Here is a 72089-nt window from a genome sequence, read left to right as displayed (position 1 = left end):
GTGTCCAGCCTCCCCGAAGCAGCCTTCCGAGTGGGCATGAAGGCTGCTGGTTGCATTCCAGGAAACAGGCTTGATCGGGCTTGAGGACTCCGGCTGCCATTCTGCCGGGGATCACGTCCCTGCGCACCGGCCCCGCCCTTCTTCCTGGCCCTGGCTGGGGTCTATCCACGCCCCTAGCGCCACTGGCCAGGGGGTTGGGTCGCTGTACCTGGGTTACCACGCTAGGCCCAAAAAGGGCCACGCGTGGGGGGTCCAGCCTCCCTGAAGTAGCCTTCCGAGTGGGCGTGAAGGCTGCTGGTTGCATTCCAGGAAACAGGCTTGATCTGGCTTGAGGACCCCGGCTGCCATTCTGCCGGGTGTCACGTCCCTTCGCACCGGCCCCGCCCTTCTTCCTGGCCCGGGCTGGGGTCTATCCACGCCCCTAGCGCCACTGGCCCGGGGGTCGGGTCACTGTACCTGGGTTACCACGCTAGGCCCGAAAAGGGCCACACGTGGGGGGTCCAGCCTCCCTGAAGCAGCCTTCTGAGTGGGCGTGAAGGCTGCTGGTTGCATTCCGGGAGACAGGCTTGATCGGGCTTGAGGACCCCGGCTGCCATTCTGCCGGGGGTCACGTCCCTGCGCGCCGGCCCCGCCCCTCTTCCCGGCCCTGGATTGTGTCTAGCCACGCCCCTAGCTCCACCCGCCCGGGAGTCGGGTCGCTGTACCTGGGTTAACATGCTAGGCCTGAGAAGGGCCACACAAGGGGGGTCCAGCCTCCCTGAAGCAGCCTTCCGAGTCGGCGTGAAGGCTGCTGGTTGCATTCCGGGAGACAGGCTTGATCGGGCTTGAGGACCCCGGCTGCCATTCTGCTGGTGGTCACGTCCCTGCGCGCCTGCCCCGCCCCTCTTCCTGGCCCGGGCTTGGGTCTATCCACGCCCCTAGCGCCACTGGCCTGTGGGTCGGGTCACTGTACCTGGGTTACCACGCTAGGCCCGAAAAGGGCCACACGTGGGGTGTCCAGCCTCCCTGAAGCAGCATTCCGAGTGGGCGTGAAGGCTGCTGGTTGCATTGTGGGAGACAGGCTTGATCGGGCTTGAGGACCCTGGCTGCCATTCTGCCGGGGGTCACGTCCCTGCGCGCCAGCCCCGCCCCTCTTCCCGGCCCGGGCTTGGGTCTAGCCACGCCCCTAGCACCACCGGCCCGGGGGTCGGGTCACTGTAACTTGGCTACCACGCTAGGCCCGAAAAGGGCCACGCGTGGGGGGTCCAGCCTCCCTGAAGCAGTCTTCCAAGTGGGCGTGAAGGCTGCTGGTTGCATTCCGGGAGACAGGCTTGATCGGGCTTGAGGACCCTGGCTGCCATTCGGCACCTACCTGGAGCCAGTGCAGAGCACTGAGGCCCTGCCCTCAAGAGCAGGAGAGTCGGGAGGCTGGCCTGGAACCAAGGTGGGGGTGGGGAAAGGAGCTGCAGGACCAACCCTTATCTGTCAGGGCCTAGCTGCTGGCGCTGGGAGCAAGACAGAGATTTTCCATTTCTTGCTGTTTCCCTGAATGGCTGCATTGCCCAAGGCTGAGCCAGACCGAAACCAGGAGCTCCAATTGCTTTCCCGGGACATTCCATTTCTTTGGCTTTGCATGGTGCCACTTCCTGCTTGCATTCATGAGCATGCTCAATGGCCTGACTGCCCAGGAATGTGTGTTTTGCACAATTGCTCAGGGACCCCTGCATTTTCTCCCACTGGCAAGCAGGAGTCTCCGGGAATTCCCTCACCTTAGGGCCTGGCTAGCACGGACAAATGCCAGGATCATCACTAGGGACCACTCATGCCTGAGATCAGAGATGCCCAGGGTTGCTTGTTTGATTCTGCTTTGGAGTTGAGATTGCTTTTTAAAAACAGCAACAACAAATCTGTTTCACGGCTGGTGCAGTGGCATAGCAAGCTATTCCTCTGCCTGTGGCACAGGCATCCCATCTAGGCCCCAGCTCACATCCCAGCTGCTCCACTTCTCATCCAGTTCCCTGCTTGTGGCCTGGGAAAGCAACACCTTAGGACCCTGTACCCACATGGGAGACCCAGACCAAACTCCTGGGTCCCAACTTTAGACCAGCCCAGCTCTGACTGGTGTAGCAATTTGGGGCATAAACCAACAGAGGGAGGATCTCTCTTTCTCTTCTTCTCTCTGTAACTATAAATAAATCTTTTGAAAATAAATAAATTTGTTCCAAAGGCAGAGAGAGCTGGCTGGGTGCAATCCACTGGTTCATTCCCTACGTGCCTGTGAGGCCTGGGGCCAGGCTGGCAGATCCAGGGCTCCCAAGTGGATGACAGGCACCCAACAGGTGGCTGCACCACCTGCTGCCTCCCAAGGTGTACCTTAGCCGGTGGCTGGGGGTCAGAAGCCACATGGGTGCACATTGAGCCCAGATACTCCCACGTGGGACACATGAGTCTCTACTGCTATGCCAAATGCCCACCCCAAACAGCTTTATTTTCAACACAGCTTCTTTCTGATGGCTGTGTGAAGGAAACTTCCACACTCCCAAATTCCCTTCCACATTCCCTGGGCTGCCCCGCTGTGCATCCCACCTCGCCACCCAACCCGCACACCTGAGGCTGACCCTGGCTCTCATCCAGCCAGCGCTTATTGAGCACCTGCTGTGTGCATGGCTGGGCAAGGAAGCAGGAGCCTGTGGGGCAGAAAGCTCTTGTCCTCAGGCCCAAACCCTGGCAGGGGGTGAGGGAAGGTGAGAATAGTATTCTGGTCTGGGGCAGGTTAGCAGGGAATCCCTGACTGCCCCCAACCACACCCCGGGGACCATCTCTCTGTCCCCCACGGCGGTGTGGCCAGTTGCGGAAGGGGACTGTGCTGCTGGCTGACAATGTCATCTTACCAGGGAGCCCATACTTCCTGGCACACGTGCATGGAAGCAGCAGCTTCAAATACACCCACTACAGCTCATTCCTGGAGTGCATGTTGGTGGTGGATGGGCTGGAGAAGGCCATCTATGTGGGCTCAGCTGTGACCTCAACCATGCACCCTGCTCTGGGTCTATCTGCCAAGTTGGTCCCTGCCAACCCCGCTTCTGTTGCTGCTACCTGGGTATCTGCCTTCAAGTGCCAGGCATACTTAGTGCCTGAAAGTCCTGGGCCCTGGCCACACCTGCCACACTATGCTGTGATCCAGAGCAGTCGTGTAGTGAACAAAGGGATGCCAGCAGGATGATGCTTGGGCCCAGCCTGTGGTGGTCCCATCTGGACTCTGGGCTCCTGAGACACTGGCCTGGCAGACTCAGGAGCTGCACCTGCAAATGGCCTGGCTTGTCCTCCAGCTGTCCTTCAGGTGCCTGCCAACAGGTGGCAGCAGAGTGCCTCAGCCACAGCTCCACTTCCCAGCCCAGCCCCTGCCCTTCTGACAGAATGAATTCTAATCCCTTGACTGTGCAGTTGTAACCATCTTGGACACAACTGCATACCAGGGAAATTAAAGATCTAACATTTCAATAGAGGGTGGCAGCTCGGTCCATTCCTGATCTCTGAGCCCTCCCATGCTGCAAACCTGCCCCTGCCTGGCTGCCTGTGATGGGGGGTGGTTGCTGCAGGTAGACCCTTGGTTGGCTTCCCCCCTGCCCGTGGGGGGAACAGTCCTGCTCAGTCCCGCTCCTCCTGTGGCCTGGCTGGTGGCACCTGCTAGCCCCATGGGGTCAGCTGCCCGCCCAGTGATCCAGCATCCATGCCTTTCCTCCTGGCACATGCCTGGGGCAGTGGACACAGGGCCATACCCAGCCCCACTGGGCACAGGAGCAGCTCGCTTCACCTGCTTTGCTTCCAGAAGAGGAAGCTGACCCAGACTCAACTTTCTCTCCACCATCCAGGGGATGGCAGCTGAGCAAGGGCCTACCCCACCCAGGGTCATGAACCTGCTGGGCTCCTGCTGACCGCTCTGTGCTCACACTGCGGGAGGGCCCATAGCAAGGAGGAGCTACCGTGGACAGGTGTTCTGTCCCCAAGGGGCACACTCCCCCATCGAGCTCATTGGCCAACCAGAAATGACCCGAGATCCAGAGTCCTGGGGGGGAGCCTTTGTTTGCCCGGGCCCTGAAGGCTCATGGGAACTGTGTGTCTGTTATCCTTATGCTTGTTGGAACTGGGAGGTCCAGCAAAATGGTTTCTGTTTTGTTTGTTTGTTTTAATTATTTTATTCTACTGCATTTTAAAGAATTGTAAAATGCACAAAATTTATCCTTTCGCATTGTAACCATCCTCAAATGTACCACTGAGAGCCATTCAACCTTGTGGAGCAAAAACATCCCCACCTCTGAGCCTGACCTGGGCATTGCCTGTCCCTCAACCTGGAAATTCAGGTGAGGAGGGACTGGCTATGGTCCCCCATCTAGGTTGTGGGGCCACCATGCTGGCCACCATGGGACAGTAGCCTTGGTCACAGGAGGTGGGACTGGTATAGAGTAGGGATCAGGTGCCCCAGGCTTCCCTGCCTGGGGTAGGGCAGAGGTGGCCTGGCCCAGGCAGGTCTGCGGTGGGAGCTTGGGCCATGTCCAGAAGCACAGCCAGTACATGCCTGGTGCAGCTCCGCCCCCTCTCCCACTCTGTTCTGTACCCTGTGGCCCTGGGCACTTCAGGAAGCTAAGGGGCTGATTGTGGCTGGTGGATCTGAGGTGTAAGGTGCTGGCCTCCTGGCCGGCAGAGGCCTGGCTCTGCTTACAAGCCTCTCCCCTGCCACTCTTGGGGACTCAGCCTTGGGAACTGCACCCTGCTGGGCTCAGCCCACCCTGGGACACCACAGCTGGGCAGACCCTCGCCCCTCGCGGGACCTCGCCATGGGGATGGGAGAGAGAAACGCCTGCCACACCTCTGCCGTCCAGGCAAGTGGGTCGAGCCTGGCTTGGCCATGGCGGGCCTGGGGCGGGGACAACTCTGCAGGAAACGGCATTTAGAGACACTGATTTCCGTGAGTTTCCTGCAAATCCACACGGGAAGTTTACCAGGAACGCTCATTCTGAAAAACGGACTCAGGCCAAAACAAACTCCTTCCCATCTGTGCAAAGTCCCCGCAGGGCGCGTGGAGGCGGCGGGGCGGGAAGGACGGGTAAAAGCTCATTCCGAGTCCACGCAGCCACAGGCGCTGAGTCCAGAGGTCCAGGCGGGGCTCCGGCCTTGGCACGGGGCGCACTCCCCTCGGCCGGGTCCTTCCTCAGCTCCGCAGTCGGGCCCGTGCAGGGGAGAGCCGGCTTCCACGCCTTTCCCCGTGGGGAGGCCCAGGGAGCCGAGCCGGGGCAGGCTTCCGGCCTGGAAGGTCGCAGGTCACCACAGCCCAGTGTGCCGCAGGGCGGCCATTGCTGACCGGAAGTGGTGGGGCGGAGTAGGGAACCCCGCCCCCCACCAAGCCACGCCTGCCTAGCCACGCCCATCCCAAGCCCTTTGACCTCGCGCCCTGTCCCACCCTGTTGACACAACACTTCCATTAACCCAGCCACGCCCCTTTCCCTAACCCCGCCTTCCCAATCTCACCAACAACCCTGTCTGCGCCACGCCCCTTTCAGCCCTGCCCCGCCCCATTCTAGCCCCGCCTTGAACCAACCTCTACCATTCCACGCCCTTTTCCAGCCGGTCTGCCTCACACATCCATCATTCCCTGCCACGTCCCCTTTAGCCACGCCCATGGCCACCCAAACTCAGCCACTCTACCATTTTTTTTTTTAAATAATCTTAGTTTATTAGGGTACAAAGTGTCAAGGGCTATAGGGTGAAAGTGGGTAATATCATTGTTTCTACACCATTATAATCATTTTGCCCTGTATCGGGGTTAGGGGAGTAACAAAGGGAAAAGCCCCATCCAACCTCCCGCCCATCCCCCATTCCAAACATGAGGCGCTCTCCAAGGGTCCTGCTCAAACAGTTTTGATAGTTCATCAGTTCTGGATTGCTGCCAATCACACCGTCCCAACCGCAATGAAACCTATTCAGAGTCCACTGGCTGACAGTCTCTTGATGGTTGGGGTTCCAAGATCAGCAGTTTTCGATTGAGTCAGCCACACCACCATTAAGCTGCACCCAGACCTGTGCCATGCCCAAACTTCGCCCCACCCAACCTGCCAGGCTCCATTCCAGGCCCCTCCCCCTGTGGGCGGTGCCAGCCGCTGCTGACCAGCAGCAGCATGCAGCCTTGCTGTCTGTCTGCATCTGCAGCTGCTTCCAAGAGCATGGGGGACAGCAAGGAGATCCGCATCATGCACCAGGATCCAGGCTCAGCGCGAGGACCCACAGAGCGTGCTGCAGGCCATGGACGCCTTCTGCTCGCAGGAGCCAACCATGATTGTGGGCAAAATAAAGGTGAGAGTCTTGGCAGACAGAGGGCACGGACGTGGTCACTGGGGAGGGCTGGGGTCCTCAGGCTAGGGCTGGGGGAACCTGTTGTCACCTTGTCTCTGGGATTGTGGCTGCACCCAGGCCAGGGCGAGGGAATGGTCTGGAGCTCCGTGGGCCCAGCCACAGGTCCAGAGCCCGCCCCCTGGACAAACATTGTGCAGCCTGCAGATCGGCCTCCTGTGCCCCAGCCTGCACCCAGACCACTGTCCACACGGATAAAGTCTGCCCAGGGGAAACACGGGCCACCGTGGTGTCCACCAACATCAGTCTCCAGGGCTCCTCAGCACCCTGGGTTCAGGAGCTCCTGCACCAGGTGGGTATGAGTGGTGGGTGCGGCTCCTTCTGATCTCTGGACATGAGTCATGGGACCAGCCTGGCAGGTTCTCCCTGGCTCTCCTGTTGGCTTTGAGCTCCAGGGTGGACATAGGCATCTTAGCTGCAGCCTCTGGGTGTGGTGACGGGGACAGCCCCTGCTGGTCATCCCACACCCAAGTGAGGGGCACCATATGTAGCTTCCAGTGCTGGGGAGACACTATGGTAGGACACAGGGATAAGGTGCACAGTGGAAGCAGGGGTCTGTGAGCTGGGGGAGTTGGGGGATGTAGGCAGCAGATCCCACTGGAGAGAGGAAACTGGGTCAGGCACCTGCCACCCTCCAATGCCCTCAAGCCACCCTCTGCTGCCTCTGCCCCTTGCAGGAGAGATTGTGGATGCGGTGATGTGGGAGTATCGCCCCTGTCTGCTGCTGGAGCTGGGGGTTTCTGTGGCTACTCGGTCATGCGCATGGCCCACCTGCTGCCCCCAGGTAGGCAGCTGTTCACCGTGGAGATCAACCCTGAATTTGCTGCCATCACCCAGCAGATGCTGGACTTTGCCGGCCTGCAGGACAAGGTGCAGTTTCTCTGACCCACGTGGCCAATCTGGGCTTCGGTTTATGGTCCCTTCCCAAGAGTGGGGGAGTGGGGAGACTGGCCTGGAGCTTTGGTGGGGAGGATGGGCTGCAGCCTTGCTCAGCTGGTACCCAGGGAAGAAAGGGCTGCAGCTGTGCCTGTTTGTTGCCCTAGGACGTGTCAACAGTCACTGTTACAGGTCACCATGCTGCTGGGGCATCCCAGGACCTCCTCCCTCAGCTGAAGCAGCAGCATGATGTGGACACCCTGAACATGGCGTTCCTGGACCACTGGAAGGAGTGCTACCTGCCAGACACACTGCTGCTGGAGGGTGAGGCCAGCCATGACTGGAACACCACCCAGGTGTCCCACGTGACTGCAGGTGCCCTAGTTCTTGAACCATCCTCCACTGCTTTCCCAGGATCATTTGCAGGGAGTCTGATCAGAAGTGGAGCAGCCAGTGCCCAAGTGGGGTGGCAGCATCCCAGGCAGGGGCTTCCCATGCTATGCTCCAACACCAGCCCCTAGTTCTTAACTTCCTGCTTTACTATTTAGAAAGCAGGATACAAAAAGAGAGAAAAAAAATCTTCCATCCTCTGGTTTACTCCCCAGATGACCCGCAACAGCCAAGGCTGGAACTGGCTGAAGCCAAGAACCATGAACTCCACCTGGGGTTCCCATGTGGGCATGCCTGACCCTACCCTGCCCCAAGGGCCATCTGTCTCTGTCCCCTGCAGCAGTGTGGCCTGTTGCAGAAGGGGATGGTGCTGTTGGCCAACAATGTCATCTGCCCGGGAACCCCAGACTTCCTGGCGCACATGTGCGTGGAAGCAGCATGTTCGAGCGCACCCACTACAGTGCCATGTTGGAACACATCCAGGTGGTGGATGAGCTGGAGAAAGCCATCTGTGTGGGCCCAGATGGTCCAGCATGACCTCAACCATGCACCCTGCCCTGGGTCTCTCCACCAAGCTGGCCCCCGCCAATCCTGCTTCTGCTGCTGCCTGGGGTATCTGCCTTCAAGTGCCAGGCACAGCCTGAAGAGCCTGGGCCCTGGCCACACCTCCTCCCCATGCTATAGCTTGGAGCACCTAGCAACCATGCCTTGTCCCCAAGTCCTCCAGGTTCTCGCCAGCAGGTGGCAGCAGAGTGCCTCAGCCACAGCTCCACTTTCCAGCCCTGTCTGCACCTCTTTACTCAGTCCAGGCAGCAGGAATCACCTTGGACGCAAACTGCATACTGTGGAAATTAAAAATCTAATATTTCAGTAGAAGATGGCAGCTCAGTCCCGTTCTTCTCGGCCTCCCTTGCTGCAATCCCACCCACTTTGCTGCCTGTTCTGGGTGCTGGATATTCTGGGTGGGCCCTTGGCTGGCCATTCCTGGTCAGCCCACCTGAACCTGGGTATTGCTAGTGGCCTGATCAGGGGAACCTGAAGCCTCTTCCTCCCCACCCCCTACTAGGCACAACTGTCCACCCAGGAAGCCCAAGCGAAGCAGGCAGTAAGCCAGCCTCCACAGCCAGCCTCCTAGCAGGTGCTAGGGTAAAATGGTTCCTCCTTACCCGGAGGCCCAGCTGGTGGGTAACCAAACTCCTCTGACCCTTCAAACCCACCTTGTCTGCCAGGTCTTCCAGACCCCATACCCACCTGTCACACATGTGGTCACCACCTCTGAGGTGCCCCAAAGTCTTAACAGGGACCCAGTTTCCAGACTAGACCCAGAGAGCAACCGTGTCCAGGCTGCGCCCACCTGTGGCTGCACCGAGTCTGGGCTTGAGGCCACAGTCACCCACCCAGTGTGGATCAGCGTGGGCGCAGCAGGTGCAGCCCTGCGTGTGGGTGTGGTCATCCCATCCAGCACCCAGCCTTCAGAGCCCAGACGGGAGCCAGCAGACCACAAGAGACAGAAGATGGAAGTTGCTCTGTTTGGTGTTTCTTTAAAACTTTGCATTTTCTTTAAAAAAAAAAAATTAGAAGTGTACCAGTAGTCTTATTTTTGTTTCATTTAATTGCTCATCTTCAGTATTATACTGTTTCTTCAGTTTCCAAAGTCATAAACAGCAGGCACCGAACAGCAGCATCCCTGCCACCACCCCAAAGTCAGCCCCGGAAGGCACTCCTTGAGGTTCCGGGGAGGTGGACACCTGGGCGGCATGAGGGCTCCCCCACACCACTCCACAGGCCGGGCAGGGAACAAACCAGCCAGACCAGCTCTGACTTCCCAGCATGTTGGGCCCCCACCCAGGGCAGCCCCTCTGGAGTTCAGCTCCTCTCCCTGAGCCCTGGCCCCTGCCTGGCCTCGCCTCCACACCTGTCCTGCTGCCCTTTCTGGCCCAGGGCACTGTGCACACACACACACACACACACACACACACACACACACACACACATACATTGGGCAACTTTCCTGCTGGTCTCCAACAAGCCTCCTGTGCCCCCTTCCTGCGCCCCACCTGGCCGCACATTCCTGAGGTGGCCTGCTCTTCTGCACCCTTTCTTGCAGCTCCTTGGAACACAGCACCAGGTCAGGGAAGCTGGGTGAGCAGGGGGTGCAGGGAAGTAGGGATGTGACACGGTGGAAGGGGGTGTCACCCTGATGCCAGGAGGCTCCAAGCTCCACAGCAGGTGTTGCTCAGGTCGGCCCTTTTGCTGGAGATCTAGTCCCTAGGAGCCCATGGCTGGGCCCAGGCCCTATGGAAGGAGAGGCAGAGGGAGGAGGGCATTGCAGCTGCACGCATGTGCAGTGCTGGGAGAAGGACAGGGCAGGACAGCAGGGAAGCAAGCGTGCAGTTTCAGGCACTGATGGAGACACCGGATGGATGCAGCTCAGTTCAGGAATGGCATGGGTTGACCCGCGAGGGCCTCAGACCTGGAGCTAGCAGGTGTATGGGGACCCTCCCTGCTTGATCCATGCCCTTAGCCCCCAGGGTGGCCTTCCCTGAGCTAAATTTGTGTGTGGGTGAGTGAGGGGTGGTGCTGCCAGGGACACACAGGCAGAACAGAGCATGCAGCCAGCAGCAATTATTCTGAGAAGCCCCGGCCAGAGGAGGAAGGTGCAAGTGAGATGAACTGCCAGGGCAGAGAACAACATACCAGGCACACAAGCTAGACCCAGGAGTCAACAGGCTGAGGCTTAGTGTCCCCCACGGCATCCACCAGCCTGACCAAGGGCCTCCTGGGCCTGGGGGCAGGAGCCTTCCTTCCGGAGTCGGGCTGCAGCAGTCATGCAGGCACTGCGGGTGGGTGAGTTGGCAGGCAGGAGCACAGCAGCATTAAGAGGCAGAACACAGAAGTTAAGTTAGTGGGGGGATTGGGAGAGGGGCCTGAGGATGGGTTCACTGTCACAGTGCCAAGGGAGGAGCCGAGCTGGCTGGAGCTGGCGATTGCACCGGCCCGTTCGTTAAGCCAGGAGAACTGGCGTGGAGCAGGTGGTGGACCTCGCCTAGCACACACATGCACAGAAAGGCGTAGGCGAGCTGGCTAGACTCCCCCATTCCCAGACCCTGCTCTCCTTCCCAGCAAGGGTGGACAGTCCAGCTGTGCTCCCTGGAGCCCAATGGCCCAGGGCTCAGGACTTCAGGTCTGTAACTGGATGAGCTTGAGGAGGGAAGGGTGCACCCATCCCCTCCCCTGGCAGCCAATCACTACTCACTTTCAATGGCTTCTTTTCGGAGGCCTCCCCCATGGCGTCACTACCACGGGCCCTGTATTCTCTAAGGTCCACCATGATGTAGAGTTCTGGGGACAGCAGAGCAGAGGACTATGGTGGGGCACTGTAGGAGCTTGCCAGCACCTGCTGTCGACACTCCCACCGGCCCCTAAATGGGGTAGAGCTGTGGCTGGGCACCGGTCGTCCAGCCAGCAGGCCTTCCCAGCATCAGCCTAGGGCCTCCCATCTGCCTCCCTCCTTTCCACGACCCCTCCCACCTGCCCACCCTTCTTCCCACAAGCCCCACAGCACCTGCACTCACCCAGTGGGCCAAGTGTGTCCAGAGGAATCACTTCCCGGCTACCTGCCTTCTCGCTGTCTGCAAGGGTGAGAGCAGGTGTGAGTGGTGGGCTGCCAAGATGGGCTGGGCATCCTTTGCTGCCCACTTGTTGGCACCCCTGCCTGGCCAGCAATGCCCCACCCCACCCCTGCTGTGGCACTCGAGCAGGTGGCACATGACCAAGAATCCCCAGGGAGCAGTGATCCAGGTCCCCAGGCCACGCAGGGTCTGGTCTCTCTTCTCCACCACCTCACCACCTGTCAGCCTCTCCCACCCAGGCCCTTGACCACCAATGGCAGCGTGCTGTCATCGAAGCTCCCCAACCCCCCGGGGCTCTGTGCTCCCTTAGGCACCTTGCTGGCTACTGCAGCAGACTGAGAAAGCACAAGGTATAGACACAACGCGGGGGTGAGCTTGCAACACCTTCTCCTGTGGCTAGGACTTGAGCTGGCAGAGGGGAGAGCAGCCCGCACCTGGAAGTGCGCCTTGATCCAGCCGTCCCTCTGCAGGGCCCAACGCAGCTCCTTGTAGCTCCACAAGGTCAGCAGCACGTGGATGCTGCCTTTGCCTCGTGCACATACTGGCTGTGGCCGGCCCGGGGTGGGGTCAGTGACCACTAGCCACGCCTCCCTCATCAGGCCCCTCCCCGAATCCCATCCACCTGCTAACCTGCCCACCTGCCAGCTAGCCCTGCCCACCCCACGCACCTGCTAGCGCAGAGGGCACACTGAGAGCCTGCAGGAACCATCGGCCATTGTCCAGGCTGTCGGACAACGATCTCGTGGATGCTGTTGAGCACAGCCACCACAGTGTCTTCCTCCAGGGCGCGGGGGAGCTTGCGCATTGCTCACTTTTTGCAACAGCTCCTCCATGGCCTAGCTCCCTAGGCGGGCCGGGAGGCAAAGACAGGTGTTAGGACACCCTCTGCCCGGTCCCTACAGGAAAAACAGCGTTCCTGTGGCGTGGAAGTGGGTGAGGGACAGTGACAGGAGGGCCCCAGGACATCACGCTGCCATGAGAGCTCCCGAATCACCCATCCTCCACCGCCCTCCCTACCCTGCGCGTCTTTGCCTGCCCGGCTCCTCTCACCAATGAGGTCTTTGTTGTGCCTGCCCAGCGAGAGGTTCCTCAGTGCGATGAGCATGGCCCGCACCACCTTGTCCGTCTCAGACTGCAGCAGCTCCACCAGCACCGGGAGCCTGCGCTCCTTGCGCACCATGGTGCAGATGTAGGTGGCCCACTGCGGCGGCTGGGGGATGGAATGCTTAGCGCAGACTTGCTGCCCAGACCCCAGCTGTCCCCACCAGCTGGGCTGTACTGTAGTCCACACGCCCGCAGTTCAAGGGCCACTCCTCCCTCCTCCTATCGCCCAGCGGTGGGGTCCCAAGCCTGCGCAGTGCCCAAGGCAGGCCTCACATGTCACCATCCAATTTCCAGCGCTGAGGTTCTGCAGGGCTCCAGCAGCTCAAAGCCTGGGCATGCAATAGGGCCCACTTCCACTGGTTGATAATGGGAGCTGAGCAACCAGGGCCACACCTTTAGCAACAGGGCCCGTCTTCCTGGAACAGTCATTCCAGGTTCCCCCACAGCTGGCACTCCACATGGTGCACACACAGAGCTTCCAAGGCAGCCCTCCATGCCTGCCTGTCCTGTCTCAGGAAGCTGTCTTCCTCTGTACCTGTGAAGCACCCCTCCCACCTAGACTCCCTGTGCCCACAATGACTGGGGTTGCTTGGCCACCTCCACCCACTGGGAAGATCTCAGGCAGGCAGGATCCGAGGAGACAGCACAGAGCCACAGGAACTCAACAGGTGGGGGATGCACCCACATCACGCCCCATCGCATGGGTCCACAGCCCCTCTCCATTTCTGGGTCTGAGAACACTGCACCCCCTAGTTCCCAGCCCAGGTGGCTGCCCCTCAGCCCCACCTCTCACCTGCTGTCTGCTGCCCTCTAGGGCTTGTCTCCCCAGCAATCCCCAATCAACTGACCCATGACATTGATCCTGACTCTGTACAGGTCCCCAAGGACCTCTGGGGAACCCCACACCTGTGATTGCCTACAGAGCTGGGGCCTACTGCAGTGGCACTGGCTTTGCTGCTGGTCACAGGCTCACCTTTAGCAGCTTCCATCTGCTTGGGCAGGTCCAGCATGTCAAAGTTCTGGTCTGTCTCACCGTCCTTCTTCCCTAGAAGAGAAGGATGGCTGGACGTGAGGTGGACCCTGGGCTGGGGTTGGGGTGTGGTGGGCAGAAGCATGCCAGGATGGGGGTCTCCTGCCCAGAAACCCTGGGGAGCACCCCACATCTGGGGGCAGGCACTGCTTGGAACCATTTGGAGCCCATGGACAGGTGGCCCAGAGGGCAAGGCGGTGGTAGCCATGAGGAGGCCTAGGGCCTGTGGCACCCGCATCACATGCTGAGAGGCACGTCATATGACTCCTCGGGATTCTTGGGCAGCTGCATGTGGGCAGGAGCCCAGGCTGGACGGCAATGGGTATAGACAGAAAAACTGCCAGGAATACAACTTGGTGAGCAAGGGGAATGTTCCCCCTGGCAGGCACCAAGTTCTTCACCTCCAGGCACCCAAGTCACAGCTCCTAACTCCCCCAGAAGGGAGCAGAGCTGACCTCAGATAAGCAGGGGGCCTCCTGTGGGAGCCATTAGACATCTCTGGGGCCATGCACATGTGCCCTCTCAGTGCTGCCCCAGCCTTCCCTATGTAGTAGAGTCTGAGGTTGCAGGAGCAGCATCTTGGGCTGGCCTCTCACTCAGCTGCTGGGTGGGGGAAGACATTCCTGCCCCTGTTTGTGTGTTTGTGTGTGTCCAAGCAGTTGGCATGGAGACAGCGGCCAGGGTGATGTGCCTGGTGGTTGGAGACGGGAATTGAGTGGCTTTCCTGGGTGCTCATTGCCCTGCGGTTGTCAAAACAGCGATAGTGTGAGCCCTCTAGCCTGGCTGAGGACAGGGACCATGCAGACACACAGTTCTCAATAACCTTGATGAAAGCAGTCCTCTGGGTGGCCACAGGGAGCACAGGAGAGAGGAGAGCAGCTTCAGTGGGGGGACCCTCCCAGTGTCCCCTATGTTTCCACTGCATACCCTGGGGTCAGGGTGGTGGGGAGCAAGGCTGAACACCTATGGAAATCTAGGGCTCAGAGGTGCAAACAGGCTCTACAGCAGTAGCTGAAGCCTAGGGGGTGGTGGCCAGAAGGCAGTGCAGGAAGACAGGACATGTCCAGGGGTACTCTGCCAGGTGACAGGCCTGCAGAACCTTCCCCAGAGGTGAGCACAGGTAGGGCCCATCACGGGCTCTCCCACCTGCCCTCCTCCTCTGCCCTTTCTTGCCTCTGCCCCCGCTCCACGACACCATGGCCTACACTGCATAGGGACAAGGCTGGAACTCCTACTCTGGCTTCCCATGTAGGCTGTTTGCCCTCTTCCTGGCTCTGGGTGAGGAGTCCTCCAGCCCCTTGATTTGCCTGCTGCCTGGGTACCCTGGAGGGCCTGCAGTCTAGGAAAGGGGAGGGATGGGGGTATAAACAGGCAGGACCCTATCTCACCCACTCACCTTTGGCCTTCTTGCCACTGAAGCAGCTGGCTTCATCCCGCCTCTGCTGCTGGGAGTCCGCAGTGGTGCTGCCTGGTGGCCCTGGCTCAGCTTCCTGGTGCCTGTCAGCTCCAGGCACCTCCTTGTGCACATGGTACGGCAGGTTCCACATGATGCACACGCAGTTCTCTACTGAATATGAGAGTCCAAGGGGGGAGGTGAGCATGAGGCAGGAACTCAGGGCGAGGAGACACTCACCCTCCTAGCCAGTGCGACCCCTGCCTGCCTGGGAGGCCTGGGAATGGGGAGCAGATCCAGATGAGTGAGAATTGGCAGGGAGGGGCTGTGGCCATTAATGCGAGGCCATGTTCAGAACCCTGCAGACCCACACAGCCATTATTCTCTATACTGTCCTGGACAGACCCAGTCCCAGCTCCTGCAGCGGCTGGCTCCTAGACCTTCAGCAGGAGGCTGCGAGCCCATCCCCACTCTGTCCCACCCACCTTGTTGTCTGTGTCCTTCCTTCCCACAGCCGACTGAAGGAGCCTCCACTGGGCCTCAGAGCTATCTGAGCTCACATTCCTGGGGGGGCGGCAATGGAAAGGAAGACGCTGGTGAGTCCCCAGCCTCCACCAAGGGGCCTTCTCCAGCCTCACCCCCCTCCAGCCCTGGCTTGCTTGGAGGGCTTGTGTTACTTCCCAAAATGGACTTTAGCACAACTTAGCAACGCCCAGAGGAGATGGCTGATTCCGGGACAAATTGGAAGGGACAGAGGTGGCCCAAGGAATTCCTGACCACACTGAGTACTCCCCACGCATAGCCAGGAAGAACAGCAGGGACCCAGGGTGGTGGGCATGGTCTGGGCTGGCACTGCCCACTCCTCAAGGAGCCAGATGTGTTCTTGAAGACGGTTGTCCACTCGGCGTCCCTTGGCTTGGATTCCTCGTTGGGCTCATGCTCCCAGCCTGAATGGGGCACGATGATCTCGTGCATGGGGGTCTGCAGGCCTTGGTCCATGATGACCTTCTTCAGAGGTTCGTATGATGACAGGTTCAAGAGGGCACCTGCGGGTGCCAGCGATGGCTGGCTGTGCGCTGACCCAAGTCCCTGCCCTTCCTGGGAGCCTCCATGCCACTCAGGACCTGCCACCTTCCTTGTGCCCAGGTTGGCACCAGGAAGACTGTGAGAGGCATTGGAGGCCCTCCTGACTCAGGCCAGAGAGGCAAGGGGCACTGAGCAGCCGCTTCCAGCTTGGGGACGAGGAACTGTAGAAGCACTGGGTGCAGTGGGGCAGGGAGGTGGGCAAGTCAGATACCATCTCCTCCCTGCCGTCTTCTGTCCACAGGGCCTTGTAGAGATGGTCATGTGATGCCACTGGGGCAGGAGGAGGTCTGCAGTGCCCTGCTGTGACTGGGGGACCTGTCTTACCCTGCCACCTGACTAAATTGTCCCAGCAGCCCACACTCCTGGCCGCCAGGGGTTCACCACGGCCTCCCCAATCCCAGGCTAAGTCACTACTCTCTCCATTCTCTTCCTAGGGGATGTGGGGTTGGGGTCACGCAGAAGTGGCCAGGTGCCACTCATCAGTGATGAGCTACGGAACCTCGTTGTCCCAGGTGGCCTGCAGCAGGCACACCAGGGCTAGTGGCCCACAGTGTCGGATGGCAGCCTTGTTGTCTGTGTTCTGGCTGTAGGAGAGGTTGCGCAGTGCCCCACAGGCCCAGTGCTGCACCTCTGCCCACGGGTGGTCCAGCAACACCAAGACCAGTGGCACCCCCGCCGCTGCCATACACATTGCTTGACGTCTTCATTCTCGAAGCACAGGTGCTGCAGGTAGGCAGCAGCATTGGCCTTCACTGGGTGCCGCAGCATGGCTAGCACCTCTGGCAGCTCTGGGTCCTGCCAGCATGGCTCCTTGTGGCACTGTCCACTGAGGGCGAGCATTGGACCACCTGGTCCAGGCTGCTGAGTCAGCCCTGTTTGGGCTGGGCCAGGGGTGCGGTTGTTGCAGGGAATGGAGCCCGCTCCTCTAGCAGCAGCTCACCACTGGTGCCATCATCTGCTACGTCCTCGTAGGTCCTGTGCAGGCAGGCAGGTCCCCATGAACCACCTGATGCCTACTCCTGGGGACCAGGGTCTCTGTGATGGAGCAAGGCTGGGCCAGGGGCACTGGTACCCTGGCTCCTAGTACAAAAGCCAGCCTGGGCAAGAACCGATCAGGACAGAGTTGGAGTTAAATTCATCTGTCACTCACTCCCTTCCACAGTGCCTCCAGGATCCCTTCCCTGCCTGCAACACCCCCATCTCCAGCTGGCACCAGGATGCAGCAGGGCTGGGGGGGAGGGAAGTAGATGACCCTCCCTAGATTAGGCTCTCCCAAGAAGAACACCCATTGGGGGTACTGAGGCTCCCAGGGGGCCCCTGTGGGTTGCAGTCTCTTTCCAGGAAGCTAAGAAGGGTAGGAGGGCTTGGAGGAGGGGGATCAGGTGACTGGCACTAGGGCCTGCTCTGCAGGTGTAGAAACTTGGGATCCCCAGAGGATACCAGGGGAAGGCCCAGGGTCCTTGGGTTCCAGGGGGAGGAACTCCAGAGCCTCTAGGGCTCAGGCCTCATTGATTAGAAAGCTGTCAGGTGGCTGCTCAGTCTAACACCCACTCTCCTGTGTGCCTGCACTTACAAGAGCCAAAGTCAGGTCATGTCCATGCATGCTTGACCAACTCAACACCAGCAGTTTCATTGAGGATGCAGAACACGGACTTCCTGGAGGAGGTGGCAGCAGTTGCTGGCGGTCAGGGTGGGAGGGATGGGGTTAGGGTGCAGAGGCCCCCTGGGCAGTTGTGAGGGCCTAGGAGCAGGATAGCTGGGTCATATGGCAGGTTAATTTGCAATTCTCTAAGCACTCTTCATACTGATTTCCATAGTGGTTGTACTAGCCTACACTCTTGCCATCAGTGAAGGAGGGTACATTCTCCCCACATTCACACCAGCAGGTGTTATTCGTAGAATTCTGAATGTAGTTCAAACTCACTGAAGTTAGGTGGAATCTCAATGTGGTTTCCTTTTTGCTTTTTAAAATTTTTATTTTAATTGTTGAATTTTATCATACAGCTATGTATAGTCTGGGATTCTCCTCCCCACCATTTCCACCCCCTGATCAATTTTCCCATATTGTCATGACAGTTCATTTCTTCATAAGGAGTTACAATTCCATCCGTCTGCTATTTAAGTGCTTTCCCTTGTATCTCTCTCAAGGCTAGGGAGACTGGCCATCTATTCATGTCTGTTAGTCATTTGAATCTGTTCTTTTGAACAAATGTCTGTTCATTTCCTTCACCCATTTCTTCACTGGGTTGTTTGTTTTCCTGTTCCTGGGTTTCTAAAGCTCTTTGTAAGTTCTGGATTTTAGTCCCCTACCAGTTGTGTAGGGTGCAAATATTTTCTCCAATTCCGTTGGTTGCTTCTTTTCTGTATTATTTCCTTTGCTGCACAGAAGCTTCTCAGTTGATGTAGTCTACTTGTTTATTTTGGCTTTGGCTCTCTAGGTGTTTCGTTCTTTTCCAAGAAGTCTTCTTCATTCCTGTATCTTGGCAAGTGCTTGCTATGTTTCCTATAATAGTCTGATGGGTTCTGGGTGTAGATTTAGGTCCTTGATCCATTTAGAGCTGACTTTTGTATATTGCAACAGGTGTGGGTCTTGCTTCTTACCTCTGCAGGCTACAATCCAATTGTCCCAACAACATTTGTTGAAGTGACCAGGATTTTTCCCTGGATTGTTTTCAGATTTTTTACTCTGATAGAGCCTTTTCCAAGCTGATGTGTTCCAATCCTTAGTTTCTCGAACTAATCTTGTTCAATCATAGTACAGCAAGTTAGCATGAGTTGTTTTGGGTGCAAGAATTGTTTGTATTCTTGTACAGTTTCATAATGTACATTTTGTCCAAATTTGAAGACACTTAGAAATATTAACAGAGGAGGTTAGGGGAGAAGGGATTGGGAAAGGAAGATGAGAGAGAAAGAGAGAGAGAGAGAGAGAGAGAGAGAGAGAGAGAGAAGAGAAAGCAGAGAAGAGAAAGAAAAAAAAGAAACAGGTAGTGACAGAAACAGGAATATAGTTACAAGAATGAATTGGCTCATAAAGTTATGGAGGCTGAACGGTCTCAAGATGTTTACTTAACACGCTGGAAGCCAAGGACACCCAATGGTGTAATTCTACTCCCAATCCAAATGGATCAAACCCAGAAGAGGCAATACTCCAAATTCTACTTCCAAAACTGGTCGACTCCTGGGCCAAAAAGAGACCATTTTCTGTTTCTGTCTGAAATCAACTTTTTACTGAAGGACTTTCTACTGTGCTGCATACATATTAGAATCTCATTAAGATTAAAATACTAACTAGTGAGTGAGGAAAATTCCATCTGTCAGAACAAAATTGAACTCCAGCTAACTCTGGAGCAATGGAATAGCTTTGTGAAATCTTAGCGAAATCTGAATCCACAGCTTCAGGATCGACCTAGTGCAGCACTGTCATCTCACGTTGTTCTGTCGCAGATCTGACTTTCCTGGTGGGTATCTGCAGCCAGTTGCTAGGGTAAACATTGAGGAAATGTTTGGAGATTTCACCATGACTGGCATCCATTTGCATCGAGGATATGTCTCCATGACACGTCCATTTGCATGGAAGAGATGATAACAGGTGGGTTCTCTGCAGAGGAACATGGGATAGAGATGGGGTCACATGCTGCCTGCCTCAGCTGAGCTGTACCAGCAGACCCATCCTCTGGTCTCTGTAATCCCCAGGAGGATGATGCTGGCCTGCAGCTTCCTCTCACCATGGCTCAACACCTTCAGCAGGCTAATCTCTAGGCATTATGATCAGCCATGTGTAGCACCTTTCTCGTCCCTCTTCATTGGCTCTGTGGCAGTAACAAGAATCCTCTTCTCATTTGGGTTTGGCAGCAGAGCAGCTCCTCTTGTGTGTGGCCTTTCTAGGATACAGAGCAGGCAGGGGCTACCTGACCATTCCCCAGAGACAGGGCTCACTAGTCCTGGAGTTCCTACTTTCTTGACTTCCTTGCCATGAGACTGCCCTTTGTAATCTGACCTTCCATCAGCCTTCTGGAGTACCTAGTTCCTCTCAGTGTTTGGACTCAGTTTTTCTGCCTGCAGTTTGCAAAAGGAGGCAGAGATCTTTCTTAGCCTTTTCCATTCACTTCTGTTGATTGAGGCTCATTCATGTTACAGAGAGCAGGCTGCTTTCCTCAAACTAGTAGTTCAACTATAAGTCTCACCCAGAAATAACCTCACACCCAGCAGAATGCTTGATGGAACAGCTAGACACTCCGTTAACCAGTCAAGTTGAGTAGTCAACCATCACAACTATTAACACTCACACAGAGCAGGAGAGCACATGTGTAAATCACATGTTTTACCAGGGAGTTAATACTAGAGCATATAAAGATCTGTTGTGACTCAAGCATGGTAGCATTAAACAGAATTGAAAATTAGGTGAAGGATTTAAAATAGGCAACTCATCAATAAAGATATAAGAACACATCTTATACTACTAATAGTGAGAAAAGGCAAAGTTATTTAATGCATGTAATTTCTGTTTCAGATGATGGAAAAGTTCTGAAACCAGATAGGAGTAATGGATACACAAAATTGTAAATAGACTAAATTGGACTTGTGTCACTGAATTGCCTAAATATTTAAAATGGCTAAAATGGTAAATGTTTTAGGTATGTGTATTTGTGTGTGACTGTGTGTATGTATTGCTGTAATAAAATAAATATTGCTGTAATAAAATAAAATATTTCAAGACAGCTCATTTAGTAAATGGAGTTTATCTCCAAAACACAAAGTTTATTTAACATCCATAAATTAATGCAATTTATTACAACGATTACACCAGAAAAAAATGATTGTCTCAAGAGATGTGGTAAGGGGCTTTTACTAAAACCTACTGTACATTTCTGATTTAAAAATTTCAGCAAACAAGAATAAAAGAGGTTTTCCAGTCTGAAGAAAAGCACTGTCTAAAAGGTTCAGCTGCTTTTGTACCTGCTTATGGGTGGGGAACAACTTGATTTCCCATCAGATAACAACAAAGCAACAATGCCCATTCTCACCCTGTCTTCTCAGGTATACAGTGGTGTGGTCCTAGCCAGCCAAAACAACCTTTTCCCTTTGTATTGATGGTCTGCCTCAGGCATTTCTTTATAATGAAGAAAATCTAACACACCTGAGTCATTTATGTAGATTAATAAGACAAAATAAGTCATAGGCATTGATGTAAAAATGTCAGGTACAAAACTCCCAGAACACCACCATAGAGATGTTTATAGTGTATAGTTAGGTAAACCTTGTCTATATGCCACGCTAAACACATGACCCAAACACAAAATGATAGGGGCCCAGTGCAATGATTCAACTGGCTGATCTTCCCATTGCAAGTACCAAGATCCCATATGGGTTCCAGTTTGTGTCCCAGCTGTTCCACTTCCCATCTAACTCCCATTTCTGGCCTAGGAAAGCAATGGAGGGTGGTCAAAACCTTGGGCGCCTGCATCCATGTGAGAGGCCAGGAAGAAGCTCCTGGCTTCTGGCTTCAGATTGGCTTAGCTCTGCTTGTTGCAACCAGTTGGGAAGTAAACCAACAAATGGAAGATCATTTTATGTATTTTTTCTTTAGCTCTCTCTCTCTCTTTTTTTTTTTATGATGATGATGTTTACATAGCTGAGAAGGATGTGTGCCCATGTGGACCAACAGCTAGGATGAGGAGAGTCAAGCAATGGGGAGAAGTGGATGAAACAACTGCTTTCAATCTTCCTTTCAAGTCTTCTTGTGTCTTGGGGAAACAGGGTTAGAAGGGGGAAAGCCATACCAAGCATCCTAACCACATCTGCACCGGGGGATGGGGGATGGTCACCTGATGTCATTCCTGGGTCCCTGATGCAAAGCATGTTCTGAGGGTACTGCTTAAGTCTGATGGACTTTGATAGTTCTGAGATGCTACTGATTTCATTGCTCCAAGGTTGAGGAAATTCTTCCAAAGTCTATTGGCTAACATAATCCACCTCAGAGTCTCCACTCTCCCAGATACTTGCTATCAAAGCTTGGCCAGGACTATTGTCCATTTTGCCTGACCTTCATAGTATTAGATGTCCTCTTCAGGCCTCAATGATCTGTCATGTGTCCCATATGCATTTTGGCAAGCTGTCCACTGCATAGATTTCAGATACCGAGGAGGCCCAGTTCTGACACAAGCACTCCATGGTCAGACCACAACTCGTGCAGTTAGCCATGTGGTTGAATTTTGAGTTCAGTGGTTCAGTTGGGGGGATCCCCACAGAAACCTCACCTGAAATGACTCCAGACATCCTGTGTGTGCCAGTCAGTAGGGGGTCTGATTTAGTCTGCCACCCACATCACAATGGTGGTTGCAGTCACCTAGACAGTTCTGAACCTAGCCATATCATACGTAAATTAATGGATGCTACAGCCCAGTCCAACACTGCTCACCACATGCACATAAGCAGGAAATGCAGCCCAGTCAGAGCAACCCATAATCAATTCCACCAGGCCTCCCTCCAGCCCCAGTTCCTGCACATGCTGGGTTGTACAGCAGACTGGTCCAGTCTGTCCCGCATCCCATTCGGCTCTTGTATGCACCCATGGGTACTGCAGCCTAGCGCAGCGCAACTGACTCCACTATCCAGCCCATACTGATGCTAGTGGGTGCTACTGCCTTGTCCAGTCAGGCCAACTCCCAGCCCTAGTTCTCATGCTCAACAGTCGGAACTACAGCCCAGCAGAGGCATGCCCACAGTTTCTCTACTAGGCCCACTCTCAACCCCGGATCTTGCATTTTCCACTTTGTCCTGCAGTCCAGCCTAACAGAACCTGCCTGCAGCCCAGGCATTTGCCAGCAATGCTCCTCAAACCCCAGCCAGCCTGCAGTTGCTGTGGCTCATGCACGCAACAGTGGATACAATCATTAAATCCAGCCTTGCTCTCCCATTAAACCCAGCCTGGTTCTCCCTCTAACCTGGCTGTATGCAGACTAATGGGTGTTGTAGCTCTTCCCACGCTGATCTGCCGCCAGTCCCAGCTTTCACACTCACCAGAAGTCCTGACCCAGCATAAATTCTTCAAAAGGCTGCCTACTAGGCTTTACCCCTCCCAGAGTCTTATGGGTGCTGGTGGGTGCCATGGCCCATCCAGGCATGGTCTAGCTCACCTCATCATTTGCCAGTGGATGCTGCATCCTCCCTGAGCTCTGCCTGTCCCCAGATCCAGCTCATACTGGTGGGTGCTACAGCATAGCCCAGCCCAACCAGCTCCCAGTCATAACACTAATGTGAACTGACTTTTCTTGTGGCTCAACCCAATTTCTCCTGCTCTCTGTGCTGGTTCTCACATCTGCCAGTGAATGCTATAAAATGACCCAGCCTGGCCCACATGTATATATACTAGCAGGTATGGTAACCTGGCCTGTTCTAGTCTCAGTTCTTGCACTCACCAGCAGGGACTGCATTCTGACAGAGGAGTTCCCCAAGCGCCTCTATCAGGTCACCTCTCAGTCACAGATGTCACACACACTGGTGAGATCTTGGCTCAGCCTAACTTGGCCCACTTCCTGTCCTAGCAACTCCAGTGGCTTTGCCCATCTGGTGTACACCCATTCCAGCTGTTACCATGGTGTGCTACAACCCAACCATGCCATGCCTGGCCCACTCCCAGACCCAGCTCTCATGTGGTTTAGCAGGTGCTGAGATCTATCCCAACCTGTCCTACATTCACCCTGGCTCTTGCAACCACTAGCAGGTGCTGAAGCCTAGCTCAGTCTGGCACACCCAGAACCAATCCACTTCCATGTCAAGGATCCTAAAGCCATGTCCAGCCCAGTTCACCACCCCCACCCCTGCCTTCATGCTCACAAGTGGGAATTGAAGTTTACCCAGGGTGTTCCCTAAGCTTCCCAACACAGCCTGCTGGTAGTCACAGGTCTTCACAGGTCTCCATGGTCTAACCCCTGTCTTTGCCATTAGATGCTACAGCATGGCCTGCCCAGCCTGCCCCACCCCAGCTGTCACTGGGAGCCACTGTAGCCTAGAACTATCCAGCCTGTCCCCACCTCTGGCTTTCATGTAGACTGGTAGGTGTGATAGTCTTGCACAGCATGGTTACCCTCCCCCAACCCTGGTTCCCACAAATGCCACTGTGTGCTACAGTTTTGTCTGGCCCTGCCTGGTCTCCCTCCTAAACCAACCAACATACCTGCCAACAAGTGGAGCATCCTTGACCTGGTCTTGCCCACACTCAGCCCCAAATCTCATGCTCATCAGAAGGAGATAGAGCCCACCTGAGGAGTTTCCCTTACCAGGCCCATTCCCAGACCCAGATCTCACACATGCCAGCACATGCTAGGCCCATACCCAGCGTAGTCTACCTGTTAGTCACAGCCTTCTTGTGTACTGATGGATATTGCAGCCCAGTCTGCTTCACACCCTATCGCTGGGTGTGCCTGCAGGTGGTACAGCTTGAACGAGCCCAGATTGTTCCCAATCCCAATACTCCTAGGTGTTGGGTTCCATGGTCATGCCCAGTTTGAACCATCACCATCCCCTATTCTCATGCGAACCAGCAGGTATTGCAGTCCCACAGGGATCAGCCCACATATCTCCCACAGAATCTGTCCTCAGATCCTGTTTTCTCATGTGCTGCTTAGTGTCATGGTCCAGCCTAATGTGTTCCACCCCATGCTCCAACACTCACTGACAGGGACTATGGAAAAGCCCTGCCGGGCAGGCCCTCCAGCCCTAACTTTATATGCACTAACGGGTAGTGACAGGTGGTGGCCAATGCTAACCAGCATGCATGGACAGCTGCATTGGTCTGACCCAGAAGGGTCTTCCAGTTCCCCTCCTAAAAACTACTCATTCTCAGCCCCCTCACCCGCAAATACAATGGCTTTATTGGTGGAAGTCTCCCAGAATTTATTCCTCACTTGTAAGGTATTCCATCAACAGTTCCCCTTCCCATACATCCCCATAAGTCCTTCCCTGAGAAATCCACAGTCCCCACACCTGGAAGTGCATGGTCCTGTCAAACCCGATCTTCCAGTTGGGTGGCATGCTGACCTAGAGCTCTGCCTACCCACGAGGGACCGAACTCATGCACTGGACTCCAGACCTGGTCCTTTGGCACATGTACTAGCCTGGGACCCAAACACAAGCATGAGTTTCCAAGCCCTTTCCAACAACCTCCTTTGCAAGTCCCTAGGCCCTGGATCCCACGGAAGGAAGCCACCAGTGAGTACAGCTCCACGGCCTGAAGGAAGACACCCAGATAGAATATATTTCTGTCTATCCTTGTAAAAGAATGAAAGACCTCAGAATCCTAATTAACTTGAGACTCCTTCTAGTTACCCTAGGTGACCTTAAGGCAAGGTGACCTTAAGGCAAGGTTTCCCTGAAGAGATAAGGCTATGAAATGAGAAGTTGATAGTTACACTTCTGACTGGACAAGATATAGTTAACCAATCAGAAGGTCTCCTTGAGATAAGACTCCATGTAAATGAGGGATTGATAGTTACAGCTCTGACTGGCTGAGATATAGTTCACCAATCATAAGTGTGACTTTGGAATCCACCTGGACTGTTTAAGAATCCTGTGATTTTCTACCTCTGGGTTCTCTCAACCAAGGACCTCTGCATTGGTGACAGTTGGAGGCCAAAACTCGAGTTGGAATAAACCTCATTTGTGTGTGTGCATCAAAGTTTGACTCCTGCTGGTTCATTTGGAGAAGACCTGAGGCTGAGAGACCTGAGTCTGGTGCCAAGCCTGAGCCAAGCCTGAGCTTAGCCACTGCCAGACCTGCCACTAAGCTGCAAATGGAGCTGTGACACTTTAATGATGGCTGACACTGCCCCAGCAGAATCGGGACACGTCCCAGGTGCTGTGGTTTGCCGCTTCTGTGACAAGCCATCAATGAGCTGTAACACAGAGGCAGTAGCGTGCCCCAGCTGGTGCCTTTGAGTGGCTGTGGTGGCTAGCAGTGAGTGCTGGCTGCTGCTCCCTGCCAAAGCTGGCCCAGGCACAACACCTTCTCTTCAGAATTCTGTCTTTCCAATAAAAAGAAATCTTAAAAATAAATGAAAGAAGCAAAAACAAAATAATAATTTGGATTCAGAAGTTCTATTTTTTGAAACACAGTTGTTAGAGATGGAGCACAGGTAGGTCTGGAGATCTACACATGAGTATGCACAAATCTGAGCAGGTGGCAAGGCACCCAGGTTGTCATGACAACAGGTGGTATGTGGAGAGCCACACAAGCAAATGTGAGCCTGGGACAGGTGGGCATGTCCCCAGGCCTCACATCACACCACCAGAAAAGCAGGCTCTGGGAACTGTGTGCTCACAGGCATGGGGCCTGTGGATTGCTCAGGGAAGGAGGATATGAGGTTATGAATGAGGATCGCTAAGGGAGAATGTTACAGGTGAGGATTGACTTCTGGGGGACTTCCACCAACCAGGATACTGCACTTGAAGGTAAACAAGGTGGTGGTTTGGAGGAGGGAATCTAGAGGACCTTTTTGGGTCAGACCAATGCAACTACCCACAGAGGGAAACCTGAGCTGAACACGTTGGTATCAATCACCATTTACCAGCAAACAAGGAAGGTGGGACTGGGGTCATGCCTGGCAGGGTTGACCACAGTAGCTGCCAGTGAGTTTGGAGCATGGGTGAACACATTAGGCTGGACCAGACACTAACCAGCACATGAGAAAATAGGATCTGAGGACAGATTCTGTGGGAGATATGTGGGCTCATCTTTGTGGGACTGCAATACCTGCTGGTTTGCATGAGAACTGGGGATGGTAATGGTCTGAACTAGACATGATCATGGAGCTTACCAACACTCATGGGAACTGGGGTTGTGAGTAGGCCAGGTTTGTCCAGACTGCAGTTCCCACAGGCACACCCAAGAATTGGGTGCGGGAGATGGGCCAAAATGAAGCATCTATCAGTACTCACAAAGACCAAGATTGTGGGAATGGACTACAATGTACAGGGCTTTAGCACCTTCTGATACGTGAGATCTGGTTGTGGGAATGGGCCTGGTAAGGGAACTTGGGGAACTCACCTACTAGGCTGTAGCTCCTTCTGATGAGCACAAGATTTGGGGCTGAGAGTGGGCCAGACCAAGCAAGGCTGTTTCTCTTGTCAGCATGTGTGTGGGCTAGCTTGGGGCATAGACTGGGCAAGGCTGGACCAAATGTGTCAAATGCTGGCATGTGTGGGAGCCAGGACAGGGTGTGGACCATTTTAGGCTAGGCTATCACATCCAATGATTTGCATGAGGCCTGGGGTAGGGACAGGTTGGGCAGGCCAAGGCTGCAGCAACCAAAGGCATGAGCTGGGGTGAGGGTGGGCTGGTACAGGCCATGCTGAAGCATCTGATGACAGGGAGTGGATCATGCCAGGCTGGGACAGAGCAATCACCACCAGCATCATGCCAGGCTGAGAGCAGATCAGGTTGGGAAGCTAAGGGGATTCCACTACTGGGCTGCAGTTCCCACTGATGAGCTCAAGAGCCAGCAATGGGAATAGACCAGATTGAACATGCTTACAACATCCTTTGGCAAGTTTGTGGACTAACTCTGGGTGTTCCAGACTGGGTTAGGCTCTGGCACCCACTGGTGCTCGCAAGATGAGGTGGCCCAAGCTACACCACAGCCCCCACTGATCCACAGGAGTGCTAGATCTGGGAGTGAGCCAGGGAGGTTCGGGCTTAAGCACCCACCAGTGATAGCCAGAACAAGTTGTGGCTGGTTTGACAAGGCCACAATACCTGCCAGTGAATGAACGTGGCCCAAATTAGGCTGAGCCAATCACACAACAGTGTGCACAAGATCAGCAACTGGAAGCTGGTTTGATAGAGGGGTTTGGGGAACTACACTGTGAAGACACAGTCCCAGCTGGTGAGTGCAAGAGCCAAAGCTAGGGGCAGTCCAGGACAGGCCGGGCTACAATACCTGTCAGTATACATGTGGGTCAGGTCTGAGGCAGACAGGGCTGAGCTAGTCTGCAACATTCCCCTGGCAGGTGCAAGAGTCAGGATGGGGTATGGGACAACCACGTTGAGCCACTACAGCAGTTCACATTAGGGCAGGGACTAGGAATTGCTGGTCCTAGCTACACTGTAACACTCCTCATCATGAGCTGGGATTGGGGGCAGAGCCAGGATACAGTACCCACTGATGAATTCTAAGGTAAGGCAGGCTATGGCAGATTGGGCTGCAGCACCCATTGGCACATGTAAGACCCTAGGTTGGAAGTGAACCAGGAGGGGCTGCAGGGACTCCCCTGATGGGTCATTGCTCCCACTGGTGAGCATGAGAGCTAGGTCTAGAGGTGGCCTGGGCTGGACAGGGCTACAACAATTGCCAGCCTTCATGTGAGCTAGATAATGGAGAAAGCTGGGCTAGGCCAAGCCACTGCATCTGCTGGCTCATGCAAAAGTTAGGGTAAATGCCCAAGATGTAAGCTTTGTTGTAGCATCCACTATCAAGTGCCAGGAGGACAGGTTACAGGTCCTGTAGGACAGGTTGCAAGTCCTGTCAGACTGGACCACAAAACTCCCTGGAAAGTACAAGATCCAGGATGAGGACTGGGCCTGGTCAGGAAACTGTGGGCACCCCTCTGCTGGGCTTCAGTTCTCACTGGTATGCATGGGAGCCAGGGCTGGACATGGACAAGGCAGAAGCATCCATCAGCCAACCTGTAAACTGGTTTGTGGGTGGGGTGGGCTGAGCTGGCTGCAGCATCCACAGATACATAAAAGCGCCCTGTTGGGATGTGGCACAGACTAGACTACTCTGTTGCATAGACTAATATGCACAGAAACCAGGAATGGGGACGGGCCTGATGGGGATTGACCCAACTAGGCTGCAATTCCCAGTGGAGTATACAAGGACCAGGTCAATGGCACAGTGGGCTGGACTGGGCCACACCACTGGTTTGCACAGGACATGGGGCTGGGGACAAAAGGAACTGGGCAACTACAATAACCAGTGTTTACCAGCTGACACGGGTCATGGACTGAACCAAACCCTGTACTGGCTGGCACATGGAAGAGTTAGGTCTGAGTCATTCCAGATGAGTTTTCTTGGGGGATTTCCCAGCTGGACTCAAAACTCTGGGCACAGAGAGAATCATAGGCTTTCTGACCCAAACTTGAAATGCATTTGTTCCACCACCTTCTCCCAAGCCTCGACCCTCCCCACCCTGTTTGGTGGTCCTCATGGGCCTGCATTCTTGTCAAGTATATAAGCAACATTAAAAATTGACATCTAGAAAAAGAAGCACAATTATCAGAAAACACAAATCACAGGATGCAATAAAATAATTTTAAAACCTTATCCCTGTGATAAAGAAATTGCATTCAGAGTAAGAATTCTCAAAACTGAGTAAGAAAGCATAATGGTGAAATAGTTATCCACCAAAGAATATACCCAGTGGAAATAACCCGTCTCAGTACAAACAGATACAATTACATCACTTCGGAGTGGCTGATACTGCAAAGGTTGACCACAGCAAGTCTGGAAGACGTAGAACCGCTAACACACTCACATATTTCTCATGGAAATGTAACAGGATAAGCATTTTTTAGAACCAGGCAGGAAATGGTCAACATGGATCCACATATACCTTACTAGGTAGGACACAAAGATTAGTTGCTCCTCACTTGGGTATTAAAGATTTCTCTGCACACCCCTCTTATAACTGTTCTGCGCCTCAACTGTTGACAAATACCTTGCTAGAGTTATAAGCCAGTTTAGACTATGCTAAAAACTGCCAAGTTCAGCAAAATTATGCTTCAACACTATAAACTGCTAAATACTAAAATGAAAATAGACACGAGACAACTGAATAGTACCCTATAGCCATTTTGTGGTATCTAGCAGCTGGTTTTGCAACAAACTATAATTGAAATGTCATTGAAATAGTCACAGGATGTGGTTAAGAACTTGCATTTTTTTTTAAAAAAAAAAGCATATTTTTTACTCAATACCATGGACAATTAATTCCATAATGTTTTAAATTGTTTTTGATGTTGTGTTGTGGCTTTCAATTGATCAGGATGATATTCTGTCAGCTCTACCTTCAGACCAGAGATGGTCTCCCCAAGAAACTGTTGCATTATCTGGACAATAAGATGCTGGACTGTCATGCCACTTCCAGTGGAGCCTGCATGAGAAATCACCGGGCCGAGGAGGAAGCTTCAAGGAAGGATGACGCCTGGATTTGGCTGCATCTCTAGTGGTCTTAGCCTTCCTGACTGTACTCTCTACTCTTATCTTTATGGCTGGAATAATGTTATTTATGCACGGCAAAGGCTCAATATTCCTTTATCATTTTATGAAGCCTTCTGACGGGAGACTGGATAAGGATTGCAAGCAGTATGGGATAAAAAATATCAGGTCACTAGCTTTAATAAGCCTACTTGAGATTATTTTTAGGAATTCCTCAAAAGAAGCTTATAGTAGAGATCTATGGCTTAAAAAAAACATACAGGAAGAGAAACTAAGAAAAATAGGTAATGTTAAAACCAATATAAGGCACAAGGCACAAAGAGAGCTAACGACTTCATGATTAAAATTGCAACTGGTGCCAAACTGCATCCACAGGAAATAGCAACTGCAGTTTGTCACCAGGTTATTAGAGAACAATCCTTTCTCAACAGCTCTGCTTACCTCCCTGGAATAATTGTTTGCAGAAATGTAACCATATGAATAAACAAAGAAAATGTCCCTTTGCAATAATCTATTGTATATAAGTTGATGCCTTGCCTTTGCAAAATGCGCTCAGAGACAACTGCCTTGAGTTGTCATGACTGTTTTTCACTCGTCGAATCCTTGCCCACGGTTCCAAGGGTCCTGTTCCCCTCGGACTGATTGCTCCCGCCGAGCTGGTCCATTGCACTGGTGTGTGCTTCAGTTTACTCTGGCATGGCCTGCTTCACCTTGACATCAGTTAGCAGAGGCTGTGCCTCCCCCAGTTCCAGCTCAGGCGAGTGGGTGAGGCCACACAGCCCAGCCCAGCCATCCCCCAGTCCTGGCCCTTTTTTTGGGAACTGGCTAGTGTTTTTGCCCAAATCTGCACTGGTTCTCAAATCTGCCAGTGGATGTTATGCATGGCCCAGCCTGGACTGCTCCCAGACCTGACCCAAGTGCATGCTGGAGGGTACTGTAAACTGGCTTGGTCTGGGCTGCATCCAGCCTTGGTTCTTGTGCTCACCTGCAGGATCTGCAATCTGATAGTTGGAGTTCCCCAAGCTGCTGTGTCACGTCTCCCCCAAGTGGCAGATTTTGCACACACCAGTGGATACTTGCCCCAGTTTGATTTGACCCAGCTCCTGTCCTGGTAGGAAGAATGGCCTTGCTCAACCAGAACAAACCCACTCCAGTTCTTCCAGCTGGTCGCTACTGTCAAGCTACACATGGTCCACACCCAGACCCAGCTTTCATGTGGTCCAGTGGGGACAGAGACCTAGCCAAGCCCATCCTGCAGCCATCCTGGCTCTCATGTTCACCAGCAATTGCCACAATGCAGCCTTGTCATTCACATCCCAGACCCTGTCCATACCCACATAGACAGGCACTGCAGTTATGTCCAGCCCAGATTGCCTCCCATTCTGGCACTGGTGCTCACCAGTGGAAACTACAAGCCCACATTGGGTGTTACCTTAGCTCCCCAACCAGACCTGTACCTAACTACAGATCTTGCATGTGCCAGTGATTGCTCTGACCCAGCTCAGCATACTTCTCCCCTCCTGGCCTTTGCCAATTTGATGTTGCAGCCAGGACTGTCCCAGCCTGCCCAGAGTCTCAGGTTTCACTGGCACATGCTGCAGACTAGCCTGTCTTGTCTGCTCCCATCCCTGGCTCATGGAAACCATTTCCATAGGTGGGAGCCCACCTATCTCCCACTGAATCTGCTCCCAGATCTGGCTCTCTTGCATGCTTGTTATTGTCATGGCCTGGCCTAACTTTACTTGTGCTTTGTTACAACATTCACTGGTGGGTGCTAAGCTCTAGGCTTGTCAAGCAGGCTCCTAGCCCTAGCTTGAGCGTTCCCTGGTGTGCAGTGGTCAGCAGTGCTCGATGCTAACTAGCCCAGCTCAGGTCTCCCACAGGGATGGGTACATCAGTTTGACACATAAAGGTCCCCAGCTTCCCTCCTCCAAACTGCTCAGTCCCAGTCCCCTTGCTTACTTGTAAGTTGAGTGGCCATATTGATGGAAGTCCCTCAGAAATCATTCCTTCCCTGCATCACACTCCCTCAGCAGTCCTCCCTCCCACATAATCCTTTACACCCTTCCCTGAACAATCCACAGTTCTTGTGCTCAGGAGTGCATGGGTTCCCCAGCAGTCTTCCAAAGCCCAGTCTTCCAATGTAGAGTTGTGCTGGCCTGGAGCTTTGCCTTCCCACTAGGGTCCCAAGCTCCTGGCACATGGGGTGTCCTGGGACCATACTCTTCCACCCACCTATGAACCAAGACCATTCATATTTTCCAAAGTTCATTTCACCATTGCACTGGGCCAGCATGCTAACCTAGGCCTCTCCTCTCCACCTCCATCCAACCCTTCCAAGGACCAAGAACATGGGGAAATCTCCAGGCTCATGCCACCCCACAGTCTCATGCAGGCCCAAACACCCAGGCCCCATCAGTGCAACAGCTACACTGGAACAAAAGCAGCAGCTGCATTCAAAAACAGAGGAAATTTACACTACTCTGAACATACCTAGTATTCAAAGAGAGAGAGAGAGATGCAAGGGTAGTTCCACTGCTTGTGTCTTATACCCTTGGGGGAGACATGGCAGGAGCTCCTGGCTTCTATCTGCACCAGCTCACTCCAGGTGTTGCAGCCATTTGGGGAGTGAATCCGTGGATAGAAGATCTCTTTTGACCCTCCCCTGAGCAAACTGTAAATGTGCCTTCCACATAATTCAATCACAAGAAAGTATTCTTCTTCTTGTTGTTGTTTGTGAAAGACAGAACTCATTGAACAGTAGAGGAATGATAAGTATATTCAATGAAACATATTTTCTGTTTAAAATTCATGAATAACTGACAATTTTTAAAGAGAAACACAAAAATCTCAAAGTATTAAGTTTTAAAGAATGTTTCCATTGTAGTTTGCTATTTTAGTCTTATTATTCAGAGTAATTTTTTCAGATTCATTTAGTTTATTGCAAAGTCATATTTGTAGCAAGAAACAAGGAAAAAGAGAAAGATCTTCCATCTGCTGCTTCTCGCTCCCAAAGTGACAGCAACGGCTGGTGCTGCATCCATCTAAATCCAGGAGCCAGGAACTTTTTTGAGGTCTCCCACATGGGTGGAGGGTCCCAAGGTGTTGGGCTATCCTCAACTCCTTTCCCAGACCACAAGCAGGGAGCTGGATGGGAAGTGGAGCTGCCGGGATAAGAACTGGTGACCATATAGGATCCTGATGAAAACTTTAGCTCCTAGGCTACAGCACAAGGCCCCAGTGCTTACTATTCTAACCCTGGGTTTTCAGTCAGGGCAAATTTACAGTGAAAGCTTTCTCTTAAATCCATTCCTGTCCAAAATGATTCCAGAAAGTAACCCTGGTCTTAGAAAAACTCAACCAATTCTTCATCCCAGCCTCTAGGGAATGCTCACCAAGTTCATGTTCCTTGTCATCCTTATGCCTAAGGCTTGTTAATATCGCCCTGTGTTTCTGCAAATATATTTTGCCATTCTCCTTACTACAGTGTCAGGATACACTTAAATATCAGAATGATGGGCTTATTACTGTTTTCTGAAGAACTATACTCGTGTAATAATGTAAGGGAAATCAGTGTGTGGGGGGGTAGGATTTAGGGGAGGTTAAAAGAATGACAGGACAAAAGGAAGACCCGTGCTCTGATATTGAATGCGTTTCAGAATGCAGCAATCTGCTGTTCTTACTAAAGGCAGCAGGTGGCGCTACCTACACACTGACCTCTTGGGTTGATTCAGTGCCTTGAGTTCCTCACCAGCCAGGTTTCCCACCTGCTGAAGGAGCCTTTCATCCACCCATCAGGCCTGCAGTGTGGCAAGAGCTTTCTGATGAGTAGATTTGTTAGGCTGGTATAGACATTATTTGGAAGAACTGTAACTGTAAATGCAGGACTGTTCCATTGTAACAGCAATCCAGCCTTTCAAAGGATTGTCCTTTTTGAGAAGTGGGAGGAAAGAGGCAATAGGAAGGCTGAGTGACCACTGAACGCTTTTTCAGAGGCCATTGATACAACAATGAGCTTACCAGCACCTATATAACCCTGCTAGCCACACTGTTACATTGCTGCAATTTACCAGGCTTGTTAGATCATTAAACAGCCAATGCTATTTCTTCTGCTTCGTCACTCAAAAGGCAACCTAGCAAGTTCCAAGTGTCTGTAACACACAAACTGCAAACACACCTCTAACAACCAGACTGCCAAGAACATGACCAAGCCAAAACCATGTGAAAAATCCTCCCATCTCCTCATGCAAACAACCACAAGTTGTGAGTGTAAGATGTCACAGCCCATCTCCAGGCCAATCTTATGGCCCCCTTTCAGCTCCTACTTGCCTTGGTCACTGCCAAACACAGAGCGAATGTTCACTGGTGCCTGTGGAAGGCACTGGAAGCTTCTAGGTCATGTCCAAATGTATTAGATGGAAATCCAATCTCAGATCTCCTACGCACAAGTGTAAGTAAAATAGCAATCCAAATGAGGCCCAGGGTCAGCTGGGGTTGCTATCTGTAATGTCATTATGTGTCAGGAGCCATGTACTATAGCCACACTGAAGCCATTTTGAATATAGAACTACGGGCCAGTGGAAAATCCCCGGCTGGCTAGATGCTTGGGAAAGAAGTTATGAAACTAATCACACGCTTAGCTTCAATTGTTTGTAGCAAGTGTTTTAGAATGTGATTTATGCTGTACCTGCCGACATCTTGTTATTGATTACCTATGCTATTGTTGATATGCTGGTTACTATGGTTGATATGGTGGCTGCTCAAGAACAATCGGTCTGGAGACCATGGCTTGCGTCCTAGTTTCTCCTTTCCTCCCTGAGCCTTAGTTACTGAAGAATATAAAAACCCTCAATTAAAATCAATAAACTGACAGCTTGATCAGACATCCTGTCTTGCTGCCCGTTCTTTGTGTCTCTTGTCCCCCAATCTCTCCTAGGTGGTTGCGACCCCCCGTTGACTGTCCTGCTGGACGGGACAATTTGGCGCCCAACGTGGCTGGTGTGCAGACCACCGACAGGGAGATCGCCACGCAAAAGGAGAGGCCTCTCGAAGTGGTGTTGAGTAGAACACCGGGTGAGCAGTTTCACGGTTGACCCGCCGGAAGTCGTGCTCGTGGAAATTCGTGGCGCAAATCTTACGGGGTTAAGGTAAGATGGGACAAGCATTATCACAGCAAGAATTATTCTTGCAAGGTTTTATCAGTCTTATAGACTCATTCAAGACACGAGAAATTTGGGTGATTAAAAAAGACCTCAAAATCTTTTTGGGTTTTGTTGGTCAGATTTGTTGGTCATTTAAGGTTTATATAAAAAACAAAAAACAAAAAAATCGTGTTCTGTAACTTGATTTAACAAAAGTAATCTAATATAGAGTGGTCCAAATCCACTGTTAAATTAACCTAAAGCATGAGATGAATTATGTGTGCTTGTTTTACAAAATATCTCCAGGTTAAAGTATTTCAAAAAGAGGTTGGAAGTTGCAAAAGATTTAATAGTTATGTGTCTGTGTTCTGATATGTTTGGTGTTTGTGTTTATGTTTGTTTTGTCAATATTGTTGGTGTTCTATTATTTTTGTCCGAACAAAAACTAAATTTTGTTTTAATACTCTTTCTCCAGTTGTGTCTTTGTCTTGAATTGTTAAGTTTTGTTCTTGTTCTGAATTGGGTGCGTGTGTGACTGACTGACAGACGAGATGGGACGGACCGAGACTAACCTCCTTTTTCTCTCCTGGTAAATAATTTTAGAGAGGTCTAACAGATTTAACAGGACCTGGCCAGAACAGACTCCCCACCTCCACCGGGGAAATGTTCTTGTGTCATTTTCTTGCTGTTTGGTCTTCAACTTACAGTGTTGCCCTGGCATTGATTAGGTCTAACATTCAATATTCAATATGTTCAGTTAAATGCTAAAGGTACTTTTTGTTTAACTCATTTAGACCTCTAAATTCTTCATACTTCTAAACCAAGTCTCATAAATTTGGGGGTTCTGGTAGGATCCCTGGAACTCTCAAAGATTGAGACAAAATTTGAATAATGTGCTTGTCATTTAAAATAATTTGGATTATAATCTCACAATAGTATAAAAGTATGTTTAATTTGTTGCATCATATATGCTATTAAAGTAAATGAATATTTATGCTTATTGGTTCAAATGTTTCCTATTCATAAAATTGATTCAGATTGTAAATTACTTGTATTCTTATTTACAAGGAAGTATGTGAGATTTTGCCTTGCAGGAGAATAATGAATTCTTTAAACATGCATAAATAAAACTGCTCATAATGTTTATATTTTCTGAATGTTTGCCTTTAAAACAATGGAATACAAGTCTGATTCCTCGTGAAAAACAACAGTGTTTTAAATCTCCTGTAAGTTGTCTTCATCTTATTAATAACTAAACCTGTTATCTAGCTTCAGTAAATTCCAAGGTAGTCTCTAAAGACAACAGCCAAATTGAAGTTTTTTCGGCTCTTTTGACTTCAATAAAACAGAAGCTAAAGAAAAGCTCCAAGCCCATCAGCCATAAAACAAGGAAGGGACATGCCTGGAGTCTGCACTTTGAAGAATTTGGGAGTTTGTCCCAGTTGTGGTAAGTCTTATCTGCCTTCATTTAAAAAAAAAAAATCAGCTAAAAGAAGGTTGTTTGAAAAAACTTCTCTTTCCTGGTTTTAAAGTGGATTTGTGCTAAAATATGTTTCCATGAGTTAGGAGAAATGGTTAAAAATTGTTTAAAGCATTGTATTTAAAAGTTGGTATGCTTTTATTTAGAAAATGTCTTAAGAAAAGTTGAGGAATGAATCTTATAAGCTTTACATATAATTGGCTATAATTTTAAAGTTACTATTACAACATTGTTTAAGTCTTTAACATTAATACCTAATACATGCTGATGTTAGAATTGATATCTGTGTTCAAAAATTTTTTGAAGTGTACATACATAAAAATGCTGGTAAATATCTAAAAACATAAATATCTCCAATTTTGAAAGCTGTTAAAAAATCGAAGCACTGAACTTTAGGTAGTCTCTGTTTAATTGGTGAATTTATCAATTGTCTATCCAGCGTCAGTAAGCTCTATTCTTATTCCAATTTTTGAATTTGTTAAAATTCTTAAAAAAAAGTTCAGCTCCATAGTTTAACATGATTTCAAATGCATTTATTGCTAGGGTACAGTTTGAAAACTGGCCATGGGAGCCCAAATCCACATAAGTTAAATGGAAAACATATAGGTATATGTATGTAAGTGTTTAATGATAACTCAGATCTCAGAGAATGTTAAAATGCTAACATGGGAAGCAGCTCTTACAGCAGACTCATAGACTGACAATTTTGAGTAGCACTCAGTGGCCTCAGAATCAGCCCAAAAGGCATTCTGGTCTGACAGGAGAGCCAGCAAGAGAACAAGCATATCAGGTGTGGAATGCCAGGACACTGCTGCTAAGAGTGTCCCTCCCTGAAGGACCTCAGTAGTCCACACCCCAGTGCAAAGAAGTAACCATCAAGGACGGTTGTGCTCTTCTCTCAATAGGGGAGAGAACTTCCATTTTGTGTGTGGCCTTGTCTAATGGGGTTGTTATTGACTCAAAAGGCTTCCACAGCCTAAGTACCACATGTCTGGAGCTTCAGGTGATCACTGACATCACACATAAGAGTACTAATTTGTTAAATCCACTAGAGTCACTGTGTACACTGACTTTCAATGCAGGACCTGTATATTCAGAGTCATAGTAAAATTAATAGTACACCTTGCTGTATTTTAGTATAAAGGTTTATCATCTCAGTTTTGATTATGTTTGAATATTTAACTCTTTTGCTCTAAGAAGTCAGCTTGCATTTACCTGTCCTGTGATGGGCTTATATCCTGAGGCTGTATGCTAATCCTTGCATTGTTACTGCGCCTTCTGATTGATCTAGGTTAGCAGTTTTATGCAGCTCAGAAGTTTCATATGTTCCATTGAGCTTATTGGGTATGCCCCAAAATTTGAGACTTAAAGAAGTTAATTTAGACAGATACAAATCTAGTCCATAGTCTTAAATTAATGTTCACTCTGACAAAATTTGAAACCTAACAATTCTTTTACATCTAAGTTCTGATGTTCAAATATTCAAACTACTAACTGAACTCACAACATGCTAGGCTGGGAAGAGTTATAACTATGTTATGTTTTGTTATTTAGACTTCAACAAAGAAACTTTTCAAGTGACAGGATGTACATCAAACACCTGATGACTTCTGCCTTCTATCAGGAACCACTAGATGGACTTCTACAGCTGCTATTACCCAACGGCGCCCCCTCTCAGCAGGAAGTAGCTAAGAGTGGATGACGACGCCCCTTCTCCCTAAAAACAGTTGGGGTGTTGGCTGTGCGTCCTTTGCTGGTGTCATAGATAATCATTATCCAAATGACCCCTTAATACAATTTATGAGAAATCATTCCTTTGTTTTCCCCAAAGTTACTTCTCATAGCCCCCTGAAAGAAGGGATTACAATTTTTACAGATGGTTCCTCAAGTGGAACGGCTGCTTACGTCGTTCAAGGCCAATCTTTTCCAATAAAATTCCCTTATATATCTGCTCAATTAGTTGAACTGTTTGCTGTGCTTCAGGTTTTTAAAAATTTTCCAACAGCCGCTTTTTTTTTTTTTATTGTTGCTTACATTGTATTATGTAGTACAGTTTTATAGGCACTGGGGATTCCCCCCACCCCTCCCATACCCCTCCCCCCATGATGGATTCCTCCACCTTGTTGCATAACCATAGTTCAAGTTCAGTTGAGATTCATTGCTTGCAAACACATGCCTAGCATAAAGTTCAGCGTCTTATTGTCCAGATAAGTTCAGTGGCCTCTTGGGGAGACCTTCTATGGTCTGAAGATAGGTCTAACAGAGTAAAGATCCAGTCAGTTAAAAGCCCCAACAAGGCCTCAGTATCAATATACAACATTATGGAATTAATTGACATAGTATTGGGTAAACAATATGTTAAAAATAATGCAAGTTCCCTTCTTTGAAACATCTGGGTTGAGACAGTATCAATGACAGGTTCAAAAAATAACAAACAACCAAACAAAAAAATTACAGGTTAAATCAAGGCAAACATGTGATATCTAATCTTTTGGGATTCGCTCATTTCCCTTAGCATTATAGTTTCCAGTTGTGCCCATTTAGCCACAAAGAACTGCATTTTGTTTTTTTTAATAGCTGAGTAGTATTCCATGGAGTAGATGAACCAAAGCTTTCTTATCCAATCTTCTGCTGATGGGCATTTCGGTTGCTTCCATGTGTTTGCAATTACTGATTGTGCTGCAATGAACATAGGGATGCATGTTGGTTTGTCGTAAAACAGGTGTTTTGGATATATTCCTAGGAGTGCTATTGCTGGGTCATATGGTATGCAGATTTTGAGTTGTCAACAGCCGCTTTTAATTTGTATACAGATAGTGTTTATATAGCCCACTCCGTTCCTTTATTAGAGACAGTTCCATATATTAAGACCACCTCCACAGCTTTTCAGCTTTTTGTTCAGATACAATCCTTGATTAGAGAAAGAAGAGACCCCTTTTTTATAGGACATTTGAGAGCCCATACAGGACTCAAGGGACCCTTGGCTGAAGGAAACACTCAAGCCGATGCCTCCACACAGCTGGTTTTCCTAACCCTGGATCCCTCTGTATCCGAGGCCCACCGAGCACATGCGTTACATCACTTAAACGTGCTCACACTTCGCCAGATGTTCAAGATCACCAGAGAACAGGCTAAAGAAATTGTTAAAAGTTGTAACTCCTGTGCTCAGTTTTCTCCAGTACCTCATTTAGGAGTCAACCCCCGAGGCTTAATCCCAAATGATAGATGGCAAATGGATGTCACACACTTCCCATCCTTTGGTAGACTCAAATATATCCATGCAACAGTGGATACCTATAGTGGGTTTATTTATGCCACAGCGCTAACTGGAGAGACTTCCAAGGATGTTATTACTCACATGCTACAAAGCATGTCAGTTATGGGCAAACCTAACAGCATTAAAACTGATAATGGCCCAGGATACACAGGAGCTAAATTCCGACAGTTTTGCTCTCAACTAAAAGTTAAACATATTGCTGGCATCCCTTATAACCCACAAGGACAAGGAATTATTGAAAGGACACATCAGACCTTAAAAAATATGCTGAAGAAGTTAGAACTCTCCACGGATTTATCTATGACACCTACTCCCAGGAATAGATTGAATCATGCCCTTTTCATTATAAATTTCTTAACCCTAGATAATAATAATCGATCTGCAGCTGATCGACATTGGCATCCCACAACTCAGGATTCACATGCCTTAGCCATGTGGAAAGATCCTCTCACAGGAGCTTGGAAAGGACCAGATCCAGTGCTTATCTGGGGACGAGGCTCTGCCTGTGTGTATGACAGAGAAAATGCAGAACCACGCTGGCTGCCAGAGCGGCTTCTTAGAGCCGTTAACTCATCGCTGTCCAGAAAGGAGGCCAACCCCCTCTCTGAGACATCTTCCTCTCCTTCTTTTCCAGATGCTGCTAATTCTACGAACGCGATTGATGGTGATCCTTTACAACCTCTGGGTCTTGTGGATTCTGAACCAATGGGCACTGATGACTGCTATTGGCCTCAGACCACAACCTCATAATCCACACCAACCATGGAACTACACCTGGGTCGTGCTGCCCGAGCGGCGTGATATCATTTGGTCGACATCTCGGATCATCCCTCTTGTATGGTGGCCAGAAGTCTTAACCCCGGACTTATGTAAGCTTGCTCTTGGGGTTGCCAACTCTTGGGGACTTAATACTCTCTTCGGGCTTTCTGTATCACCTGAACTGCCTGACCAATCCTATGACCCAGGATGTGCTGACACTCGACAACGAGTTCTCCTCCAAGCCACCGATTTTTATGTGTGCCCCGGAAGCCACCGTGATCGTTACCTTCTTCATAAATGCGGTGGCTCTGTTGACTATTTCTGTGCCTCTTGGGGATGTGAAACTACAGGCACTGTTTACTGGGTTAGAGACTCAGAGAATAAAGATCTGATTACTGTCAGACGCAACTTCAGCTACCCAACTACAGCAGCAGTCTATGGCCTCACTTTCCTTTCCTCCTATTATGATGACACCGCTGCATGCCGGCCCAATCATCCTGACACAAAGGGTTGGTGTACTCCTTTAGAAATCCAGTTCACCTCTAGAGCACACACCAACCAAGAGGAGACTTGGATGAGAGGCCATGATTGGGGACTTAGATTGTACCAGTCAGGGAAAGACACGGGCGTATTATTTTCCATCAAATTGTTAAAAGAACCTGTTAATGCTAAATATCCTGCTAATATTGGACCAAATAATGTTATTGCATATAAGCCTCCTTTACCTCGACCTCCTATCCGACCTCCCATTCCTTCCCCAACCCCTCAATCTCTCCCATCTTCTATCAATGCTCGCTCCCCGCCTCCCTCACCATCTCCTGCTTTACGCCTCAATCTCCCTGCCCTCCTTCCTGACAATCTTATCTTGACCTTGGTTAACCAAACCGCCTTAACAGTCAATGAATCTTCACCTGAATTTATGAATGACTGTTGGCTTTGTACAAATGCCTGTCCCCCATTTTATGAAGGTATTGCTTTAACTGATCTTTTTTACTATTCCAATTCTTCCTCCTCTTGTAGGTGGACCAGCAGCAACTGGTCTGGTATGTCTTTAACCCAGGTTGTTGGTCTAGGTCTCTGCTTGACTACCTCCCACAGATCCCCCCATTTAGGTTCCTTCTCTTACTTGTGTAATTCTACCATTATTCCAGCAGCCCATTCTCAATACCTTCTTCCCCCTAGTGATGCTTGGTGGGCCTGCACTGGTGGCCTCACCCCCTGCCTTTCCTATCAGGTTTTTTCACTTCATAAGGAATTTTGTATTTTAGTCCAGTTAGTTCCTCATTTGTCTTATTATGCCTCCGAGGAATTCTTACAACTATGGGAGTCCAATCCCACTTCCCTCTCCCGTTCAAAACGTGAGCCTATCACCGCCCTTACCATTTCTGTTCTGCTGGGACTTGGCGCTGTAGGCGCTGGCACCGGCATTTCCTCTCTCATTCTTTCCCAGAATCGGTATGCCGAGTTGCGTTCCACCATTGATGAAGATATACAACGTTTACAACAAGGCATTGATGATTTAACTGATTCTCTCTCCTCCCTAGCTGAGGTAGTGTTACAAAATCGCCGTGGCTTAGATCTATTGTTCTTACAGCAAGGAGGCCTATGCGCTGCTCTTAAAGAGGAATGTTGCTTTTATGTAGATAATACAGGTGTTGTAAAGGAGAGCATGAAAAAGATTCGCGAAGGTCTTAAAAAACAACAACTACAAAGGGAAAATGAGGAAAGCTGGTATAAAAATTGGTTTTCTTTGTCCCCCTGGCTCACTACCTTATTACCCACTATATTGGGGCCCCTAGTTGGATTATTGCTTTTGATCTCCTTTGGTCCCTGGACATTCACTAAACTCACTAACTTGGTAAAACAACAAATTGAAAATTTAGCTGCAAAACCCATTCAAGCATATTACCACCGCTTAGTTCTAGAAGATAGATTGCATTCAGAGAGCCCTGACTCGAGAAGTGAACCCCCACGTTGTAATGCGCGGCTCCAGTCTTCTGATCGGTTCGCCTAAGGTAATGTGGCCGTTTACGGTAGGGGCAGTGTTTTCCTGGCAGGGCTGTCATTAAAGGCAGCGTTGCCAGGGAATACATGCCCCAGCTATGAATTGTTACATGGCCCTTTTCTAGTAAGCGTGTAGCCAATGACAGGCACCTTTCTGATACCCCGCCAACCTAAGACAGGGAGCCCTGGATGACTGGCAGGGCTGCCCAAAGATGGGTAAGAGCTGAGGGTCCCTCAGAATGAACCTAAGACAGGCAGCGCTTATCTTGCCTCAACGAACCTTTTTTTTTCTTTCTTTTCGCCACTTTCATTGATATATAGAAAAGAGGGGGATGTCAGGAGCCATGTACTATAGCCACACTGAAGCCATTTTGAATATAGAACTATGGGCCAGTGGAAAATCCCCGGCTGGCTAGATGCTTGGGAAAGAAGTTATGAAACTAATCACACGCTTAGCTTCAATTGTTTGTAGCAAGTGTTTTAGAATGTGATTTATGCTGTACCTGCCGACATTTTGTTACTGATTACCTATGCTATTGTTGATATGCTGGTTACTATGGTTGATATGGTGGCTGCTCAAGAACAATCGGTCTGGAGACCATGGCTTGCGTCCTAGTTTCTCCCTTCCTCCCTGAGCCTTAGTTACTGAAGAATATAAAAACCCTCAACTAAAATCAATAAACTGACAGCTTGATCAGACATCCTGTCTTGCTGTCCGTTCTTTGTGTCTCTTGTCCGCCAATCTCTCCTAGGTGGTTGCGACCCCCGTTGACTGTCCTGCTGGACGGGACAGATTATATCTAGCAGCATGTTATTTAACTTCATGGCATTGTAAATTTCTATTTCTCTTCCTGAAGTTGACTTTTATTGCGACTTTTCATTTCAGGGGATGTACAGTAGCTGTGTAATGAAGACTATCATACCCAGATGTGAGGATACAATGCATTATGCATCTCTACTTCCAGACAAAGATGGACTCCCAATGAAACTGTTTGCTATATCATGACAGTAGGATGCTGGACTCTGCCACTGTCCATGCCTGCAGTAATGGACATATTACTGTGTATGAAAAACTATACTATAGTAACTATATAGTGATGGAGGAGAAAATCGGGGAGAGGCCTATGGAACTGTATCATAAAATGATAATAATAAAAAGAAGTAAAAATTAAATAAAACAATAACCTTGCATGTTTTAGGGAACTTATCCTGATTCTGGAGTGTAATGTATGCATGAATTTAAGCATCATAAGGATGTACTGAGTAATTGCATTATTCTAGACATGAGGCTAATTACTAAGGGTAAGATGCTGAGAAAGACAGATGATATTTCCTGCCTCACTTGATCTTACATTTGAGTTAGCAGTTGCAGAGTATTATAAAAATTGCTCTGTCGCTGTCCTGTAGCAGTGGACTTGGGGCATGGAGTCAATAATAACATGCATGGACTACGGACTGGTGGTCAACAGCTGAAGTTTATTAACAGCACCAGACTTTTTAAAAAAGGTTTTCATGGTCATGTAGGCACCCAGAGAGAAGGAGCTTGAACCATTTACATCTCCACAGCAAGGCAGAGTTGCCATAACACAACTTGTTTATATCTAAACCTATAAACCAGGTTTCCTGTTCATTCACCTCCATATCAATTGCTCCTGGCACCTTCAGGGGAGATGCAACTGGCTATGTCTCCCACAATAGCAAAGATTCTGAATGTCCTTCTACAGTGCTCCAGTAGGTAAAGTACAAATCACCGTAGGGTTCAAGTGTTCATTTATGAAGCAATAAGGGTTTGAGGGTTAGAAGTAGCTTTGAGGATTAGTCATTTGCACCTGCAGATTGGATTTGTAATTTAGGCTTTAACCTTTTGAACAGCAGTGCTGATGTGTAATTATTTAATCATAAAAAGGATGTAGTGTGAGGATCTGGTGGCTTTCAATTCCTGCGTATTTGGGGCTCAAACCATCAGACTTGCATCTACAATTGGGGTGGAATTTTCCCCCCAGTAGAGCTTCCTGCCTCCTTAAAAAAGCAATCATCCATGTTATTATTTTTTGCTCCATTCCCATGGGCCTGCACCTGTTAATGTGACTCTATCCAGTGTCACCTCATGCAGCTGCTGGCTCAGGACGTAATCACTATGATAATCTGTGTCCTCTGCTGTGAAATGGCAGTTGACGCACTCTCTTTGACATAGTATAAAGGACCTCTTCCCCTCAGGATTGAGTACAGCACTGGGAAAATCCTCTCACCCTGACAAGCAGTAAGAGAAAATCAGTTCAGGGAGAGGCAGCAATACAGAATCATAGACTTTAGGCTTTCCCTCCTATAAACTCTGGATAAATCAGAGAGTGCTAGAGTCAACTGCTATGTAAAAGGGGAGCTGGCAACCAATCCGTCATACCTTTTTCTCCCATTGTGGGATCCATCCTTCCCACCATTTTCATTTCTCTGTGGATGCTCATAAGTCCACAGGCTGCCTGCAAACTAAAGAACATCCTTATGTTCTTTGTAAAGTCTGGATCTGGAACTTTTAGGCTTTCTTTTCTCTTCTTTCACTTCTATTTTTGTCCTACTCCCACCAAAAAGAAGCAATGAATAAAACTCACAACACATTGGCTCAAAAGAAAGAATTGTGTCAAGTATTTTGTGAGGAGTCAGATTGGGTATTAGGCAGTTAGGGTATTCTGGGTCTGTGAATCATTTTTCTCAAATATAAAATGATATTTTCTCCACTATGTCTTAAATTCACTAGAGCACATTTCTCCCAAGAGACAAGTGCATAATGAACATATCAAGAACATGTTTCCCCCAAGAGATAAGGATGAAATCAACATATCAGTTCCCCACCTAAAGTGACCACCCAATTCCATCTCAGGGTAGTGTCAGACTGGTCTCTTTATCATTAGAATGAGACTGAGGAAGTGAACTGGTAACACCTTTTGGGGCCTTTTGTTCCAAAGCCAGGTATCATGGAAACCACGAATTTTCCTTTGTTTTTGGAGAAACTCCTTTGAAGCAAAATTTGAAACGATGCCAACACCCCCTGTGCACAGGTCTCTCCTTTCTTGAAGCTCCCTCCCGTTACTAGGATGGGAGCATCTTTTCTCCTTTCTTCTGATAAATCTTGCTTTAAAACTAAACTGTGTCCTCAAGAAAATGATTTTTTCCTGGGAGACAAAAATTGGAGTTGCTGCCGCATTTTGTGTCCAAAAGTCCTACATCAGTATAGGATTTAGAAAAAAAGAAAAAAGAAACTTCGCTCTTAAAAGGCAATACAAAGCTAGGTGATTTTTCTTCATGTATACATCAATACGAATTTATTCATTTTCATAATATGCCCAAGATTAAGTATTTCCAGCTTTCCTGATCAGCTTTTTCTGTTGGTTCAGAAGTGTGGCAGGTTTGGAGGTTAAGAAAGAGTACCTGTTTTCTGTTCAGTTTGGAGAGCTTCAGGAAACTATAAGGGAAGTCCATGAGCATAAAAGTAAAAAGATGGTTGGGGGAATGAGGAATGCGGAGTGTTAGTGGGAAATGAGCACAGGGCAGTCTTCACAAGGATTCATGGTAAAACAAAAATCAAAAAGCAAACCAAGTGTGACCAGAGAGCTACAAAGAAGGAAAGAGAACTTGAAGGCGAAGATCAGAAGAAAATGGAAAATTAGATCAGATAGACAGAGACCAATAAGGAAAGCTTAGAACAGACAGGAGGCAGTCAGCTTGGACTCCCATATACCTTTATTAGGTAGGACACAAAGATTAGTTACTCCTCATTATGGTACTAAAGATTTCTCTGCACATCCCTCCTAAAATGTTTTGCTCCTCAGTTGTTAACATATGGTATGTTTGATTTATAAGCCTATTTGAACTAACCTAAAATTCATGAAGTTCAGTAGGAATCACACTTGAAAACTATAAGCTGCTAAATATAACAATGAAAATAGACACAAGATAGCTGAACAGTACCCTATATCTTTTATAAGGTGTATAGCAGCCGGTTGTATAAAAACTACAATTGAAATGTCAGTGAAGCAGCCATAGGATTCGGTTAAGAACTTGCATTTTCTAACATATTGGTCACTCTATACCATGTCAATTAACTTCATGATGTTGTAAATTGTTGTTGAAGCTGGATAGTGGCTTTTCATTGGAGGGGATGATATTCTACCAGCTCTACTTTCAGACCAGGGATGGTCTCCCAGTGAAACTGTTAAATTTATCTGGACAATAAGATGCTGGACTCTATGTGGCCCATACCCACAGTGAAGGAATCATGATTGGATACAAACTGTACTACTGTAACAATATGGAGGAAATCAATTTGGGGGAGGGCTTTTTGGAGGGGTTGGGGGAACCCCAGAGCCTATGAAACTGTGTCATAAAACAAAATTTAAAAATTTTTAAAAAGGAAGAAAATGGGAAATTTGCAGTGTCTGAAGGAATTCTGAGTATGTCTGACAGTATACACTTGCTGATAAAGAGGTAAGGAAACAGGCTATTGAAGTCACATTGGTAAGACTCTAATACCATAAAGTTTCTTTGAAGGTTATTTTGTCACAACTCTCTAAAAAACTCTTTAAATGCAAATATCCTTTGATGGGATTCAACTGTAGAAATTATCTTGCATATATTTGGCCCTATAGAAACACCAGGTTTCTGTAATATTATGATGGGAATAAAACAGAAACAATCAATCTGTATCAATAGGAATTGTTAAAATACATGAAGACAAATTTATATAATACTATGTATGCAGTGAGTGAAATACATTTTTAGTGGCAAAGTGGAAAATAAAAAAAAAATGTTGGACAAAGTAATAGAATTATATATTGACTAAGATACTTCAGAAATTTCCTAGAAAATAAAGTTTAAAATGAGTTTATTTGGGCCAATGCCATGGTACAGATTTTGTTTTTCCAGGTTCATAATTTATTGTACAAATTGAATCACCAGACGTTGAGTTAATTAGCTTCTCCAGGCAGGAGGGCAGATGGGGAAATGATTTGTAATCCACTTATGTTGCTTTCACAGCTGGAATTTTTAGACCTTAAGCTGAAGTGCATAACCAGCAAAGCAATGCCTCCATATGTGGCTAGTACACAATTCATTCTGCCTGTGAGCCTGTAAGAGTTGAAACACTTTTTGATTTCAGTGAGCTGGAATTGGGCATCAGTTTCTGGACCTGCCATGATATCAATCTTCTTAGAGCTACCAACTCCTCAGCTGGTGTCCTTCAAGGCCTACCGAGAGCGAACTGGGCCCAGCCGGAAGCCATGGTACAGATTGAGCTTTCATCTGTCACGCTAGTGTCCCATGTGGGTACTGGTCCCAGTCCTAGCTTCCCCATTGCCAATCCAGCTCTTTGTGTATGGACTAGAAAAACAGCAGAGGATGGCCCAAATCCTTGGGTCCCTGCAACAACATTGGAAACCTAGAAAAAGTTTCTGGCTGTATATCTTTCCCTTTCTAGAAATCTGTCATTCAAAAAATAAAATTCTTTTAAACAATGAAATTATTTTGATGCAAAAATCAAAATTCATTCAATCCTTTTTGTGTAATATGCCTTATAACAAGCTTTTTAAAAGTCCCTAGTATGTATTTCAAGCTTTATTTTTTACTATTTATATATTTTATATTATTATATTTATGCTACAGTTCCATATGTACAGGGATTCCTCCCTCCACCCCTCCATAGCTTCCCCCAGTTTCCCCTTATATCATCACAATGACACAGTCCTTCAGCTACAACCTTAAGCCCTACATTCTGCTATTTCAATATATTGTGGCACTGTAGTTATAGACAATTGTATAGTCTAGTATGTTATTGTAAAGTTATATATCAAGTTTTCATTGGGATTCCTCCTTTTTTTTTTTATAAAGGAACAGATATGTATACTGCAATATATCTTCACTTCAGATATGCTAGTCTCCATTATATAGCTCACCTATAAAAATGTTTTTACATTTATTCACTAGTGTATTTTGTGAATTTTAAAGTTTAGTACAGAAAAAACTAATCTTTTAATTCCACTCTCATGGTGTTTTAAAGTAGCTGTATGTGTATGTGTGCATATGGAATTCTTGTAAAGGCCTGTAAGAAACTGTTAGAGACCTTGTTCTGGGAAACATAACAGAGAAGAAAGAGTAAGCAGTGTGGAGATATATTCATTGTGGAGATCTGTCCCTGAAAACCCAGATCACAATGCCTGAGGACTCTGAATCTTAACTCTTTTAGGCAGACTGAGAATGCTGCAAGGAGCATACTCCCTGCTGAGATTGCAGATAAACCTTGGGCTGGCTAACACATCTGGGGAGGTGTGAGGCATCTTCATTAACTCCCTGTTCCTTCAGTGATTGTGGCCTAAACATATCTGAGTACAAACAGTTCTGTTGGATTGTATTTCTAGTTAGATCTGTTTGTTTACCAGTGTGGATTCCTGTAACTGATGTTTACTTATCCAGCTGCTTGGAGCCTGGTGATTGTTTCCCCTGAGCCCTTGTAACCTATTGGTGGAGTAGTTTGATTACCATTGTTCCATTAACTTGTAACTTTTACCAACCTGCTTGTTCTGCAAAAATTGGTATAAGACCAGAAAAATTCAATAAATTGTGCATTCATTCATGTCGCCTGTGTACCTTGTATCCCAAAGTTCTTCTCGGTGTGGATGTCACACTTTAAGTTCCAGTCCCCATTAGAGGGACCACCAAGAAAGAGGTACTTTTAAGCTCTCCTGCAGGATTTTATACTAGGTTAAACCTTTCCTTTGATACACAAGGTATGTTATATGGTGGACAGATCAAATCCAATGTGCTCCACTACTAATTCATCTCCCTGTTAATGTGTGTGGGAAAACAGGGGAAGATGTACCAAGTGTTTGCATTGCTGCACTCATTTGGGCCCCTGGGACCAGTGGAGAGAGGATTTCTCTCTCCGCACTTTGTAGCTCTGACATACAAATGAAAATATTTTTAAGTGATGTAAGCTTTATAAAAGTCTAAAGAGAGAAAGGGAAAGAAAGAAATTTGCTGGTTCAATTTCCAGATGGTTCATCCAGAGCTTCATAATGGTTTGCCACAAAGGTCAATCAGTATCTTAACCAATAGGGCAAAGCTTCACTCCTCATTTTTTAGTTGAAAAATAATTTGTCTTAACATCATTCAAATATTTTCAAGAAGTAGAGTACCTAATTATAAAAAAAAAAACCCAAAAAACAACCTGAAATCAGAAAGTGCTTCCATTTTAGACTTAAAAGTTTGAGTTCAAGAAACAAAAGTATAACTAGTGGAAACATGTATGGGAAAAACTAGCTCACTAAACTGCTACTAGCAAAGCCAAACAAGCTTTTATATCAATTAAAATTTCTTAATAAAGCATAAAGTTGCATTCACATTACTCTGTCAACTTAATAAGTACACTTTCTGCAATAAAAACATAACCTTAAAGTTGAAAATATGCCCAATTGTAAGAATATGTGAAAAAACTCTTATTGTATGAATGCATATAATAGCAGATTAATAAAAACCCAATACCTTCACAATCTAGAATAAAATCAAAAGCAAAAATATCTCATAAGATTTATGTTTAAATGATCTTTATTTAAAAGTTGCAAGGAGGTCCACAGTGAGGCAAAAAAGACACTTAAGTAATAGATATTACTAAAGAGAATACTTGAGAGATGACAAAATTATATGGGCTGAGTGATTAAAAGTATTTTGAGATTTCCTTCTTGGCTGCAGATGTTCCAGAGCTGGTTAAAGATGGTGACAGAGAATACAGATGGCATTTCAGATATGGTGGGTGGAAAAAAATCCAGTGAAAAGAGAGAGACTAACGAGGATAATCTCTTTGTGCATACAATTCTCACTGCAGAAAGAAATAGGAAAAAAAGCTTTCTGTTTTGTTGTTTTAATTACAGATTGTGTAAACCACAGAATGAAAAAATAATTTCTAAGCAAATCTAAATAGAATCATACATTAATGTAAAACCTCAAGAATACTAAGAAAAATATAACACCCAAGCAAAAAAACATAATGTACTTATGCAGATAAAAATTTAACTCACATTAAAACAATGAAAAAGGATTGTTAAGAAGCACATAATACAGTAAATGCAATCATCTAGCACATAAGGCATGGCCAAAATACATACTTACACAAACAAACGATTATTTCAAAATAAATTCCTAATATATCCTAAAAAATATTTTCAGATAAATAGGTGCTAAAACCAAAATGGAGCAGACTAAAATAATTTAAGAAATTCATTATTCATTTCCCCAGTATCTACAAAAAACACTTGTTACTACTGCATAGATACTGGACCACAGGTTGATAATCAAATCAGTAAAAAAAAAAAAAAAAAAAAAAGTGAGTAAATATCCATATACTGAGGAGATGAAACAAAAAGCTAAAGGCTAAAAACTTGATGGAATAACTGCTACGAGTAATTCATAAAATACTTACAAAAAGACTAAGAAAAGTTTCAGGAGATGAACAAACTTAAACAAGAGGCAAACAAAAAATTTGATAGCATTTCAAATCACAAAGTTGAAGAAATAAAAAAAAAAATTTCACAGATTGAACCAGGGGATGAAAGACTTATTTTAGTCAAATAATATGGTCTGTAATTATGTCTCTCCCTTAAAAACAAATTCATCTAAAAAACAAAACAAACAAACAAACAAAAAAAACATTGCAACCCCTGGTGCCTCCTCCCTGTAGACCAGCCTTTCAGCTACAGAAAAATAAACCTACCAAAACCCTGATTTCCTACACAATTATTCCATGGCTTGTCCAATGATACAGTGGGTGAACATATCGATGCCATCACCTCTTAAGCCATGCCATCGCAGCCATGTGCACACTGATCCAAGCATCCAAGATCACCTCTGACCCTCATGCTCACTCTCATAATAATGCTTGTCCGTTAAATTGTACAACCGACAACAGCACCATAGAAACCCTATATTGTCACTGGATAACTGTATGCTTCCCACGCCAATAGACATCCTTTCCTGAGAGAATATCTTGTGAATGTTTTCATTCTCTTTCAAAAGTTCTTCCTGTTGTCCATTCACCATGGATACCCACATACCTAGATTGCCCAACTCCAGACAGTGCCACGAGGCTGTTGAAGGAAATGAGTGATGGGAAAACAGGAGTTTGGCTCGGGACATCTTAGCCAACTGCAAGTCGGACTGGCTGAAAGATGGGCAAACATTTGGCTGCATCCAAAAGTGTATCTGAAAATATCATGCCCCTCTGACACGACCTCCCCCACCCCCCCCCCCGACAAAACTCATTTTCCTTGGCCTTCCATTTCCAAAGCACGGGGAGAAATGACATCAGACAAGACAGTTCACGGGCTTTTGCCCAGCATTTCTCACACGACGACTCATTCTGCAGTCACCTGTGTCTTTGTGAATGGTGGGGGAGAAGAGTCAAGCAATCCATTTCCCCCAGCGCCACCCACCCCACAGCTTTCTGTTTGCTTGTTTGTTGTCTCAAGTTACCCACAAAAGCCAAAAGATGCAGGAATAATGAGGCCAAACACGATCGAGGCAGTCTTACAATCAGTAGCTTGGAACGCACAGGAGCTATACACGAAAGGCCATTTCACCTAGTCCTTTCCTGGACTATGGGAATGAGGATCATCTCCAGTAGCAGCCAGCATAACCGCTTTCTATGAACCACTACAGAGTGAGATCACACTCGTGTTAGTGCAAGAGGGCAAAAGGAAGCAAGTGAGTTTCTGAATCATGACTATACGTATGCAACTGTCCATCATTCGGATGATTCGCCTGAAGGTTGTCTATGGCCACCTGGCTCCCTTCCCAATTCTGAGAAGCCACGCTTCACTCACATGGCATTAGAGTCAGGTTTGGCTTTGGCTTTCCCTCTTATGACTAGACGAGTCACAGTTAAGTGAGCGTCTCCTTCACCTACAAAACTAGTGTTTCCACTTTGTAGCTTTCAAGGAAAAGAAAAGGAAAACAAAAAGCCCTGACAAAGCAAATCACATACCTCCAAAATGTGGCTTTAGTGGGCATATGCCAGGCATAAGTTTTGGCAGAAACGGGGTGGCAGGCACGGCGGGCAGAGTCCCTGTTGGGGGCCGAAAGTGAGGAGGCCCTATCCTCTGGCACGGATCTGGTGGTGCACTCGACCCTTTGGCATTTTGAGCCGTAGTGACTGCCTCCTGCCGATGGCATGGTTGTTTCCCCTCGCAGGGAACTGCTGATGCACTTAGACTGCAGGTCTGTAAACACAGTAACATAAATCGGTCAGCACCAACAATACAAAATGCAACATTTCTACACAAATATTAAGGGACATAATCCAAAGAAATCCCTAGTATGCAGACTAAGTGCTCCAGAGAAACATCAGATGGGTTTTAGCGATCACAACTGTGTGGTCAAAGAACAGAAAGCAGGTTTCGTCAACACAGCAATATTCTGGCTAAAAAAATGCATACACACAGGCCAGGACAACCACAATGTAGAGTACCTAGCACGCTGAGCCCGAGAAGGGAAAGAACAAGTGGGCAGCTGACTCCAGATGTGGCTGAGAACCAAACTGAAAAACTCAGGAAAGTAGACTCTCAAAACATGACGTCAAAATAGTCAAACGTAAATCCGAAAGGGAAATCAAATCCCTTCCTTCACTGGTGTACTCCCTGAGAGGTGTTGACTCAGGAAAGAAACAGATTTCTAGAGAAAATGAATTACTAGGGGCATGTCTGCTCTTCTGCAAAATGAAAAAAAAAAAAAAAGGAGAGATCAGAAAGCTCCCACGCACACATGGGTACAATTACACTGTCTGGACATACCTCCAGGTTTTCTTGGTCATGGTTTTGGTTCAATTCTTTGTCAGGAAATTGGTTTGGACCTAGACATTTTTAAAAAGAAAGAAAGGGAAAAAAGGAAACCATGAACATCGCGGGTCTTACCATTATGTTCTTGGGACATTTCTGGATCACAAGGGACACTGTGAGATCTCCCACATCCAGGGCGGTGCATAAGCCAGCTTGACACCTGCATCCTTAGCCATGACCACAAGAATTCCCCGAGGATGGGCCTGGCCCAATGGCCCAGGAGTTAAGGTCCTTGCCTTGCTCACGCTGGGATCTCATTTGGGCGCTGGTTCTAGTCCCTGCGTCCTTGCTTCCCATCCATCTCCCTGCCTGTGTGGCCCGAGAAAACAGTTGAGGACGGCCAAGAGCTTCTGGACTCTACACCCACGTAGACAGAACCAGTAGAGCCTCCTGCCTTCTGAATGTCTTAGCCCCGGTCATTGCAGCCTGCTGGGGAGTGAGTCATCAGACGGACGATCTTGATCTCTGTCTCTCCTGTCTGTATATGTGCCTTTCTAATGAAAATAAAATTAATTAAAAAAAAAAGTAAACACTGAGGCCGCTGCATCTCCTGCCTTGCCAACTTCTCTACAGCCAAATGAAGCTGAGGGTTCTCCATCTGGATCTTAACAACCCACCTGCTGCAGCAGCTTTGAGAAGTTGTCGAGAGAGTAGCATCTCTCTTCTTCCTCCTATTCTGTTCCTGCTTCCTCATTCTTCCTGCAATGAATACTGGCCAACCTTAGACCCCGCTGGGCAATACGTGTTCCTGGACTCTGCCATTGGGGACTGCTCAGTGTCCCAGGACATCCATTCTGACCTGCCTCCTGGGAATACAACTCTTTGATCCTTCCCTTGCTTTCTCGGCTTGGCACTCACACTGCAGCTTGCTTGGTGCTCAGACCTAAGGGTTAGTTCCCCGACCTCTCTGCATCCTCACTTGCTCAATCCCCTCCCGACTCACCAGACTCCACGATCCATCAGTTCCGACATTTGCCAACATCCTTGTCCTACAAGTCATTGTCATTTTGTACTTGAATGACACCGTGCTAAGCCTAGATCAATCTGAGGCTCACACATAACTTTACCTACACCTGAGCCCCTTGGACAGCCAGAAGAGGTGGAAAACTAAGAGCCCTCAAACTCCCCACCATGGGAAAACACACTCACTCACTCACAACAGCACACATCTATGACAACTGGAACCTCAACATTTCAACCTGATCATCTCCTTCAACGGACTGCCAGCTTCACAGTGCCAGACCTTCCATCTGTGACATGGAAGCAAGTTCCTCCTCAACACCTGACAACATCCATCCTCCTGAAATGCACCTACACTCGCTACATGGCCACTGAATGGTGAGAAGATTGTGAGATGGCACATTTTGAATGCACAAGGTATCAGATGCTTCATATCCATTAAGTACAGTCTTCACCAACATACTAATGGCCACCATGGGGAGCACTGGTTGCTGCTCTGTTTTCTCATCCCACTCCCTGCTTCCAAATCAGGAAAACCAGCAGAGGCGGGCCCAAGCCCATTGCACCCTGCAGACACACAGCAACTTGGAAGATACTCCTGGCTCCCACCACCAGAACGACCCAGACTTGGCCGTGGTTTTTCTGGAGTTGGGCAGAGGATGCAAGCTCTCTTCTCACTTCTTTTCACTGTGTGACTCTACTTCCTCTCCCCTAAACATCAACTACTCTCCAGAAAGGAAACAAACAAACAATCTGAAGAATCCAGAGACACAACTCCAGTCCACTCACCCCTGATGTCCTCTGTCTGTAGACCTACCTTTCAGATACAGAAAAATAAACCTTACTGAAATCCCGATTTCATATACAATTATACCATGTTTTGTCCAGCAATACAGATTTTGAAGACGCTGTTGTAATGCCACCATCCCTTGTTTTTATGATTTCTGCTTCACCTGGTTGACCTCACACTCTGCTCTCTGCTCAGGTTACTTGGAAATTAGTGGAAATTGCATCAAATGCACCTGCCCTGGCCCTTCCTGTGCAAAACACCAACAGGTCTTTGCCCCTGGCTTCACCCTGCCGTACAACGTGGCATCGCAGCCATGAGTGGACTGACCCAAGGGATCTAAGATCAATTCTGTCTCATGCTCACTGTAATACTGCCGTTCAGTTAAATCAATCACCAGCAACACATAATATAAAAGAAATATTTGCACCGGATATAACGAAGCACTTCAGTTGCAATAGACAGCCTTTCCTGAGGGAGTCATTCACCAACATTTTCTTTGTTTTTTGAAAGTTTTACCTTCTGTTGATACCCCATGAATAACTACATAGATTGCCTAACTTCAGACAGTGGCCATAAGATTGTTGAAGAAATTGTGTAATGGGAAAACAGTATTTCAAGACATCTCACTTAAATACAGTTAGGAATTGGTGAAAAATTAGTGGACACTTAGACATATTGTGATTTTTATATTTTGAGTTCTGAATATTAGTTTAAAACATTTCACACTATTTTCAATTCATCACTTGAATAAATCCTTAAACCTCACACTGTATAGCATTTGGAGTGCTTTTTTCCTCTTTAATCTTTGAATTTGGGTGACCAGTAGAGCCTGGCCTTTCCTTTTTACATGCACCTCTTTGCTAAAGTAAGAGATGCTTCTTTCTCCTAACTTCATAGCGGCTATGATTGTTGTTGCCAATTTTAGGGACAAACATTTTTTTTTCTCTGTTATCTTACCTAGCTTTGTATAAAATTTATAACTCTTTTCTTAAAAGGTAAAATAAGAATTAACTACATTTAAATATGTTAAACCTTGTCTCACATCTTTGTTTATTTCTGTCACATAAAAACTGAATTTTCATGATACTATCCCTGCTGGTAGTTTGATTAAATATTAATATAAATAATACATGCATGTATATGTTCATCTCTGAAAATGTATTTAACTGTGAATTACATAAATAGATTTGCATAATCAATATATCTCAATACTTGTATTGCATGTCTACTCTCACAGCTTGCAAGCAATAAGTGTAAGCTACTGATGAATTCTATAGCTAACAACAATAGTACTGATAGCCTAAGTTGAATTTTCTGGTAATAAACTGCATACCTGGTTGAGCAATCTCCATTCTCTGTTCCTTTTCCAGACATTTTTTTTTTTGCTACATCTTTTTAATTATACTGCACTATGTGACAATTTAACAGGCTCTGGGATTCCCCCCAATCCCTCGACATACCCTTCCCCCATGGTGGATTCCTCCACCTTCTTGCAGCATTTCAGTTCAAAATCAGTCAAGACTCTTTCATTGCATATACCAAGCATAGAGTCCAGCATCTTACTATCCATATAAATTCAACAGTTTCTTGGGGAGACCATCTCTCTTCAGAACATAGAGCTGGTAGAATATCATCCCGATCAATTAGAAGCCACAACATAACATCAACAACAATTAACAACATTACTGAATTAATTGACAAGGTGTTGAGTACTCAATATGTTAGAAAATGCTGGTTCTTATCCATATCCTGTGACTACTTCATTGAAATTTCTATTTTAGTTTATATACAGCTGGCTTTTATATACCTTAAAATGGCTATAGGGTACTATTCAGCTGTCCCGTGTTTATTTTCATTTTAGTATTTAGTAGTTTATACTGTTGAAGCATAATTTTGCTGAACTTGGCAGATTTTAGGATAGTCCAAACTGGCTTATGATTCTAACAAGGCATATGTCAACAGTTGAGGTACAGAACAGTTTTAGGAGGGGTGTGCAGAGTAATCTTCAGTACCTTAGTGAGGAGTAACTAATCTTTATGTCCTACCTATTAAGGTATATGTGAGTGCAAGCTATTTCCTGCCTGGTTCTGAGCTTTCCTTGTTGTTCTCTGAATATCTATTCTAATTATTTTGTATGTTTGTTTTTGGGGAGCTCCGGAGCAACCCTGATGGTCATTGCAAGAGAGGGTGGGGGCCCGGAGCGATGGTGCAGTGATTAAGGTCCTCGCCTTGCACGCCCCGGAATCCCATATGGGCACTGGTTCCCACCCCAGCGGCCCCCACTTCCCATCCAGCTCCCTGCCTGTGGCCCGGGAAAGCAGTCGAGGACAGCCCAAGGCTTTGGGGTCCTGCACCCACGTGGGAGACCCAGAAGAAGCTCCTGGCTTTGGATCGGCATAGCATAGGCCATTGCGCTCACTTGGGGAGTGAATCATCCCATGGAAGATCTTCTTCTCTGTCTCTCCTCTCTGTATATCTGCCTTTCCAATAAAAATAAAATAAATCTTTAAAAAAAAGAGAGAGAGAGGGTGGGGATTCAAAGATGGAACTGAGCAAGGACCAGAGAGAGCTCCTCTCCCAAGTCCCAAAGGAAGTTTACTGTTCTGTTCCTGTAGACTGCTTGGGGGGTCCTGGCTGTTGTTCTGATGACCGTGGATCCTGTGAGGAAGGATTTGGTCTTCTTCCATCCCATGTGGTAGATCCAAGTGGGGGCGGATGACCTTCGAGTTGTTGGCCTCCAAACGCACACTAATTACCCGTGGTCTCCTTGGCAGTTGGGATGTAGTCCTTGGTGCCCATACTAATAGTCCTTGGTGAGGATCTAGGAGTCTCCAGGGTTGGGATACAAGCTTCCCCCTGTCTACTTGTTCCACTCTTGTGTTACCCCTGCTCTGTGCATATGAGCTCTTGTTAACAGGTTGTCAGGATTGCTCTTCATTTCCTCTATATGTCTTTGCCCACAAAAGCCACGAATAGCTAGAACCATCCTGAAGAATAGAAAGTTAACATGGGGAATCACAGTTCTGGACCTCTGGACATATTATCGGCAGTGGTTATCAAAACAGCATGGTACTGGCACAAAGATATAAAGGAGGATCAATGGAGCAGAATAGAAACAACAGAAGGAAACCCACGCAGATACAGCCAAATAATCTTTGACAAAAACACAAGACGACAATCCAGGCAAATGCGAAGATCTCTTCAATAAATGCTGCTGGAACAACTGGTTAATAGTCTGCAGAAACCAGAAGATAGACCCACATCTCTCACCATACACTAAGATCAAATCTAAATGGTTAAAAGACCTAAACCTACATCCAGAACCCTTCAAACTTTTGGAAGAAAATGTTGGAAAAACCCTGTAAGATTTAGGTGTAGGCTCTGACTTCCTAAAAAGGACACCAAAAGCACTAGCAATTAAGGCCAAGATAAACAAATGGGGCTTCATCAAACTAAGAAGCTCCTGTACAGCAAGGGAAACAGTCAACAAAGTAAAAAAGCAACCCACAGAATGGGAGATTTTTGCTACACTACATAGGTGATAGGGGGCTAATCTCCAGAATATCCAAAGAACTCCAGAACAATCAAAACACCAAAACAAACAAACCACTCAAGAAACGGGCAGATGTTTCACAAAGGAACAAACCCAGATGCCAACAATTTAACAGGCAGTCAATATCAGAAAAGTTTCTGTCAAAATTGGGGGATTTGTCATAGTTTGGTTTTCCTCTCTCAATAGAAATCATAGGGTCCAAAGTATGATCTCAGTTTTTTGAGCCTTAATAAAGGAAAAAAACAATAATAGTAATAAGTGTTTACTTCTCTTTCTATATATATATATAAACATGTATGCATTTTAAAAAAATTTATGTGAAGAAAAAATATTTATAATTATGGGAATTATTTTGACATTGTTTTTATGACCACAGAAAATATTGTATTTTAATTTCCATCACACATTCAAAAATAAAAGCAACACAATAAATCCATGCTTAACTAAGATATAAAGATTATTAATATTTTTTCAATTAGACAAAATAATGTATCTCATTTATCAAATTGTATTATCCTAAATATCTGTTTTTTGTTTTTTTATTTGTTTTTACAATGGAAGCCTGACATTAAAATGTTCATCTATTTTAGCACCTCTTTTAAGAAATCAAAATTAATTTGACCATTTCTTTATTAAATTCTACAAAACAATATAAGTGTTCTTTATGTAGTTTGTATTAATCTGTTTGAAGCAATATATGGTTCCTGTTATAAAGTTAGGTCAATTGACTTGCATGTGAGGAGATCAACTATTCCTCATGGATGTGCTGTATTAAATGAACCACATCATTTTTGTAAGTCATTCATTTTTCTAGTTTGCTTATTAAAAGATAAAACCTGAGAAAGTAGAAAATGTGCAGAAGTCTGAAGTGAGGCATAGTTCCAAATAAGAACAGATTCAAAGGATTTTTCTCTAATGTGTCTACTCAGAGGACTAAAGCTGCAAATCAACTAGCTACCAAGTAAAAATTACAACTTCAAAAATCCTGAAAGAATAAGTTTGTTATTCAGATCAAAAACCTTTACACACACGGATTCATAGCTCCTTCCAAGGTGGTCATGCATTGTGGTCCCAATGTGCAAGAGGACTGTAAAGTGGGAAGAACTAATAGAAGTAAACTGAAGATGGAGAAAGATGATATAACAGTTAATGGGCAAAAGGCAAATATCCAAGAACATCAAAGACACTGATTTTCACATATTCTGAAGTAATTCCAAAGGAAGTGGTGCATGGATATTTAGAATTGCAGCGTTAACAGGAACATGCACAAATTACAGACTCTTCAGATAAGTCATATCTGTTAAGATCACCAAGAAAAGGTGGGCACATTTCAATGTGAACAATGTCATTATGTCTAATGGAACAGAGAATCAGAACTGAAATCCTAAGACTGTGATTATGAGTAAGTCTGTAACTTCTAATTTTCTCACATGTCAAGGGAAAATGTTACATTACTGTCACTGAACAATGAAGAATATATGGCAAAATATCAAAAGAAGAAAGCTCAAGGTACAGATTGTTTTAAAGGCACTAGAGCCTTTATAAAGAAGGTAGGAAACCGAAAAAATAGCATCTACTGCTTACACTCTAGGTAGCTATGAAAATGCAGAGCAGACAATTTTGGTTTCCAAAATATCAAATGATTTCAGTCTCTAAATCCTGTCTATAAGAGGAATTCATAATTACTTAACTCTAAAAGAGTTAATTTTATTTTGTGATTTGCTATAATAAAAATATCATGATTACAATGTGGAAATTGGTTTTCTGAAATTTTATATTCTAATAATGATTCATCAAATGATGATTTTATTAGATTATTTGTTGCTCTATTATGTTTTCTCCATAAAATTTATTACATAGTATAACAAATTGCTTTCTAACAGCAAAATTATGGATCAAAAAATTTTAAAAATGTACTATAGTATAACCTCTAATAAAAATATGTATATGTGCAATATATATATATAAGAGAAAAATAAATATGTGTATATATTTGATGTCATACAGCTCTTTTTCCAAAGGTAACTAACTCACAGTAAGTGTAAGGAATCTGTGTTTTCCAGATGTGTATTTTAAAGATCATTTTAAGAATGGGATGAAAATACAAAGCATGCCAGCATGATGGCTCAATTGGCTCCAATCTCCCCTTTGATGTGCTGGGATTCCACATAAGCACTAGTTCTTTCATAGCTTCATTTAGCTATACCACAAAGTTGGAATCCCATTTCCACAATTACCATTGAGTTATGCTACTGCCATTTTAAAGGTTAATGTATGTTCTGACCATTAACTAACATTACTTGTGTTACTACCAGACAGAATTGAATCAAACTTTGTTCAATAAAATAATTACTATACTGAAGTTAACATAGAGGTTAAGCAAAATAGGCTGGATATAGTTCAGAGTGGTAGGAAGTTTTAGGGGACAAGCAGTTTGATTTTGTTTAGTTTTTAATGGCAGCATGCTTTTATATGTTTCAGTTGATGTAGGTTGCAACATGGAAGCACAGCTGGGCCATTTATGAAGTGCTTCTGATTTGCAAAATAGAAAACACAAAATACACTCTAAGGCAAGAGAAACTACTTTTGATTCATCAGTGAATATTCAATTTATACACACAAATTACGCAATTTTTCTGTAAACAACCAAAAGGTCTACCATTTTGCAAACTACTCTGAAATAATGGTTATCCTTCCAAAGCTAAAATTCAATAATAAAAATCAAACTTAAACACCACAAAAATAACAATTCTTAAACATGCAATATTTCATGAAGTGTGACTGACATAAGTCATTTACAACAGATTGAAACATTATTTACCCTCCCCAGGACTTTTTCATTAGATTCAAATAAAAACTTATTCAATGTGGTTTCCCCTTTCTAATCTTGTTGCTACTTCAAATTTGTAATAATTTGATATTTTAAAAATATATAAAAGGACTAATTTTAATGAAATTTGTCTCCCCAAAGTGAAATTTGTAACTTGTTAAGGTTACTAAAATGTGATTCTATATAAGTATAAATTTATTTTCAATGCCGCAGAAATTGAGTTAAGCCCCATATTTTAATTACTTACTAAAATATTCTGAGATAATTAAATGTGCTAACTCAAGAAGGAATGGATAAAGACATAAAATACATCTTACAATAGTAACATAAAATATATCTTATAATAGTCCTCTCTTGCTTTAATTATTGCAGCCATGCTTAGATTAAGCTTTTCTACCTTTTAAATAGTAAAAAGCCAACTATTTTAATTCTCATTATGATAAATACCTTATGAAAATTCAAGCATCTAATTCAATATGCATGAAAATTTAATATGCATCTAATATATAAACAAGTGAATGCTTTTCCATTTAAGCACTCCTTGATTCATATCCAAAAACTTGTAATACCTAACATGTCAAGAATTTGGCTTTTAAAGGTCAAAACACTGAACATTTATCATCCTCCAAAGCCCCACTGAGAAAGGAAGGCAGAAATACTTTCCGTTAGTGTGATTGAAATAAAACCTCAAACCTTGTAGTTCTAAGGAGAGCTTAGAACAGACCTTTCATAGTTCCAGAATCTAAAATATTTCTAAATAATCAAATTAATTTATAGTAACATAAATTAACAATCAGAAATATAAAAATTTAACATGCATTTTATATCAGGGGTTGATTCTTTCATAGTGCCAGCATCTAAAATATTTCTAAATAACCACTTTAATTTCTAGTAACATAAATTGACAATCAGAATATATAAAGATCTAACATGTATTTTGTAACAGGGGTTGAGAAAACTAGTGTACCTCTGTCAAAGGTTTTATCTGGAATTTCAAGCACGTAAGGATCTTTTTGTAAAGTTTCCAACTCACCTTCAGATAAACTGCAAATAGAAAAAAGCAGCTCTCAGTTACTTTTCCAAGAGAAACCACCCACACTTCAAGAAAATTACCACTGCCATAAAGTAGCTACTCTAACTAACTCAATATCATTATAGAAGCAGGTCTTCTAGGATGATTCTGACCAAAACACTCTTTCATATCTCCCAGTATTTATCCTGGGAATACCAATATTTGTTGCTGAAGAATAGTGTGTTCTACTGAAGCTTGGAATTGCTTTTTTGCCACTTCAAAATGAGACTACCATGAATACTGTGACACAGAGCCAAATTTTTGAAATGGAAGAGCTTATCAAAGTCAACCGATCCCACTCTATCATTTTGCAACTGAGCAAGTTGTTTAAATGAAGTATAAAAAATGACAAGTGCCAGGATTAAAACACAAACTTTATGGGTCTGGGAAATGTAAGCTTTTCATTATAATTTGATCACAATGGTAATTTATCTTTTAAATCAGCAATTCTGCAAAATCTTCCTACTACTTTATTACTTAAACATTTTATATTACAAATGTAACTTCTAAAACAATCTTCTTAGTTCTTGATCATCAGAGCTGAAACAAATATTACAAATTCAATTGCTGAGAGTAGAAAAACAAGCAAGAATGCTGAATACTCAGCACACTATGGTAAGAAATCAATTCTAGGAAGACAAAGACCATTCTCACAGTATACTTATTTGCTCCCTTCTATTGTACATCATATGTTTATTCTCTCATCCAGCTTAATATTGCAAAACAATGTCAATTTATGCAGAAAATGAGGACTTGAGATAACATGATTGCTCTTCACATATTTATCAAAAGATGGTGATATTTGGAGCATAACTGTGTCAGAGCTTCATCCTTTATATTTCATCCTTCTGACTCCAGCAACTCTTGCTTGAAAACCTAATTTTTTTTCTATACATGTCTGTGCTGCATCTCCAGCAAGACAGTGTGAGTTTCACTTCAACATGGGTTCCAGTGGGGGCTTGGAGTGGTATGTGCAACTTCAGGTTCCATGTGCAGAGAGGCATTGCTACAAGGGAGTCACTTGACTGAGAAGTGAACAGATCTAATCACATCAGTGGGGGGAAAAATGTGGTTTCCACATCAGTAACCTGACACAAGCTGCTGATTCAGGACCACATCAATATGAAAATGTGAAAAACAAAATTTAATACAGATATATCACAAAGTTTCTTCCAAGTAATAGTTCAGGAACCTAAGTATTTCAGCTGGAAAAACACTAGTAGATACTTCACAATGAAATATGCCAGGTTCACTGGAAAACTTGCTACAAGTCCTTATGACAGAATTATCCAATTAATAAAATAACAATACAATAAACTTTTAAAATATTAATACTAAAATACTCACATTGGCACATCAGAAGTCATTTCTTTCTTTAGGTCATTGAGGCTTCTTTTAGCCATATAAGCATCCCACTTAAAAACAACAAAATATTATTAAAATATCTATGCAAATTTAAATGAAAATAAGCAGAAATATCACAGTGACAGCAGAAATATATCAGCCAATGCACATATAATTTTAACCAATTCTAAGAAAAACACATTGAATTTAAGAAATTATTGAAAAAATAAATGAGTTTCAGGTAAGCAAATACCTGCCAAGAAATGGTGCTCTCTATGTAAGATCAAGAATAGTTTGATTGGCCAAGTAATAAGCTAAGGGCTATATAAAAGGATGCAAGCTTCAAGCAAAGAAAAAAGACTTAGAGTCCTAGAGCTTGGAAAGTTTGGTCAGTTACCTCAAGGCAATCATCTCTAGAGAAAACAAACTGCAATTCAGTGAAATCATAAAGGTTTAAAACACTTTCACAGCTTGCTGGTAAAGAACACACTTTTATATAGAGGATATGATCAATGTCTGTTGGACTTCAATGATGCTAACAGAATTCTGTACATCATATTACATTTGTATTGATAAAAGGCTAAAACTCAAAGTATGTTACTCTTAGCAAACTCAAATTACATGCATTTTTGTGGGAGGTAGCAATGTCCAAAAAAAAAATTTACTAGCTTTTCATATAAACGTAGGTACTATCACTTGGTCTATAATTTTCTACAAGTTAAAAGTTAACAACATAAAAAAATAGTATGCAGCTTTTCACAAATAAAAAGAAATATAATATCAAAATATAATACTAAACATATTATCTAAAATTTAAGTACATGCTAAAAAGAGCAATGGCCAAAGAATAGGTCACATAAATATTTACAAAAGTGATACCTTACTTATTTGTAGGCCTTGCTTTCAAAAAATAGTGCATGTGTAAAAACTTTTCCAGTATGTAATGCTGTCATCAATTTTTACTAAAGAATTATACCAAAAATTTAAGGAAAATACATAATTTATTAAACTATTAACAATGTGGAAACACATTGTTTCAAAATGCTTTACTGTATTTGAACACATTTGCTTGTTAAATAGAAGACAACATTTAATAACAGGTAATAAGCTAGTAATATTAAGGATATATATGAAAAATAATTCTATACAAACTAATGGCAAATTCTTGAGATTATTTATTTTATTATGAAAGACAAGGAGTAAGAGTTTTTTTTTTCCATAAATTTATTCACTCCTCATCGGCCACACAGCCAGAGACAGAATGGGCTAAAGAAGAACCCAGGATTCAATCTGGGTCTCCCACATTGGTGTCAGGGACCAAGTTCTTCAACCATCAGCTGCTCTAGCCTAAGGTGCACATTAGCAGGAAGCTGGATAAGAAGCGGAGGAGCCTGGACTTAAATCAGGCAGCCCAACTGAGGACCAGGTATCCTAAGCAGCATCTTTACTGCCACATGAACTGCCCACCTACTTCTGAGTCTACAGCTTATTCTCAAAGGTTAAGACAAATTTCAGCCAATGACTATGTTATACTCCAAAACACTGTGTTCAAACACTGAGCACTCACACCTATAAAGCCTTCTAAGAGGTCTGCTAAGGAAACAGGGACATTCACTCACTAATGGAACTTGAAACTCTCTCAGGGTAAAGACACAAAGAATGATCACAGTAAGGGCTGTTGTTGGGCCTTGAAGGCAAACTGCCATTAAAAACTGCCATGTCCCACTCTAGAATACTTGGGTTCAATTTATGGCTCTGTCTCCTTGTCCTGTATTCCTGATCATGCACTCTGAAGCAGTGGCAATAGATTAAGCATTTGGATCCTTAGCCATCTACATGAGAGATGTGGACTGAATTCCAACTTTCAGCTTCAGCCACAGCCCAGCCACAATCATTGTAGGTTCTCAGGACAAAAGCAGTTATCTGCAGGGCTGTTTGTCTCTTTCTCCTTTTTCTTCTCTCCCTGGCAATTCTTACTCAAATAACATTTTTAAGATTCATTTATCTTTTTTTAAAAAAGATTTATTTATTTTTATTGAAAAGTCAGATATACAGAGAGGAAGAGAGATAGAGAGGAAGATCTTCTATCCAATGATTCACTTCCTGAGAGACCACAATGGCCGGTGCTGTGCCAGTCTGAAGCCAGGAGCCAGGAACTTCCTCCAGGTCTCCCACGTGCATGCAGGAAGGCAAAGCTTTGGCCCATCCTAGACTTCCTTCCCAGGCCACAAGCAGTGAGCTGGATGGGAAGTAGAGCTGGAGGGATTAGAACTGGTGCACATATGGCATCCTGGCACATTCAAGGTGAGGACTTTAGCCACTAGGCTACTGCGCCAGGCCCAAGATTCATTTATCTTTATTGGAAGGAGTGAATGAGTGCACAGAAGAGAGAAATTTCTTCCCCAACTGTCCACATTTGCCTAAGCTGAGCTCATCCAAAGCCACGAGTCAGGAGTCACCTTCAACTCTCCCACATGGGTGTATAATTCTAAGGATTTTCGACTTATTCCCTTGTTATCCCTGGCCACAAGAAGAGAGCTAGATAAGAAGTATAAGAAGCAGGTCATTAGCCATCACCGTTATGGAATCGTGGTTCATGATGATGAGAATTTACTCAATGGTTATATCCCTGGGCCCCCAAATAACTTTAAAACATTTTCTCTCTCTCTCTCTCTCTCTCTCTCTCTCTCTCTCTCTCTCTCACACACACACACACACACACACATACACGAATATTACTCAGGCAGGCAAAAAAAGTATTAAACATCTTTCACAACAAAATGCATGCAAATGGAGAACATTCAGGTTTAACAATCAGTTTCCAAAGGAAACGTCATCACTTTATGGGGTAACTAATCTCGGGGGTCTTCTGTTCAGCAGGTCCTGAGATCACTGAAGGGTGAGGTCACAGTGATCCTCGGCAGCAGAAACAATGGAGACAAACTGATAGTAGGGGATGTCGGTTTATTTGAAAGAAGCTACACGCTTACAAAGGGTAGGAAAAGGAGCAGGCAGAAAGGTGGTCCTGACAGTACTTCCACCCAACCACGATACTGTGACAGGCTACTAGATATGTCTGTCTCTTTGAACCCTCCAAGAAAGTTGAAGGTCAGGAAGCACAGAAAGCTGGCTGTGTCTCAGGGCAAACTCCTTACCTGCTGAAAAGCAGGATGAATGTAATGTTTGACTTCCTAGAGTTGTTTATAACGGAAGTCCTAGCACAGTTCATTAAAGGGGCAGAGAAGAGAGACTGGGATGCAGCTCATCATTCTTGCTGCAGGTCCAGTGAACCGGCCAACTTGGGGTCTCAGCCAACGACATGGTGTGCCATGTGCCTATGGCCTCCAGCATGGGCTTAGCAGGCAGAGATCCAGAGGCAATATCCCACAAACATACAAAATAACAGAAGTAATAATACATCTGTGAACAAATATTTATTGTCTTTGTCTAAACTACTCATGAACAGTAATTTTTCTACTTTATATATATTCAATTATTTATTTAAGGAAAGGAAAATCTTGCCCCTTTAAAGAAAATGAAGAAAAAGTTGAAAGAAAAATAAAGGGTGAACAATGTAGGAAAGAAGGTAAAGGGGAACTTTATCATGTTCTTAAGATCATATATTTGAAAAACTTGAAATATGTTACTATGTAGAAGATAAAAATTTTGAAAACATTTTAAAATGATCACAGCACTTCTGCCCACACATTCAGTCCCCAACTGTCCACAATTGCCTAAGATGAGCTCATCCAATAAAAATAAATAAATCCTTAAAAAAGGGTACCATCTGATGGAAGGTTAATTGTCTCCATCCCTCCCTCCACCTGTCAATTCAGTATATAAACATTACAAAGTTTTCAAAAAGTGTGTGTGCATGTATATATGCGTGTATGCACATGTGTTGGTATATGTGTGTATATATGTGTAAGAGTGCTAAAAAAGTCTATCCAATGAAAGTGAAATTGAGGATGACTTTATGGCACCTTTCTGCATCATCTGAACATTGGTTATTATAATAGTTATTTATGTGAGGACATTAACAAATGAGCTCGAGACCTCTGCTTTATCTCCAAATCTAACAACTGGTGTAACTGGGTCAGGAGAACGTAAACAAATAGATACCACTCTCATGCTACTATGCTCCACTCGGAGATGCCTAACATCTACAAATCTTCACAGTAACAACAATGGTAACACCAGACTCTACGTGTGCCTAATCATGTCAAACACTTGACAAGCATCCATATATTACTTAATCGTCACAATAAATCAAGAAATAAGTACTATTAGTATCTCTACTTTAGAGATAAGTAAGGTAGATAAGATAGGTAATAAAAACAGGGAATTGTCATAAAGACAGCATACAACTAAGACAGGCTGATTTCAGATGCAACACATTTAACTACAGGGCATGATGCCTCCACCTCCCTGTGACAGGCACTCCCCAGTGGACAGCTACTGTCAACAGCTCCATCTCTGCTCTTCCTTCTAACTGCTCAAACTTACAGCCACTTCACTTCCTCATCATGCAGTTCCTCTGCAGGCACAGACAACTAGATCCCCAGACGACCCTTTCCTTAATCCCTACCAACACTGAGAATCACTTAATAGAACCCTCAATTTTAGAACTAGAAAGGGCTTTAGCTAGCTCTTTTTCTAATCTGATTTGTTTGACAAATGAGTAAAATGGTCCAGAGACCTTTTTGGCTCCTCTAAATAACAAGGGGCAATCCAATATCCCAAAATGTAAATGCATAACCATGAGCATATGCACCAAGTTCCTCTAACCCTCTTACCCTCTTCTAGGCTACTTTTGAGGAAGAAAAGTGCTGAAAGAAGACTGTGGGAATAACCACCATTTGATAATGTATTATTTCTCCAAATGGAATGCAATATCACTACTGGTTTTTATATACTATCTTTTTCATAAATTTAAATCCCCAGCATTATCTTCCTGAAGGAAAAGCAAAATGTATTTTAAGAAACAGAAAAATCTTTAAGGCAATTTGAAACTTACCCAATTATGGTGGGCTTTTTTCTTATAATGAATAACCTGAAAAACAGAATGCTCGAAAATTAGTTCTCTTAAACAAAAAGAACACCCTGGCTTTAACATAGGAAGTAACTCACAAGCTAAGAAATATTCCACACACATTTTGTGTCAGTAAACACAACATTATGCAAAATTTCATGAACACATCATCAATTGTGTGTAAGTACACTAAAAGCAGCTAAAATTTGTAATTCGTAACCTTTTGGTTTATGTTCCCTTGTCAGTAATCAGCCACAAAAGGAACTGTCAATTAACAGATAACTAGCCTGGTTGAATACGAGATCCAACTGGTGAGTTAGAATCTATTTTTATTTCTGCAATGTAATTTCTTTTGCCAAAGACAGGAGACATGGTGACATGAGATTTTTTTATTACACATTCTTTGAAGCACTGAAAATATGGAAATGACTGAATGCCACATGTAACACTTCAAGAAAGACATAAAACTAGTAAAGGAATCACTTTTCCCTTTCCATTCTACATAAAGACACAGTTTCCAATAAATATATACATACACACCTAAACATGCACAACACACACACACTGAACCCACACACACACTTACCCTTCTTTGGTAATAAACAATGGTTCTTTGCACTCTTTCTTCAGTATATTTGGCTTTTTTACTGTTTAGAAGATATAAATTTTCAATTATTCATATGTAATCACCGAAATAAAATAATATACTCTACTTTAAAAACACGCATTACAACATCAAGAACAATCTATTTCCTGGACAAATAACAAAACTTGCACATGCTGAAGAATATCAAATAGAATTTTTTCTTCATCTAATGTTAATTCTACTCATTAAACTTTCCTAAAACAATATTTCATACAGTATTGTAAGTACATGATGGAAGATTCATCCAGATATTCATAATGTTTAAATGGCTATAGGAAAAGAATTATTTCCCTCACAAAATTACATATCTTATCAGACTCCCCATATGGGACTGATGCTGTGGCACCGAGGGCAACCTACATCACCTGATAACTATATGGATACCTGATAATCCTAGCCACTACTACACATACAATCCAGCACAGCGATAATGTGCTTGAAAAAGTAAAGGATGCTGGCTATCTGCTCATGCCCTTGTATCAACGGGGGAGTTCCAAAGGAAGCTTTTGGCTCCTGGTTTCAGACTGACCTAGCCTTGGGTGTTGTGACCATTTGGAGAGTTCATCAGCAAATGGAAGGGTCATTCTCACCCATTTTGTGTGCTTGTGTGTGTATTACTCTACCCCTACCTCCAGGTTCTATCTTTGTTCTGTCTTTCAGGTGAATAAATCAAAAAAGAAGACAAATCAGCTACTTCCTTCATTAAAATAAGACCCAACCCAACCTTACTCTTCCTGACATATAATGAAGTACTCCAAGAATGCAAATACAGCTGAATCTTACCCTTTGTCTTTAGGCTTTCCAGTATCCCCTTTGGCCAAATAAGGAAAGCTCCAAGGTAAAAACTAAAACTACTCTATTACAAACCTATACAAATAATACTAATTATGGCTCATACATTCCTTTATAACATAATTGCTGAATCCGTTCATATCCTACACATTCTTCTCCATTGGAACTAAAGATTAAAACCTTGAAATAAGTGTCTATTCATAAATTCCTTGATGTAATAGATAAGACTGATCCATATTCAAACATGAGATTAAAAATCACATGCGTAAGGGCATTGTTTTTCCTTTTAAGGTTTTGTATGGAATTTCATAACAACAAGAACTTGGAATTAAAAAGTAGCAAAATATGCTACTTATATTTGGCTGCTTAAGTATTTTTCTGGCTATTCCCCAGGACACAAAAGAAAAAGCATTAATACCAATATAAGTCAACTCCTCTTGCAGATCTGAAATTTGCATCAACAATCGAGATGGTTTTTTCCTCTATGTGGCAGTGTTCCTCGATCAGCAGGTTCCTTAAAGCAAAAGTGAAAATTTATAATACATTCAAGGCATGTCATAAAGACTACAGCGTTTTAACTGTATCAAAACTGGAGTCTCCCATAAAAATATCCATAATTACCACTGCAAACACAACCTGAAAAACTAATATGCAAGCATTTCTGATGTAGAATTAACATGACACACTCAAATTTCAAAGCAACAACTCTTAAAATAATCTTGCTATCACAACAGTCTCCAGAGTTTGTGAATGAATTTGGCAAAGAAATCAGATTGAAAAGGTAAAAAGAAAAAAAATGAATATAACAGAAAACTTACAGAAAACAGACTTAAATCAGCATTAGACATTAGCAAAACCATAAAGACATACAGGAGGAATCAACAGTGATCCTGACAACCTCTTAACATGAGGTTAAATGCACGGGGGGGGGACCCCAAAGTGGAGCAGGTGGACAGGAGGAGGTTTGTATACCAACCCTGGAGACTCCTGGATCCTTACCAAGGACTATCAGTACAGGCACCAAGAGCTATACCCCAACTGCCAGGGAGACCACGGGGAATTGGACTGCCCTTGTAGGCCAAGAATTCTGTCCTCATAGGCCAAGATCTCCCACATGGGATGGAAGAAGCCCAGATCCTTCCTCACTGGATCTAATGTCATTGGAACAATAGCCAGGAGCCATGAGCAGTCCACAGAAAGAGAAGAACAGTAAATTCCCTTCGAAACTCAAGAGGGGAGCTTTCTCTGGTCGATACTTAGTTCCAGCTTTGGATCCCCACCCTCTGTTGCAATGACCATCAGGTTCCCTCCGGAGCCACTCCCCACAAAAATTAGATTGGATAGAGAAAAACAAGGAAAGCTTAGAACCAGACAGGAAAAGGTCACCTTGGACTCACATATACCTTACTAGGTAGGACATAAAGATT

At 45.8% G+C, this 72089-nt stretch overlaps 1 long non-coding RNA gene and 2 pseudogenes across 1 annotated transcript; all 3 read right to left on the bottom strand.

Moving 5' to 3' along the window:
- Nucleotides 1-10359: 10359 nt before the first annotated feature.
- On the bottom strand, nt 10360-23036 carry LOC121156183 (annotated as a pseudogene).
- Nucleotides 23037-47783: 24747 nt separating this feature from the next.
- LOC121156182 lies at nt 47784-48040 on the bottom strand (annotated as a pseudogene).
- A 5589-nt stretch (nt 48041-53629) lies between these two features.
- Nucleotides 53630-64419, bottom strand: LOC121156181. The gene is made up of 3 exons (XR_005883820.1): nt 64196-64419; nt 62810-62820; nt 53630-53657 (listed from the first exon to the last, which is right to left on the bottom strand). It is a non-coding gene; the product is annotated as an uncharacterized LOC121156181 (long non-coding RNA).
- Nucleotides 64420-72089: the final 7670 nt, after the last annotated feature.

Source organism: Ochotona curzoniae, unplaced genomic scaffold, assembly GCF_017591425.1.
Source record: "Ochotona curzoniae isolate NIBS_2020 unplaced genomic scaffold, NIBS_Ocur_1.0 contig_329, whole genome shotgun sequence".
Lineage (NCBI taxonomy): Eukaryota > Metazoa > Chordata > Mammalia > Lagomorpha > Ochotonidae > Ochotona > Ochotona curzoniae.
Note: the sequence above shows the minus strand (reverse complement) of the source record. Positions and strands in the feature narration are given on the sequence as shown.